Source organism: Panthera onca, chromosome C1 (genome assembly GCF_046562875.1).
Source record: "Panthera onca isolate mPanOnc1 chromosome C1, mPanOnc1 haplotype 2, whole genome shotgun sequence".
NCBI classification, from domain to species: domain Eukaryota; kingdom Metazoa; phylum Chordata; class Mammalia; order Carnivora; family Felidae; genus Panthera; species Panthera onca.
This window is the reverse complement of record NC_138346.1, coordinates 177,280,036-177,347,718: the sequence shown is the minus strand read 5'-3', so window position 1 is coordinate 177,347,718 and position 67,683 is coordinate 177,280,036. Positions and strand designations below refer to the sequence as shown.

Here is a 67,683-nt window from a genome sequence, read left to right as displayed (position 1 = left end):
AGTGTAACCATGACAACAGTGGGACTTGCCGTTAGGGATATACCCGAGGATTTTTACAGGCTTTCAATTTAAATACATTAAAATTTTTTAACAGAAAAAAAAAAAAAAAACCTTTATCACAAAGCGCAAGACAGTCTTTAAGACACTAGATCAAACTTTCATTCACAAAATATTTTTTTGAGAAGCTACCATGTACCAACCACTGGGAGAAACTGGGAATAGTGAACAAAACAAATTTCCCTGCCCTCAAGGTAGCTTGCATTCCCGTGAAAAGAGTCAATAAGTCAATATGAAATTTGGAAGGGGAGCAGGCACTTAGTAACCAAAGTAGTATTTTTATGCAATTAATTAAAAAAAATAAATGCCAAAAAAAAATCCATGGTGAACAAAACACCGAAGTTTTTAATAAAGACTCGATCCCTCGGTATCCACCCACAGAGAAAAGAATAAACTGTGAAAAGGGAATGCGTTGGAGGAAGAGCGGTTGCGATTCAAAATAGGATGATCAAGGAAACCCTCATCTAGAAAGTGACATTTTGGCAAAGACCCGAAGTTGAGAGAGTCTTGCAGATATCTGGAGGAAGAATGTTCTAGGCACAGGGAACAAATGACATATCCTGAGGAGGGGGCTGTATATCATGGAACTCCAGCTAACTAATAACAGCTATAGTTCATTGAGCGCCTAAAATGTACTAGACCCAATGCAAGACACTGGCCCCAAGAAGCCCTCAGCCCCAAGATCTGCCAGGAACGACATCATATGATCAGTGGTTTAATAGGGGCTGAAGAAAGTCCTGTGGGAGTGCAGGGGAGGAGGGCTTCATTGAGGAGGTGTGCTTTGAGCTGGGCCTGAAGAGTGAGTGGGGTTCACCAGGACAAGAATGGTGGTGGGAGTGGCCAGGCTGAGGGAGCAGGACATTCCGGCAGGGAAGCAGGAAATGATGAGCTGGTGTCAGGGAGTCACGGAATGTCATAGGGTTTCCATCTCCATCTCCCTCTTCTCCTAAAATAGTGCTTGACACACAGGTCAAAGCAGTGGTTCTCAACCTGCAGTGCACTGGACTCACCATGTGCCCCAGCCCCCCAACCCTGCAGTGCTGGGTATCACGTTCCCTGGGGTGGGCCTGAGCATCAGTTGTCCCCCTGATGATCCTAATGTACAGCCTGGGCTAGATCCGCTGGTCTAGAGGAAAGGCACTGGACACTCTGTTGGGCCATTGGCTGGACCCGCAGGCATCGGACAGTCTGTTGGGCCAGTGGAGGAAAATAAAGCGTGGGTGGACCCCACGACTGACATCTCGCCCACCCCCAGCTAGGAGGCCAGGCAGAGCTGGACTGGGCCTGAGCTCCTTTGCTCTAAGAACGTCGCTGGGCTTCTGCAGCCCAGCTCTGTATTCCAAGCTTTCCCTAAGGAGTGCAGTCCTAAAGGTTTTCCTGAGGCAATATTCCCCACGCCTCCTCTCTGGGGACAGGAGGTGAATAATCTTCAATATCGGGATCCACAGTAGCCTTATATTCCTCCCTGCTCCCATGCACGCTATTACATCCCTCCCAATCCTGGAAAAGCCAGGAATCCGGCCTCTGCACCCTGAGGTGTTAATTATTTCTCAATTAGCAGTTCCCAGGCTGTAGAGCATAGTGGTGTGGAGAGGCCTAATGACTTGCTGTGTTTATACACCCCCACATCTTCAGAGCACTTTACCAATGGTAACTAATTAATGCTCACGACCCCCTTGGGAGGCAGGCAGAGAACTGCATTTTACTGTGAGTTTGCAGCAGGCTCTGCAGCCTGGAGCCAGCCATGGTCAGAGTAGATGTGCTTCCCATTGAGAAAGTCCAGGGGTGGTGGAGGCCCAGAATCTAGCCCTATCGCCACAGCAACTTCCAGTGTGACAGTTCAATCAATCACTTGATCGGTCATTTGCTGGGTGTCCTGATTTATGGAGTTCATTCATGATTAGAACCCTGCACGTTCCCTAAAACAGAAAAAAAAAAAAAAAAAAAACCCACAGAAAAAAAGTCATTCATTCATTGTCATCAAAAAAAAAAAAAAAAAAAAAAAAAAAAAAGCAAAAGGACCCCATACCCCACACCTGCCTTGGTGTCCCCGCAGCTCTGGGGGCACACCATGCACTTAGAACTTTGTTTCCACTGGCCATTGGTCAGACATGCTCTTTTCCATATCCTTTTTTGTTTGTTTGTTTAATGTTTATTTATTTTTAAGTGAGGGGGGGAGGGGCAGAGAGAGGGGGAGACACAGAATCCAAAGCAGGCTCCAGGCTCCCAGCTGTCAGCACAGAGCCTGACACGGGGCTTGAACTCAGAACTGTGAGATCATGAGTTGAGCCGAAGTTGGATGCTTATCCGACTGAGCCACCCAGGTGCCCCTGTATCCTTAACCTTAACCTTAACCAGAGGGCCTGCCCCAGCTGGGGATTAGCAAAGTGTTTTGCTTTTTGTTTGTTATTTTAATATATGAATGAATGAATGAATGAATGGTTTGTCTCTCCCTCAGGTTGGAGTTCTCCAAGGACACACTGAGTCATTCCCTCATCCAGAGCCCATGGCCCTGGTACGGAGGGGCTCTGAGTATGTGCTGAATGAACAAGTGAAGTCAGAGTTCATAGTAGGCTCCCTGATCTCAAGTTGCTCATAATCTCTGGGAGAGGCTGCCTCTCAAAGTGAAGGTCCCAGCATCCTGTGGGGAGAAGCTGTGAAGAGGGGAGAGCAAGACCTGTGCTGCAAGGAGTGGCGAGTGGGATCAGGGAGGGCTTCTCGGAAGAGGGGACGCAGAAATAGACCTGAAAGGATAATTAGGAGTTCCCCAAGCTGACAAGGAGGGATAGAAAGATACCGTAGTCAGAGCACAAGCAAGTGACCACTGGCTGTGAGGAAGAAGGCTAAAATAGTTGGGCGGGAGCACAGAGCACACCTGGGCACCCTGGAAGCTCCAGGCTGCGAGTTTCTATTCGTCTTTGAGGCCAGTGACATTTTTTTTTTTCCTGAAGAGCGATACTCCTCTCCCCAACACACACACGTCTATTTTGAGGCTTAGCCCCGGACAACTCCTCCTCTGAGAAAATCCCTGGGCATTTTGCATTCCGCTCTATAGCGTGTATTTGTTTTGAAATAGACAAGTATGACTGTCACTCCAAGAAGATGGCTGTTTCCTCTGCGGGAGACGCGGGCCAGCGGGAGGACCCGGCCTGAGGGGAATGGCCGCTGGGCTTTACACCGGGGCAGGACACAGTCAGTTGTGTTTCCTTGCCTGAGTGGGGTGTGAACTCAGACGGGGGGAAGAGAAGGTGAGGGAGGCAGGGTGGGTGACTCCTACGGGGGCCCAGACTGGGACAGTGCGTGGGACAGACTCCAGAGACCCCCTGGAGGGACAGGCCACCTGATGGATTCCTGAGCCCGCCCCGCCCCGTTAGCCCAGCCGGACCCAGACAGACTGGACAGAGGGTAGGAGGGCAGCCTTGACTTGGAATCCTGCCAGCCACTTCCAGCCACGTGCTTCTGGGGCCTTGTGCTTCTGGGCTCTTCATCAGTAACACAGGAACCGTAACATACATGTAGGGCCGTTGTGAAGATGCGATGAGAGATGTAATTGAAAGCATCTGGCTCATCCCTCCATCCTTCCCAACTCAGGAGACCCCGTGGCTCCCCTCACCCACCATAGAGAACCATCATTCTGCTGCCACCTGTTCCCTTCAGAATCCCTACTCCTGCCACCATGCGTGACACCAATGCCTTCTGTCTTCGGGGACCTCTTCTCCTTGGGCCTGGAGTGCATCACTCGTCCGCTTGTTTAGTGCCAAATCTCGGGTCATTAGAGACCAGGAGGGGGCTGGGAAGGTGGGCGTCTTTTTTTATCCAGGTTCCTCAGACTTGATGAGTGTGGTCATCATTATCGTCGTTCATGTTTATAGAGTCTTTGCTATGTGCCAGGGGCAATATTGAACACTTTATGCCATATCTGATTAAATCCTCACCATAGTCCCAACAGGTATAATCACTGTTCTATCCATAGAGCGGACATCCAGTTTACCTTGGAAAGGTTGCTTAGCGTTAGCTCATCCATGGTCAACAAAACGAGTAAAAGGGAAAGAAAGAATCATCTCCAGGTCTGTTGGATGCAAAGCCTGATCTCCATGCTCACAACCAGCAATGGCAACGTCTTTCTTTCTTTCTTTCTTTTAATTTTGAGAGAACACAAAGAGAGGGAGAGTCTCAAGCAGGCTCTGCACTGTCAGTGTGGAGCCGGATGCAGGGCTCAAACTCACAAACAGTGAGATCATGACCTAAGCTGAAACCAAGAGTCAGGTGCTCGACTGACTGAGCCACTCAGGCTCAGTCACTTTGCCGCCCACTTACCACATGCCTATGGGGGATACTCAACCTCCCTGAGCCTCACATGCCGCAGGCTTAAAATAGTAGTGACGTCTTCCCTGTGGAGTTGTGATGGAGATGTAACTCAGCATAGCGCCTGGCACGGAGTCAGGGTTCGGTAGTGTTTGCTATTATTATTCTTACTGATGATGAAAGTGCCCTGGCCGGCGCGATGGCTGGCACGCAGTAGGTCAGCAGCACATACAAAAAATCCATGTCTCCACCCAGACTAGACTGCGGGCTCCCAGAGGGGTGGGCCCGTATCCTGTTCATTTCTAGCCCTGCCACAGTAAAGCTGTTCACTGTGTAAAAAGGTGCTGCTCTTTTCTGCACATGGCAAATCTCAATACATATTCGCCGATTTAATGTCTTTCTAACTAATTCCCTCAATTCCTGGGAATGCCTTGCTAAAACTGCAACGAAAAAAAAATCACAGCAATAGTTCGTCTGTCAACCAGTCAGTCATTTTCGAGCACCTGCTTCGGGTGGGCTTGGCAGAGCACTGGGCGCAGCCTCAAGTGTGGGGCACAGAGCGGCTGCCCCAGGACAGGGCGAATCATCACAGCCCTGTGAGTGTGGGCGTGATTCCAGCACTTTACTGGGTCACCGTCATCTGGGAGGATGAAGGAATTGGGTTCCTTCCAACAGGCCTTTACCCTTTCTCTCTGGTGCACTATTTGGGTTAAGGGTGAGTGGGGTGAGGGGAAGTGTGTGCCTTCTGCAGCTGATGGCTTCGAGGGAGGGAGGCAGCGTCCGGATCCGGATCAGAACAGACCTGGGTTTGCTTTCTAGCTTCCTGACTTACTGGCTACGTGACCTGGGGCAAAGGACTCGACCTTTCTGGTCTTTGGCTATAATACAACGGGGTCAGTAACGTCTTCCAAGTGCTGCGTTAGCGCAAGCAAACAACGTTACAAAACAACCTTGCAAACTGAAAGCCCTGTATGAATGCTAGCAATAGAAATATATTCAGATCATTGTTTTGTAAGATTAACTGTGTAATGAGACTTTTAAGTAATCAAATGAGATTATGCATGTAAAGCACTGGAAGGCTGTCTGGTACACAGTACTCAATACAGGATTAACTATTGTTAATACCTCCGCGTGGCCCTCACACCTGCTGTTCCTCCAGCCCGGCAGCTCTTTTCTGCCGCATCCACGTGGCTCACCCCTCACCTCCCGAGGTCTTTGCTCCAATGTCACCCTTACAGCCAGCCAGGACTTCCTGACACCCGGGTTTTCACTGCAATCCCCACCCCTTCCCCCATCACTCCTGACACCCCCTCTCCCTGCTTTTTTTTCTTCAAAGCATTTGTCACCATTTAACATAGGAAATATCTTACCAAGGTTTTTTGTTTATTTGCCTAGAGCAGTGGGCACCAAACTTCTTCTGTAAAGGCCCAGACAGTAAATATTTTATGCTCTGTGGGCCATATGGTCTCTGTCACAGCTACTCGGCTCTGTCGTTGCAACGTGAAAGCAGCCTTATATACTGGTGAACAAATGAACATGGCTGTGTTCCAATAAAACTTTATTTACAAAAACAGGCAGTAGGCTGAATCTGGCCTGTGGACCATATTTTGCCAAGCTCTGGCCTAGATCATTGGTAAGCACATTGCAAACGCTTAATAAATATTTGTTGAATGAATGAATTAGTGAATAAATGCATGAATGGAGGAGCACAAGACACCTGGTACGGTGATTGGTACACAGATGGCACTTCCTATTTTATGCTTAATAAACACAACAAGATGGGCCATGGTGTTATTATATTAGAGGTACAAAAAAAGTGCGCTGGGAACATAGAGGTGGCAGGATCTTTCCCTCGGGATGAGGCAGGACTCCGAATGTGCTTAAAGCTGGGCTCCCCAGAAGCAGACCCCGAGTCAAAGATGCCGGGGCAAGTAGTTTATTCGGGAGGTGATCCAGGAAACACTGGAAGGGAGGTGGGGAAGCGAGAGCAGGAGGGGCCGGAAGTGAATACAGGATGTGGTAACAAACTAGCAGTTTCCTGCTGTGGGCAGTGGGGCATCGATCCCAACGAGGCCACGGGGAGACTGTGGCACATGCTTCAGAAGTATCCTGTCCCCCCTCCCACGCCACCCCTGCTTCTGAGGCTGGGTATTTATCCTCCAGTTGCCACTCCCCACTGGTTGAAGGCTGCTCCCAGAGGCATCGAGTCCCCAGTGCTTCCAGTCAGGTGGAGAGTGGCGGGTGCATGTGGTGGGATGACCTTAGCAGGTGCCTGGTGGGTGAGGGGAGAAGGGAGCCTGGGCGGGCACTGAGGTGATGTCTGAGCTAGCCTGGCAAGGTAAATATGCACCATCTTGTTTAGGATGCTGTTTTCATGCCACGGCTAAGCCTAATCCTAACGGGGACACTTGCTAATGGCTGTTCCAGCAGACAGAGAATGTCTTCTGTCCCTTGCACTGCGATGAAAAACTCTGTGGGAAGGACTCTGATTGACCTAACTTGGGTCAAGTCAGCGTTTGTGGGCAGGGGGGCAGGATATTATGATTGGCACCCCCTGCCACTGCTCAGAGTGGGAAAGGAGCCCAGGAAGAAGGGGTGTGAGGTCCTCAGCAGGGCAGGCTGCTGGGCAGATGAAAACAATAGATCTATCTCCGCCACAGTAGGGATGTTCTTGTTTGTTTCTTTTACTTCGCGGATGACAAATAAAACCTACAGAGGAGCTGCTGTTTAATGAAACAATTTACACGCCAAAATAGAACCAGCCCCATCACAGAGCTATTGACTGTTCGGGAAACGTAAACAGGAAAAAATGCCTTCAGATCGGGTTAGTGTTCCGTTTGTAGAACAACATAAGTGATAGAGGAGAGAGTAATCCGAACCCCCAAATAATTAAAAAGCCATTCAGCTGCCATTCCAGGTGATGCAGAGGGACCTCAGGAAAGTTATTTAGTGTCACGGAGCCTCAGTTTCCTCATCTGTAAAATGGCGACACTGCTGATGGGCTCGTGTGGCTTAGATGGGGGTGAGGCGTGTGAGTTGTCCGCTAGGGCGACTGGCCCGCGGCAAGTTCTCAATAAGCAGTTTCGGTGGCGATGATGACTTTCTTCGACTTCCCTGTGGGAACGTCCCCTGCTCCAAATTGTTCTCCTGTGGCCACGTAGAGGCCAGGTGGAGCCTTTCCACATCTCCACAGCAGCGTTTGCTCACCTCTGTCTCACCGAGAACATCTCCTGTCTCTCCTCCTCATCACAACCCTAGAGGGGTAGGCGAGGTGCTCCAGGTGAGTGGACGTAAGATGTCCGGCAGCAGGCTCACCCCTGTGCGGCCTGGAGCGGCTCCCTGTGGGCGAGGAGCTGGGGCAGCAAGGCGCTGGCCGGACTCGCTAAGTCCACCAGCAAGCCTTGCCAGCGACGTGGCCCCACGGAGCAAAGCCGGAGCCGGAGGGGGAGGGTTTCTCCCTGGAAGCACGCCTGCAATGCTGGGGATCTGTTTCCGTCTGCTCATTTTCCTGCTGAGTTGTAAAGTGCTAAATGTCATTATCCTCCCCTTCCTTAAACAAGAAAAAAAGTTAACAGCCTGCGCAAAGGAGATATTCCTTCTGCCGTGGGTGCCACAATAGGGAGAATGGGGGCCAGGGGAAAGTCAAGTTCAGCTGCGTGGCCCCTGCAGGTGAACCTGACAGAAAAGAAGATTTCAACGCAACAGCAGGACAGACTCAGAAGACTTAGGTCCGCTGAAAATTGAAATGCTTCCTTCACGGTCGTGAGCTGCCTGTCTTCCAGGGCCGTGCATACGGTTTAGACAGAACACTCACTGTTGAGAGGAGTTCTGATCTAGAAGGAGAGGCTGGAAGAGGGGATGACTAATGTTCTTTCCAACACTGAGATTCTAGGAACCTGTAACTGCAAAGGCTCACCCGTTTTCACCATCTTTAACGTGCCTGGCTCACATTGGCTAAACGGGAGTTTCTGGCTGCCTGATGCTGGCTGCTAGACCCAGAGGAAGGAGTGGGCAGGCAGCACAAGGTGTGGCTCATCTTCATTATTCCGATTATGGGGTCGTTAAGGCTTTTACTCTGCAATGCTCCCCTAAGGAACCCCTGCGGCTTCAGCTATAGGACAGTTGTCCTCCCGGCCACCCAGTGGACAGAGGTGTTCTGCAGGGTTCAAAGCTGTAATTAAATAAAGATCACCCACCCACTAGCCTCTTCCTGGGGGACTTCCTTACCTACGGCCTTAGCAGTGACTTGCTGAACAGGTGGAGCCAAGGGCCAGGTTCCAAGTCCCAGGGGCTGCCATCTTGGGGAAAGGTCACAACGGAGGCTGAGTATGACTGGTGTAGAGGGGGAGGGGTGGGCCAGCACTGCCAGCTAAAACCTTTGAGAGCTTTCCATTGGTCTTCCAAAGTCCCCAGTGTGGCCCACAAGGCCCTGCATAGCCTGCCCTGCCTGGTCTAGATTGTGAGCTCCCTGAAGGCAAAGGCAGGGTCTATTTTGGTCTCCACTGTAGCCCCAGAACTTGGCACTGTGCTTGGCATTTGGCCAGTGCTTGGTAAATATTTGTTGAGTGAATGAATGGAAGGCCTGTGGTCTTCCTGGACTTAACAGAAATAAACTTGACAGAGGAGGCAGCTAGCTCTGAAAGGGCAGACAGCACTGGCCAAAGAGTCTGGAGGTGGGGTTCGAGTGTGTACCTGCCATCAATTTGTTGCTTGACTATGGTCAAGTCCTGCTCTCTCTCTTTTTATTTTTTAAATGTTTATTTATTTTTGAGGGGGGGGGGGCATGAGCGGGGGAGGGGCAGAGAGAGAGGGAGGCACAGAATCCGAAGCAGGCTCCAGGCTCCAAGCCGTCAGCACAGAGCCCGACACGGGGCCCGAACCCACAAACCGTGAGATCATGACTCGAGCTGAAGTCAGACGTTTAACCAACTGAGCCACCCAGGCACCCCTCAAGTCCTGCTCTCTTGCCTTGGTTTCCCAATCGCAGAATTGGGGAATTGACAGAAGGTGGCAAGGAGGCGGCAAGAAAGTCCACGCTTTCTAGTTGAGCTCGAAGCCTCAAAGTTCTCTGGGCCGCAGACCTGGCCCTAACCTCAGCCCTCATGGATGTGGTGATGGAGGCACCTGTTTGGGGACTGAGGCAGCCATGTCACTGCTGAGACTTTACTCATTTCAGCGACTAACCTGAGCCTACCTTGTGTGCTAAGCTCAGTGCAGGGCCATGGGGTTGAATCAGAGGTGGTTACTGCTGTAAAGATTCCAGAGTTGAGTTGGGGGTGGGTGGGGGGCGACAGACATGTTGAGATACTTATGACCCATGGAGAGAGGAAAAAAGGCAATGCAGTGGGGGGCACAACACCCCAAAAGCAATCCGTGCATAAAAGAGAGTGATTAATGAGAACTGGGAGGATTTGACAAGACCCCCTGGAGGAGGCACCTTTGAGCCAAGGACTTGGGATAGAAATTACAGGAAAAAAGCCAGCAGAGGAATAGTATATGCAAAGGCACAGAGGTGAGGCAGTTTGGGGAGGGAGACCAGGATCCGGCAGGGAGGGAGCAGGGCTGAAATGATGGGATGTGTTGATGATCACAGGCCCAACTCTAGACCACAGATGACACATCCTCCAGGAAGGGCTTTGTCCCAGGAGGCAGCACACAACAGGACAGGTCTGGTCCCAATCCTGCCTGGCTCTTCCCATTTTTATCTGTGACCTTGTTCAGTGGCTCAGTGTCCTCATCTATAAAATGAGGATTATGGTGCCTACTCTTCAGGGCTGGTGAGGATTGCATGGTCAATGAGGTTGCATGTGTGAACAGCCTTGCACATAAGGAGGCAAACCCCAGAAATGGGGTTTCCTTTCTCTTTTTGGCTTCTGGCCAGAAGGCGGATACCCTTGTAAGAACCTCTAGTGTGTGTATGTCAGTCGTTTATAGAGTTAGCTATGAATGAGAGTGGCAGAAAGAAAGTTTATTGAAAAGGCTTGACAGGAGTAGGAGGCAATGGAGGGAGAAATCCACGACCCGGAGGTCAGGAGAAGTAAGGAAAGCAGCAAACTGGAAAGCCTGGGGATGCAGACAAACTTCACCAACGTCCCAATTTTGCCCACACACTGCCTTGAATTCAGTTTATGTGTTTAGGGAAGCAGAAGAAACAGTTGGTTTTCTGTTCTAGGGAAGGTTCGGGTCACGGTTGTGGGTGGAGAAGGGAGTGGGGGAGAAGAGGACAGGGCTGTGGAGTCACCTGCTGGACTCTGCTGCAGTGGAGGGGAGAGGAAGGCAGGAGGGAGAGAAGGTCACCACCCAGAGCGGGGAGCCATGAAGAGCCATGAGGTGGAATTTGGGGGCTCTGGTCATGATCTCATGGTTTGTGAGTTCAAGCCCTACATCCAGCTCGGAGTCTGCTTGAGATTCTCTCTCCCTTGCTCTCTGCCCCTCCCCTGCTCGCATGCACTCTCTCAAAATAAATAAACTTAAAGAAAAAAAAGGAACATTATCCTGATGGATATCAGAGTGCCCCATGTGACAGGTGACACATAAACCCTTAACACATAAACACATAATGCTTTAGTGTTCATCAGTTTATTGGTATTTTTCCAAACCTGAACATGCTGCCAGTAGGTTTGAAGTACAGGGGTGGGAGGTTAGGAGGGGTGACTTTAGGCAAAAGCCACCTCCTTTCCAGGGCTGTCAGTATTGTCAGCTACACACGGGATTGGAGTGCGTGATCTCTAAGGACGGCCCTTCTCAGTCTGTCCTCCATCTGTCATGGGAGACCTGAGAAGCAGTGCAGGGGTGCTGGCCTATCCCTGGTGAAGTTTGAGGATCAGGGATATGAACAAAGCAATGAGTATCACTCACTCTAAAGAAAGGGAAAAATGCAAAATAAATCACAAACCATTATGGGGGTCTTGCCATTGCCGTTACGAACAGCCAGCATTCCCGGAGTCTGGAATTTTAGGTGAAATTGGCTCTTATACGTGGGACCACAAGAATCCAGCACGGCCATTCTAAGATTTACTGGCAATCAGAGCTTACATCTTTGACAATAAACTTCTGCATCTAAGATTCTGTGACTACAAGTCCAAGAGCGTAAAATTCCAAGCCTTTTTTCACTCTCTTGTGGAGGGTTCAAACCTCGGAGCAGGTGGTGCCTCCTGATGGGCGGGGACCCTAGGTTCTCCTAAGCACAGGGAAGTCAAGCAAAGATTCCATTTGATGGGCTCTATTTCAGGGAGTTTGGGGGCCTTTCAGACCAAGTTCACCAAGGGTGAGGCCTGCTGGAAGACTGCTAGGCAGGTGGGGAAAAGCCCTGAGCAGCCGGGTGTAGACTTGCTCTTACCTGCCCGTTATCTCACTGCGCAGTTTTGCCCTCTGCTCTGACATGGCTTTTCTGGCTGCAGGACCTGAGACCCACTCCAGTCAATGTATGTACAGGGGGCTTTATTACAAGGATAGAGTGTGGCTCACGGCAACTCAAAGACAGGAACTCCGGCCTCAAGGATTGCGCACGGGGACTAAAGAGCCGCCCAAATGGGGGCAATTACCTTCGGTATCTTGCATCCATCTTACTTTTTCCGCATATTTGCACAATTCGGCCCTTCATCAGGCAGTTTCCCAGGGGCCTTACCTACCTCCGTGCGGTCCTTAATCAGCCCTCTGTGCCTCGCTGGGCATGCCAAACCACCCCGGTTTCTCAACGTCCCTCCCAATACCCGGAAGAGAATCTAATTGGCTCGGCTCAGCAGCCAGCCTATGGCAGGGCGGGCCCGTTTTGAGCGCCCAGACCCGGCCCAATCAGCTGAAGGTGGGCCTCGGCGGGGCGGGGCCTCGAGGGCCCTTAGAGGGAGAAGGCGCGGCGGCCCCGCGGCACGCCCGAGCCCTCGCCATCCTGCTCCATGGTCTCGAAGAGCAGTCGCACCAGCGCCGGCCGTCCCTGGGCCACCAAGGCCCGGGCCAGCCCCAGCACCTCGCCCGTGTGGCCGCGCCACACGCGCTGCAGCTCCTGGCGCAGGCGCGCCGCGGGGTACTTGCCCTGGGCGCGGCGCAGCCACGCGTCCACCTCGCGGCCCAGCTCGGCGTCGCTCAGCTGCTCCTGGCTCCACTGCGCCAGCAGCGCCTCGAGCAGGCAGCCGAAGCCCTCGGTGTGGCTGGAGCCCGCGTCGTCCAGCTCCACGGCGCGCTTGAAGCAGTCCGCCGCGTTGGCATCCTCGCCCTTGATGCGCAGGCACTTGCCCCTAAGCAGCTGCAGCTCGGGCAGCGTGGCGCCCAGCTCCGACTCGCCTGCCTTGGCCAGGAAGACGAGCGCCTGGTTCAGCGCCGCCTCGTCCACCGCCAGCAGCTCCTGCACCGCGTCCACGCCCATGTAGTAGTAGACCTAGGTGGAGGTGGGAGGGCGGGGGCAGGGCGAGCCTTTCTCTCTGCCCCTTCCGGGCCCAGGCTTGCTTTTTAAAAAAGTCCATTCATGCATTCATTCCCACCCCCGACAATTCTTTGGCAAATTTCGGCCCCGCCCAGGGAAAAGGAGAGGAAGCGCTCATTCCGGTTCCAGCCCACAACTTTTGGTCATATAATCTTGAGCGAGGCAATCTCTGGGCCTCGGTTTTCTCATCTGTAAAATTATGATACTGTCACCTCTCGGAAATCGTCCGTTGTGCCCAGAAGGCACCTCTGGATAGAGTAATGGCCCGAGTGCTTTAGAAAGAGGTTGGTCCTGTTCTAAATGCCGTATGTGCATTTTCTCACACAATCCTCACCACGGCTGTAGGAGGTGGGTAGGTTATCAGGCTGGGGGATAGCTGTATTTCTCCCTGTGTCCTCAGTGCTCAGGCCTAACTTGGCAGAGAGCAAATAGATTTGCAGTAAGCCATTGGCTACTCAAGCCAAGAGGTTGCCTTACCTGGCCAATGTCCAGGTAGGTCTTGAGGCCCGGGCACACCTTGACCACTTCCTCCAGGTCGGCCTTGGCACAGGCCAGGTGGTTCCTGTCAGGCATGCCCCCGAGCCCCATCTTGGCTCGCTCCAGGTCGTGCAGGTAGGCTCTGAGGTGGATCTGTCCATAGAGAGTCAGCTCAGGGACAATGCTCTAAGCAAGGACCTCTGCCCTCCCTTCTGCCCTTTTTCTCAGCAGCAACTCAGGGAAGTTCTGTGGTGCAGTAGAAGGTCCCATTAAGCGTCCGACTTCAGCCAGGTCACGATCTCGCGGTCCGTGAGTTCGAGCCCCGCGTCAGGCTCTGGGCTGATGGCTCGGAGCCTGGAGCCTGTTTCCGATTCTGTGTCTCCCTCTCTCTCTGCCCCTCCCCCATTCATGCTCTGTCTCTCTCTGTCCCAAAAATAAATTAAAAACGTTGAAAAAAAAAATTAAAAAAAAAAAAAAAAAAAAAAAAAAAAAAAAAAAGAAGGTCCCTGAGACTGGGACCCCAGAGTCCTACATACTAGTTCTGTGCCAGCTGTGCTAATCACACCCTTTCTGGGCCTTAGTTTCCCTGTCTGTACAACGAGGGGGGGTTGGATGAAGCCAACAGCCCCTCATTCGTTCAACAAATACGTATTGAGTGCCCACCATATGCCAGGCCAGTGCTAGGTACTAGGGGTGCAGTGGTGACAAGTGGCTGGGGAAAAATAAACAGGGTGATAGGCTACAGGTGACTGGGGGAGGGGGCTATTTTAGATAAGATGCAGAACCAAACTTGTGAGAGTTCACATAAGCAGTTTGGAAGGAATGGCAGGTAGCCCCAACTTACAAGCATCAAATTACAATTAATTCCAGACTCTTACTTTCGTCCCCACTTCCTCCTTTCCCCCACACTTGGAACATTAAAAAAAAATCTAGAGGTTCTGAAGGGAGGCATGAGAAGGAGGAAGTAGGGAAAAGGGGTGATTGTTGTTGAAGGTATTAACGCTCTGGTTCTAGGAAAGCATCGCGAGGTGGGGGAGGAGGGAGCTCGGGCTTTGGAGCCAGTTGGACTTAGCTGAATTCCAGCCCCCCACTTATTAGCATGTGAGCTGGGGAGGATGTTGTTCAACCTCTGTGAGCCTTATTTTCCACATTCGAAAAATTAGTACACTAGTATCTTCCTTGGAGAGTTCCCATGACGGTTGAGAGAACATATTCTACCCAAGATCTAGCATGGTCGGTGCTCAGTTCATTCACCCATTCACTCACTCATTCATTCGTTCATTCATTCACAAATATTCAGCAAGAGCCTGTTATGTGCCAAGTTCTGTTCTACCAAGAGCCTGTTCTACACACCCAGGATACAGTAGAGAGCAACACAACAAACTTCCCTGTCCCCACGGAGCATGTATTTTAGTGTGAGGGAGAGAAAGACAATATACATAGTAAATAAATAGTATGTTGGGGAGTAATGAGTCCTAGGAAGAAGAAGTAAATTAAGAAAAGAGGAAACAAAATGTTGGTAAGAGGTTGGCATTTCAGTAAGATGGTGCTGGAAGCTTCCTTTTTGTCAAGACTTCCGGGAAGTGAGGAAGGAAGCCAGTCAGGGAGAAGAACATTCCAGGCAGAGGTCATTATCCATACCTTACAGTTTGGGGAATGGAGTTTTAGAGAAGTGGCTGGCCCCCAGTCCCAGAATGATAGGTGGACAGGCCAGATTTCAACCCAGGTCAGTCAGACTATATTGAGGGCTAACCAAGAAGAGGCTGGACATCATTGACCAGGTCATTTTGGAGAGATGCCTGCAGCGGGTAGGAGTCTCCTTCATTCTTTCACGCAACAACCTTACGGAATATAAACCTTGTGTCTTGATGACTCCTCAGCTCCTTTCTACCATGAAGGCTCTGTGACCTTTGGGCTCCGGCAACACAGCCTTAACCCCGGGCCCTTGTTCTCTGATTCCTGATGGCAGGATGAGGCGAAGCTTGCAGGCTGACTCACCTTGGCCCTTGTGCAGTATGCCTGCCAGTTGAGCTCCGGATCCCGTAGGACATCTAGAGCCATGTTGCAGGTTCCAATGGCCATATCCTGCTTCCCTAGGAAGTGGAAGATTTTGGCCAGGCGATTCAGGATGGGGGGTTGGTCCTTGGCTATCTCAATGGCCTAGGGAGGGGAGAAGGGTAAGAGCAAACTACTTGTCTGGTTATTTGCAGGAACCCCATCTCTGGGTAGAGCCATGTCACTTCAATGTTCTTGTTCCCTAAATCCACCTGCCAGTAGGTTTGGTCATATGGAACCTAACACTTCAGGGGATGACTCACTGGCACCCAACTCCCAAGAGTCAGACTCTCATGCTCCCCACCACGTTCATGTGTCCCATCTGGTGAATCCCCCCATACCCTAGGCAAACCTCTCTTCCTCAGACACATCCAGTGCAAGCTCCCCAATTTCCCAGGGCAGATGGAAGGAGGTGCCAGAATCAGCCTCTACCTCCCCCATACTTACACAGTGCAGTGTTTCTCTCTGGGCCACAGCACTTGCCCCCTATATTGTTACTGACCGCTGCCTGTCCTGTGTGGGTCGCTGTCTCTGATACAGTGGAACCTGCAGGGACTTCATCACTGTGCCCGGGCACAGAGTAGGTTCTCCAGGAGGGGTGGAGGCAGTGTGTTTGTTAAATCGGATAAAAGCTCTCAGAATCCTCATGAACCAGCCTTTATGTTCTGTTCTACCATCTCTCGTCAAGGACTTGCTCATTAATCCACCCACCAGCAAACATTAGGGATGTGCCCCGTGCAGGGCTCTGTGCTGAGTGCACAGGTTAATGAAAACTATCCTGGGGTCTTGGGACTTGCCTTAGGGTCACATGGCCCAGGGGCAGAGCTGGCACAAGACCCCAGCCAAGCCCAGCTTCTTTCCACTATGTCACTGGGTGCAGGGAGGGACAGTGAGAACCACAGCCTGACCGGGAGAAGTCTGAGGGGATATCTGAGACATGGCGAATAGCTTAGAAGACAAGGCTGGAGAAGTGGGCTTGGGGTGGACGTGGGATTCCGGAAGAGGAGGCTGGGGGGGTCAGGCTCCATCCCGGTTTGACAGGTGGGTGTGGCCAGGGGCCGTACCTTGCCAAAGCAGTCCAGGGGGTCGGTTCCCGAGTACCCGCAGTCGTGGACACCCATGGGGGTGGTGGAGAAGGTGTCCTTCCTCTCCAGCAGCATCCCGAGGTAGCACCAGGCCAGAGCTGGGGGTGAAGTGTGGGAGAGGGGTGTCTAGGAAGCAGCAGGGTGGAGACAGGGAGGAAGCCCAGGACGAGGGAGGGGGCCGGCTCCACGCAAGGTGTCAGCCCCGAGGAAGATGAAGGGAGCGTCTGTGGCCTGAAATCACCAAGCGAGGTGCAAGGTACCTGAGTTCTGTGAGATGAATGGACAAGTATATGGGACGGAGGTGGGAGAGAGAGAGAAGCAGGATCCCCAGAGGGAGATGATGCCAGAGGTGGGGACAGTGATGGTGACCGGCAGGGCTAGTGACTGGAAAAGGGAGAGCCAGGCAGAGGCTGCTCTCGCACCTGTCCCCGTGGGCCCTACCTTGGTGGTGGGGGTCCGAGGACTTGAGCACTTGCCGGAGCAGGGCCAGCGTGCGGTTGAAGGCAGGCAGCCTCTTCTGCTCCTCACTGCCCAGCTCCAGGAAGATGCCATCTAGCCTGTGGCCAAGAAGGGGATGTGGGTGGCTGGCACCCCCTCCCAGCTGTCCCTGGGGTGCTGCGAGTACTCCCCAGGCCAGTGGCAGGGAGGGGAACTTGGGGAGCCCTTGCCATGGAAATGGGCGCAGCCGCCTCTTCCCCGGGTTCCAGGCCATGCCCCCCCGCCCCCCACCACCCAGTCCCCCGCTCCCCAGCCTGACCTGATGAAGAGCGTAGCCATGGTGAAGTACCAGCCCCTTTTCTCCTCCGCTGGGATCTAGGAAAGCAGAGAATGGCCCGTGGTGCTGTTATTGAGGTACTCGAGCCATTATTGTTCATAGATTCCCACACTCACCCCGAACCCCGAAAAGCAGGAGAGGACACCTTTGATCATGGTCCTGGATCTGCCACTGGTGGCCGAGTGACCTTGGGTGAATCACTTTCCTTCTCTGACTATGGAGGGTTTGACAAGATAACCTGTGTGAATGTCCTGAGTACGCTGTGCATCGCGGAGCAGGAGTGGAATACGTTTCTTCCCCTCCATCTTGCTTTTCAAGCTCAGCTTCCCTCCCCCTGACTCCCCTCCCTGTGCTCTGGAGTCCCCCATTCCAGGGCCCACATGCCACTGGTCACCTTCTTGTCCTCCCCCCCACCCCCACAACGTCCACTCGCTTCTCCCCTTGGCCGCCTTCCCTCAGCTTCCTCCTTCCTGAGAAAGCCCCTTTGGGCTTGTTTTTAGAGTTCAGCTGAAGCCCAGGACCCCCCCCCCCCCCCGCCCCGAACTGTTTTCCCATTGTTATTCTTGCCAACCTTGCCATGCATTTAGACCGACTTGGGCACCGGATAAAATATTTATGCTGTTATTTATGGGAGTAGCTGCTGCTGCCTCGGGAAGGAATTTTAATGAAAACCAATAAAACCCCTAGTGCATATCAGCAGCTCCGCTTCGGGCTCTGGTCCCTCCCTCCACTTTCGTCTCCTGGTGTGGGTCTCCGGGCTGGATTCTGCGCTCACCACCCCCCACCTACCATGGCCTCCTCAGCTCAGGATCCCCATCCTCTCTCCACCCCGACTCCTAGCAGCAGTGAATGCATTCAGTCCAGCCAGCATTTCTGGGCATCTGTGTCGTGAGCCCCTGTGTTGAGTACTATAGGGATGTGGCCCTGAACCGGACCTACACCCTGGCCCAAACCGGCTCCCGATCTAGCTTGGAAAACAGACCCAGGCATCAACAACAACAGGGCTTGACTGAGCGCCTGCCATGTGCCGCGATTCTGACACCCAACCTCTCAACCTCACCATAACTTATCAGGTACGTATCATCCGCCTCTTACAGAGGACCATACTGAGGCTCAGAGAGGTAAAGTGACTTGCCTGAGGTCACACAGCATGTGAGTGTCAGAGCTGGAACTTGTACTCCCTTTGTTAGGCTCCAAAGCCCAGGCTCCCCTTACACACCAGGTTGCCAGTGACACTAGTATGAGGCAGAGTTTGAACAAGGCCATGAAAATGATGTGGACAAGCACACCAGGATGAGGAAGCTGCTCCCAGCTGAAAGACTCTGAGAAGATCTTGCAGAGGATGGACTGTAAGGTGAGTCTTGAATAGCAGTGGTGTCTCAGAGGCTGGAATGGGGAGCCTCTGGGGAGGCTGTGGATGAGCTTAGAGGGAGAAGAGAGAAAGAGGGGCCCTGGGAGTCAGATCCCACTGAGTGGAGTGATGTGATGGCCCACTGAGGCAGGGGTCTTCACCCAGAGCCCAAGCCAGATCACCTAGAGGAGGCCCCGCTAATCACACTTCTTAGCCATGATTCACCAAGTATCTTCTCTGTTCGGCCCAGGCTGGGTGACGCGGACAAGAGAGAAAAGGCAGGTCCCACCTTTAGAAGCTCCCAGTGTGGCGTGAAAGCCAGACGGTCTCACAATCAGAGTGGAAGGAACGCCAGGGGGTTATGAGCAGAAGTATCCTACACGATACAGGAGTGCCCACAGAGCGAGAGGAGGGCTTGCCGGAGCAGGGTTCTCCAGGACAAGTAGGAACCATCCAAATGGACACCAGGAGAGAAGGCATCAGATGGAGGGGACATCGTGTCCCCTCAGAGGTGAGGGGCCGTGGTGTGTTGTAAGGGGCGGGGGGATGAGCCAGCAGGAGGGGCCCCTGATTGCCTGGGTCAGGACCTGGAGTTCGTGTGCAGGACAGTGGGGAGCCATAGAAAGGGGAGTGCCAGGATCCAGTGCGTTTTTACATTCACATCACCTGGGAGGGTGATCCTGGCACTTAGGTGCGAATATGTATATGGGGCTTTAGCTGAGAATAGGGCTGTCCAGAGGGGAGAGCGCAGTTGCCAAGGGTTAAAGGGCATCCTTGAGGGCTCAGTGGGGAAACATTTGCCACAGCGGAAGGCCAGGATGGGCTTTAAGCCTTTGGCTTAGGACCGAAGGCATAAGTGCCTCAGGCGTCCTGGCTACCTAAAGTATGATCTCATGACCTCTGGCCCCATGCCCACTTGGAGGTTGGCCAAACTGAGTCACGGTGGGGAGACACAGGATCTGCTCCCTTGTTCAGGCTTCTGACAAGCAGGTATGGCCCCAAGCGAGAGCAGAGGCTCGGGTGGCCGACGGGCCTGGCCATATGAGGTGGGTGACCCTGGACGGATGAGTTGCCTCTCAGACACTGTGTCCTTATGTGCAGAAGAGGATAATAACATAGGCCTCACAGGCATTGTGAGGGCAGTGGCCAGCTCAGAGTCCATGCTCCATAAACATTTGATCCCTTTTCTTCTGGCGTGGGTTAGAGCTGAGCTGGGCTAGGGGTATCTAGGAGGCTGCTCTGTCCATGGGACCTATTTCAGTTCCCTGTGTGGCAACGAGGTCTCGGGCCCTGGGGTCCAGAGGTGTCCTGGCCCACCCTGCTGTCTACCACCCTGCCCCACCCCATCACAGTGCAACTAGGGCCTCAGATCCCCCGTGGGGTCCCAAGCACCTTTCTCCCCAGTGTCGGAGAGTAATGTGGTATCCTCAGGGCTCTCCCTGGTTCCTCTTGTTTGGCATTCAAGCCGCAAGAAAGTAAGTTATGTGCCCAAACCACAGTTAGTACCTGACAGAGCGGCACTTAAATTCATGCCTTCACAATCCTAGCCTGAAGCATTGTCCACAGCACTGTTACCTTGATTACTCTCCTCTCTCTGAGGATACTGAGACCACGGAAGTGAAGCAACGTAACCACGGTCACACACGAGTTAGTATCCGGACTTAAAACCCATTGGTTTCACCACCACTCTTGATATCCTGGAGTAATTCAAGAGCCTGGTTATGGTTTGCACTACGCAGGCAATACCACCACCTGGCGGCGGTATGCCTGAATTGCAGGGCTAACTCCTCATTCCCTTCAACTTGAAGGTTAAAACAGATTTTCAGAAAAGTAACTAGCTGAGAGACATCTCTACCACAAATCCCAAACATAGTCCCTCCTCAGATTCCGTCGAAGAGTGACACTTGCAGGAGAGCTTATGGGGTTGCAGATTCGGAATGGGATTATTGACATAAACAGATCTAGTCTGAGGCCTCATCTGTCCAAGCTTTCATCTTCTATCCCTGTGATGAAGCTGGTGGGCTCTGTTCACTCTGCTATGCGATCCTGGCCTGAAAATGGGCTGTCTCTTTAAAAATCCTTCTGGTTGTAACTGAAGCAGCAGCTGAGGCTGTTGCCAGGGGCAACCTGGCAAGCCACAGTGCGTTAAATTAAATTAAACAGGCCTCTGGCTGCCCCCCTCCCCTCCTGGAGAAGGGAGGGGCTGCTCCACCTCTCTCCTGGAGAATAAAATTGCTGTGAAACCTCTCAGGGCTGCAAGGCATTCATTTCCAGAGTTATAGCTCCCAGGGGCAAGGTGTTTGGAGGCAGCCCGGGAGTCCCTGAAAGGGCTTCTGCCAGAGGAGGAGTGTTCACTGGGGGGCCTGCCCAGTGTGGGCTCTGGGCAGCACAACACCCTTTCTCTTGTTTGGTCCTCGTCACAGACCTGGGAGCTGGGGGTTCCAGATCTGTAGAGGGGGCCAGCCCAGGCTTCACACTGGAGGGGTCTCACATTAGGCTGCCCCTCGTGGCAGATCTGTGGGAGGGAACCGGGCAATGCCCAGGCACCAGCGCCAACCCTAAAGTGAAATCCTTAGATCCTGGGACCGAGTGAGGCACAGCTCTCAGGCAAGGGGTCCGCAGGACATTTCCCTACTCCCCAGAGGCTCGCACTGTTATTTCCCTCATTTTAGAGAGGCAGAAACAGAGGCTCGAAGAGGCAGAGGCTTGCCTACTTGACCCGGCTCCTCTGACTTCAAGTTCATGTTCTTCCCACAACATCCAGCTGCAAGGGTTTGCGCGGTGCTTACTGCTTACAGAGTGGACTCACACAGATTCCATTCGATCCTCAGACCCTCCCGTGTGGAATGTAAAATATGTCACCATTACTCTCTTAGCACAGACGGGAAAACTGAGATGGGCCCATGTCCTCAAGGTCACACGCCGGCTGTGTAAAAGCCCAGACTGAAACCTGGAAACGGTGCTTTTGTCGCTATACTGATAACAGCAAATTTTTTGGAGCACTTGCTATGCGCCAGGCACATAGTTTGCGTGTTAACCCATTCCACCCCCAGGGTGACCTATGAGGTGGTGACGACGATTGGCCCAGTGTTACGGAAGAGGCAACTGTGGCCCAGAGTGGCACAGCTAGAAGGCAGCAGAGCTGGGAACCCAGCAGCCCAACCCCACCACCTTTGCATCTAATGACTCCAGACGAGTGGTTCTCAAAGTGTGGTCCCCGACCAACAGCAGCAGCGGCACCTGGCAATTTGATAGAAATGAGAGTTCTCGACTTGCTGAATCAGGAACTCTGCAGGAGGGGAGCGTGTGGGGGGGACAACCTGGGTTTCAGTAGGCCCCCTGATGTACTAGGTCCTCCCATACTGCACCGCGGGGAGCCCAGTGGTTGGTGGATCTCTTTTTTAAATGGGCCAGAGGGTCAGAATTGTGATCCTCAGGGAAGCCTGAAGATCCAAGGTCCTGCAGCCACATGGGTGAGCGACAAAGGTAGGTGATCTGGCAGAACCGACAGAGAATAGTGTCAGCACAAGCCACTTAGCATCAGGACAAGCCATTACAGAGCTGGTTTGTGTTAGCTTGGCGGGTACAAGGATGGAGCTTGGCCATGCCATTTACTTCAACATGTGGCCCCCGGAGAAGGAAATGTTGGGGTGGGGGGGCTTGGCTGTTTTAAAGGATTTCAGTAGAAGATCTTTTAATATACGAAGGACCTACCAATCTATATGCGTCTGAATAGGCTCTCAGAGACCTTGTTGGTTCTTCGGGAAAATAATTGCCTTGCCATCTGAACTTGGCCCCTTTATGACATTGTACTCTACATTTCGGATTCCTTTCTGACTAGTTCTCCTTCGGGAGAGGGGGAGTGTGAAGGACCAAAAAGAAGGAGCATTTCCGAGCATCAAGTCTCCACTGGGCAATTCAGGGCCTCTGAGGGCTGGATCCTCACGGCAGCCTGCGAAGGTGGAAGGCATCCTCCTCCCCTTCTGAATGAGGAGACAGAGGCTAATAAAAAAGCCACTGCCCAGCCCCACAGCCTGGGGTGGAAGTGCCAGGATTCAAGTTCAGATCTGCTTCCCTCCAACGCCCCTGTTCTTTCCACCTCATCACGCCGACCCTGTGAAGGCTGATGCTGCAGAAATAAAAGTCACAAGGTGGCAGGCTTCAGGAATGTGTTCTTGCACAACTGGAACGTCCTCTGTGAGAACACAGAGCAGGCTCCCTGCTCTGTGCCCAGAACCCTGCCTCCACCCCAGCCCACCTGTGGGACACACTCCAGAAAGGCAAGGGCAGGGGTCCTTCTTCCCCTCACCTAGCTCCTGCTGCGGGGGGTGTGGAGAATACACAGAGGGTTGGGATTGGAGTCCCATTCCTGCCTCTGCCTCCCCCAGGGATCCTGGAAAGGCCCCCGGCCCAGCCCAGGCTTCAGCTTCTGCATCTGGATGATCCCACTTGGCCTGACCGTGTCACAGGCCTGTTGGGTGGGGTCCATGTGACGGGTGGAGGGGATTTGAAGGAGGGGTGCTATGCCATGAGAATAAGTCACCTATGCCTCCCTGGTCTGGCTTCCCTGGACGGTCTTCATGGATTTTAAGATTTGAGCAGATTGCCCTCAGCTTCCCACTATCACCCCTAGGTCTGGCACGGCACCTAGATGGGCCATCCTGGCCTCCACTGATTCCCTAGACTTGCGGGGCCGTGTTGAGCACTTCTCTGTCCCACTGTTTACAGAAAAGGGACCCTGTCTAGTCCTGAGTCCAAACCCAGCTCTAGCACCAGGAGAGACTGGGTGGGTCTGAGGAAGTCTCCTGCCTTCTGCGGTAATAACAGTGATGCCCGAATGTTCTCTGTCAGCAACTCCCATGGGTCTGTGCTGTGTGCGCCTTAGCATTGTTTTCCCCTGTAGAAGAGGTAGCTGGGCCAGACGATGCTAATGGCAGGTTTGACTCTGGGATCCTGTATCAATGAGGGGGAAGCCAGTTTCCCAAACTTGCTAGGTATGAAGGGAAATAAGCCAGCAGCAAACTCAGAAGGCACTAGATAGGCAAATTTGAATGGCTCCAAGGCCAGCAGAAGGTTGGAGCTAGAGCCCAAGAAAGCTGTGCCTCAGCCTGGGCTTTAAGTCCAAGAGACCGGAGTTCAGTTTCTGCCAGTCACTCATGGCTGTGCGCCCTTGGGCAAGTCACTACATCTCTCTAGCCTCAGTTTGCTCATCTGTAGAATGGACAGATACCAGGTCTGGCTTCCCAGCATCTCTGCGAGGACCCCTGACTTAGAGTGGGGTCCTCCCCAGTGCTATTGTTCTTTTCCTAAGACCGGCTGGGGCTGGGGCGAGGGAGACCTCAGGAAGGGCACAGAGGAATGGGGGTGCTTGCTGAGGGGAGACCTGGGGGCTCCCTTGTGTCCTGGGTCCTAGCAGCCCCGTCAGGGGATGAGGATGGGAAGCCGGTGGGCACTGATGTCGCTGGGGCTAGGCCTTTCATCTGTGAAAAGTAAATGAACGCACAGCACCTAGCTCACTGTCCAGTGTTATCGATCTCTCTTTCTAGCTGAGCCCAATCAAACCACTCATATTTGTGGAGGGGTGTGTGTGTGTGTGTGTGTGTGTGTGCACACGTGTGTACTTTGCAAGCGCCACGGAAGGGGAGACCCTGCCATGATCGTCAACGCTTAAGTCCTCAAGATACTGTCCCCCACCTTCCACAAGCTGTGGTTTCCCACATGTGCTTATGCATTTTCTTCTGCCAGGAAGTTTGTTCCTTCCCCCACTTCTCCACTTCTCCAAGTCCTTCCTGTCCCTGAATCACTCCGGCCACCACCTTAGTCCAGTCTTCTCACTGGATGGGGGAAGAAAGAGGCCCGGGTTGGGGAGGTGACTTGTCACTAGCCCACGGCGGGTCGGGGCAGGGCTGCGGCAGGAGCCCCATCCTGGGCCCTGACTTAGAGTGGGGTCTTCCCCAGTGCTATTGTTCTTTTCCTAAGACCGGCTGGGGCTGGGGCGAGGGAGACCGCAGGAAGGGCACAGAGGAGTGGGGGTGCTTGCTGAGGAGAGACCTGGGGGCTCCTTTGTGTCCTGGGTCCTAGCAGCCCCGTCAGGGGATGAGGATGGGAAGCCTGTGGCCACTGATGTCGCTGGGGCTAGGCCTTCCTCTGTGAGCACAGTTACACTTCCCACAACACCGTCAGGCAGGCATCTCGGACACTCAGCGCAGTTAAGCAGCTGGCCCAGGTCACCCAGGACATGGCCGGCAGGGCAGGGACTCCCTGAAGCCTGTGGACTCTCGCGCTGACACGCTGACCATAGTCACACCAGGGCACCCCCCCCCCCCAAGGCCCCGGGGTCTCAGCAGCTCTGATGCTGGAAGAGAAGGGGAGAGTGAGGAAGGAAGGCTGAGGGGGAGGGGGACCACGTGGGAGGCCAAAGCACTGTCAGGGGGGAAGTTCGTGACTCCTAGGTCTGCAGCCGGCCTTCCTGGTGGTGGCTGCAGAGGTAGGGGTGTGTGTGTGTGTGTGTGTGTGTGTGTGTGCATGTGCGAGCGTGCAGGGGACCCTGGAGCTACTGACCAACTGTGCCCTCTTGGCCCTTCCTACCAGGTCCCCACCCCTCTGGGTGTGGTGACTGATTGGAATGACCACACCTTTGTTTGTGAGGCTGTGGGCCAGGCCTCTAAGCTCTGCCTCCCTCTCTGCCCGCCCGAGCCGGCAGGTGCAGTCTGGACAGCCGCAGTGCACTAGGTCACCTCGGGCGAGCCACTTCCCTCCCTGACCTTCTTGTGTCCTTGGTGTGATGGGAAGTCACAACACTCAACTGGCAGTGTGTCGAAAGTTTGAATAAAAATCAAATGCAGTCATGGGGGTGCCCATGGGGGTGCAGTCAGGGGGGCTCAGGTGGTTGAGCGCCTGACTCTTGATTTTGGCTCAGGTCATGATCCCAGGGTTTGGGATGGAGCCCTATGTCGGGGCCCCTCCCCTGCTTGTGATCACACACCCTCTTTCTCTCTCTGTCTCTCAAAATAACTAAATAAACGTTAAAAAAAAGATTCTTTCCCTCTGCCCCTCTCCCTCGTTTGCACGAGCTCTGTTTCTGCAAAGAAATAAGAATAAAAAAATCAATCAAAGGCACTAATGAGTGTAAAATTCTTTGCTGCGGGCCTGGCACCCACGGTGGTGGAGGCCCTCATCATCACCCCGGGGCCATGAGCAGGCATAAAGGACCTGCATGTGTGGGGGTGGGGCAGGTGTGTGTTAAGCCACCATATTTGGGTAGAGGGGAAGAAAATCAAATAACTCAGCTAGCTTGGGACAGGGATATTTCTTAGAGAAAGGTTTAAGTTACCTTCTTTTAAAAAATTAGGGGTTTTGGGGCGCCTGGGTGGCTCAGTCGGTTAAGCATCTGACTTCAGCTCAGGTCACGATCTCACGGTCCGTGAGTTCGAGCCCCGCGTTGGGCTCTGGGCTGATGGCTCGGAGCCTGGAGCCTGCTTCCGATTCTGTGTCTCCCTCTCTCTCTGCCCCTCCCCCGTTCATGCTCTGTCTCTCTCTGTCTCAAAAATAAATAAATGTTAAAAAAAATTAAAAAAAAATTAGGGGTCTTATCCAGATGGCCAACAGACACATGAAAAAATGCTCGACATCACTCATCATCAGGCAAATACAAATCACAACCACAATGAGATACCACCTCACACCTGTCAGAATGGCTAACATGAACAACTCAGGCAACAACAGATGTTGGGGAGGATGCAGAGAGAGAGGAACACTTAGGCACTGTCGATGGGAGTGCAAACTGGTGCAGCCACTCCGGAAAACACTGTGGAGATTCCTCAAAAAATTAAAAATAGATCTACCCTATGACCAGCAATAGCACTGCTAGGAATTTACCCAAGGGATACAGGAGTGCTGATGCATAGGGGCACTTGTACCCCAATGTTTACAGCAGCACTTTCAACAATAGCCAAAGTATGGAAAGAGCCCCAATGTCCATCAATGGATGAATGGATAAAGAAGATGTGGTCTATATATATATACAATGGAGTATTACTCGGCAATCAAAAGGAATGAAATCTTGCCATTTGCAACTACGTGGATGGAACTGGAGGATATTATGCTAAGTGAAATTAGTCAGAGAAAGACAAAAATCATACGACTTCACTCATATGAGGACTTTAAGAGACAAAACAGATGAAGATAAGGGAAGGGAAACAAAAATAATATAAAAACAGGGAGGGGGACAAAACAGAAAAGACTCTTAAATATGGAGAACAAACAGAGGGTTACTGGGGGGGTTGTAGGAGGGGGGATGGGCTAAATGGGTAAGGGGCATTAAGGAATCTACTCCTGAACTCATTGTTGCCCTATATGCTGACTAATTTGGATGTAAATTAAAAAAATAAAATAAAATAAAATTTAAAATTATAAGGGGTCTTTAGGTTTAAAATCCAGTTATCCAATTAAATGAAATGTCACAACAGTTACAAACACCTCTTGGATGTCCCGCTCTATGCTGGACACTGAGTGGTGGGGGTTAGAGAGGCCTGGCACACGGGCTCACTGTCCAGGTTGCAGGGCATAAATCACTTGGAGAGAAGCCAGAGGCTGGGAATGGCTCTAAGAGCAAAGGCAAGTGCTGTGCAGGGGTGGAGGGTGGGCAGGGAAAAGGGCTGGGCCCTGATGCGACGTGCACCCTGCCTGCAGCCTTTCGGGTTCTCTCACTCGATCCTCATGGCAAGCCAGGGAGATAGGCATTAGAATTCCATTTTGCAGATGAGGACGCTGAGGCTCAGAGAAGTAAAGTGATTTACCTGTACCACGTGTGATGGAGACAGAATTTTAACCCAATCTGTCTACCTCTGAAGCTCTTAACACCCCTCCATTTTTAAATTTGTCACCAAGAATCCATCTGCGACTGTGTACCTGTGTGTGTGCGCGTGTGTGTAAGAAGGGGGTGTCGGCTGGAGGGTAGAAATGACAGGTAAGAGCGTTCTGCCTCCTCACATTTTCGTAACTTAAAGAAAAACAGGAGGGAATGAAGAGCTGAGAAAGGAAGTGACAAATACCCACTCACGTACACGTTGCTCCTTTTTGGATCACGGGTCCAATGATTAACTTTATAATGTTTTCTCTTGCAATTTTAGGGAGCGCAGGAGTATTGCTTCTTCAGCCACTCTTTATCCTTTGAACCCCAGAGGCTCCTCCCTGCTGGGGACAGTCCCAGCCCCATTAGGATGGAAAAGCTCTTGCAGCCAGAGCACAGCCTGGGTCGGACCACCTCCTGTGAGCCGCGACCCTCTCAGTGGGGGGTCCCACACCTGCTGCCCTGCTGTCCCACCTCCTCCTTCCCCGGCCCCAACTCTGACTTCATCTTTGCCCCCATCCTTCCCACCCCTCCCCCCCATACACGGCAACCCACCTCCTCTCTCCTGACACTTCCTCCCATCTGGGAGGTGGCCCATGAGGAGTGTCCCTCACCCCACATCAGCCACCCGCACTCACTGCACCCTTACGTCTCTGACCTCCCCAGAAAGAGCAAAGGCTTTGAAGTCAGACAGAGTGGGGCGGATTTGACTGCCACTTACTAGGTCTGTGACCTTGGGCAAGTTACTTAGCCTCAGTGTGTGCACCTCAGCTCCCACATCTGTAAAATGGGATCAGAGGGTTCTTGAGAGGACTGAGATCAGGTCTGGAAGGCACTCACAGAAGACATTCGTAAATATTATTGTGTGAAGTTGCATGTGACGTGAAGGAAGGCTTCAAGGTGCAGGTGACATCTGAGTTGGGTTTTGATGGATGGAGTCTACTTTCTGTGCAGAAGGAATAGTAGCTGCCCAGGGAGGTATGAAACAGCGCGGCATGTTTGGAGGAGTAAAAGTAGTTTCGAGTTGCCAGGAAGTGAGGTTCCAGGGAAGTAAGAGGAAATGCAGCAAAAGAGGGGGGCAGGAACCAAGTTTCAGATGCCATGTTGGTAGTTCTTGGGCCACCGTGTGCTCTTCTGTGTGAGGCTTCTTCTGGCCGCCCTCTTTCTTTTTTTAATTTTTTTTTTTTCAACGTTTTTTATTTATTTTTGGGACAGAGAGAGACAGAGCATGAACGGGGGAGGGGCAGAGAGAGAGGGAGACACAGAATCGGAAACAGGCTCCAGGCTCCGAGCCATCGGCCCAGAGCCTGACGCGGGGCTCGAACTCACGGACCGCGAGATCGTGACCTGGCTGAAGTCGGAGGCTTAACCGACTGCGCCACCCAGGCGCCCCTGGCCGCCCTCTTTCTAAGCCACTCAGCTGTCACCAAAGCCCTCAGCCTCTGCAGGCCCCATCATGCAGGACCTTTGCACGCACCACGCCTCTGCTGGGAGTGCCCTTGCCTCAGTCCTGCCAGGACACTCCTGCCTCTTCCAGAACCTTCTGCCACTCACTTGTGCTGAAAGGAAGTGTTCCTTCTCTGAAAGTCAGTCACTGCCACTCTATCCCCAGGACCCGGGCTGCGGACTCTGATACCTAGTGCTGAGGTCCCCTAAGGACGCTTCCATTGCCAGCCTCTGGGGTCCTGTTTTTGGTTCAGGAAGTAAAGCGCTCAGACATGGCTGTCACATGACACAGGCCACTAAATGAATGGCTGTGGCCTCGGCCAGTAGTAGGCACATCTCTGGCATGTTCTGGCTCCCGCTTCCAGGGGAGGAGCTCAGGCAAGGCTAAATACAGGAACACATGTTTGCTTCTCCCTGTGTCCACAAACTTCTTAAAGACAGGGCCTGGCACATAGTAGGTGTTCAATACATGTTAAGGTGTTGAGCATCTGCCTCTCAGACAGGCCCAGAATTTACCAGTTTATGGGCACTTGTACCCCATGCTTTGATTGCACAATCACAGGAAACCTGAGGCAGAGATCACTATTGTTAATGTTCTCGAAGCAGACACGAAGGCCAGAGAGGAAAAGTGACTTGTCCAGAGCCACACAGCAAAATACAAAGAGAGTGGGATGCTTGAACCCAAACCTCTGCCTTCACGCCCACCTCCTCCAGGAAGCCTTCCCCCTGCTCTCAGGAAGGGACGTTATAGACCATCCAATCCCCCCCTTTCTGCCCCTACTTCACAGAGGGGGAAACCACAGCCCAGAAGGGAAGGCCCAGGAGGGCCCCCTGGCTCCTAGCTCAGGGCCCTTTGGGCCCTGCCCTGCTGCTGGGACCACACTGAATACACGCTACACTAGCCATGCCTCCCACTGTGGGCAGCTGGCATTCAGGGTCTGGGGCTCAGGCTTTAAAACAGAAAACCTGGGTCCCTGTGGACCTCCCTCGATGACCACAGCTACCCCCAACCTGGGGCAGAAGAGGCTTTTCTGGGAGGTTCTGAGGAGGCTCTCTCAGCCCAGGAAAGGCAGAGGTCATCTGCAACCTTGCATCTCTGTGCCGGCTCTATTCTAAGTGCTTTCCAGATATGAGGTCTTCATGGCGACATCAATCAAATGGGAGCGCCCTCATCTCACAGCTGAGGGAGCTTAGGACGGAAGTACCATTATTATCCGCATTTTGCAGGGAGGGAAATGGAAGTTAGGTGGCGCTAAGGATGGGCCGGAGGTGAGAGGTGTCGGGGGTTGGGATTTGAACCTGGACTATCTGACCCAGAGCCTACCGTCTTGACCTCTAGCCTGCGCTGTTCTCTTTAACCCAAGTCTGTGCCCTCTACCCCGCATTCCCCGAGGTCTGGACCCCACATTTCCTCTCTGAAGCTGGAAAAGGCTTTGGGTGGAAAAGGCTCTGAGGGCGGTGTGCAGAGGCTTTGTGAATGGAGCCCCGGGTGTGTGAAGGCTTACTGTTATTTACATGTCACAAATCTAAGCCATTATACGACATCCTCCTTATCAGCCAAACTTTGCCTTTGAGGAAAAGTCATGGTACTTCTCTGAACTCTGGTTTCTTTTTCTGTAACAGGAGGATAATGCCCTTACATCATTACACTTGCTGGGAGGAGCAAGACGAGAAGGGTGGGTCGGCCAGGCTGATTTTGCAGAGTTGCCAAAAGAGAAACCTAGGCAGGCCTTCCCGCTAGGAAGCGGGTCCACGCCCTAGCCTGGCAGGGAAAAGCTACAACAAGCCTGGTCTGGGCCCCAGGGCCTGAGGGATGCTGGAGAGGAGGGGTGCACGGAAAGCTTATTCCGGAAGCCAAAGGGCCAGGGTTTGGGGAAGGTCTGGGGTGCGGGGGCGTCCCTGTAGACGTTGGGGGCCACGACCCCAGCCCTCCCGGCCTGGGGAGGGTTCACCCACCTGCTGCCCGTAGCCCAGCGCCTTGTCGTAGAGCGCGATGCCGGCGGCCAGTACCCGCGCTCGCTCCTCCGGGCTGGCGCAGCCCACGTCGAAGCCGTGCGCGTAGCCCTGCTCGGCCAGGCAGCGCGCGGCGCGGAGCCGAGGGTCCCCGGCCGCCTGGCCCTCGGCCGCCAGGCCCATGAGGCCGGCCAGCCGTCCGGCGCACGCCTCCTCGTCTTCCTCCTGGCCCAGCCGCCCGTACACGTGCACCAGGTTGGCCCAGGCGTTGAGGTTGCCCGGGTCCTCGCGGGCCACCTCGAGGAAGCGCTCGCGGGCCTCGTCCAGCTCCTCCAGGTAGAAGGCGAAGGCGCCTAGGAGGTGGCGCACGGCGGGGCGCTGCGGGGCGGCCGCCAGCTCGAGCTCCTGCCGGAGGCCGTCCCGCTGCAGCTTCAGGTCCCGGGCGCGGAGTGAGGCCGGCGAGCGCGGCTCAAAGTTCAGCTGCATCTCCAGGTGGAAGTGGCCCGGCAGGTAGTCCAGGTCGTCGACGAGGGCGTCCAGGTCCTCGGCCGCGGCCTCCGGCTCCGCCATGGCAGCCCCCCTGCTCCCCGGGCCTCGCCCCTGCCCCCGGAGGCTGCGGTGAGGGGGGTGGGTGCGGTGGCTGGGGCGAGCCCGGCGCGGGAGGCGAGGGGCCGCGCGGGAAGGCACAGGGTTCTGCTGCCTCCGGCTCCCCGGCCGCCTCCCGCTGGTGGGAGGGTCTGAGCTTCGGCTCCGGGAGCGCCCTGTGGGTGTGTCGGCTTTCGCTGCTCAGCGGCCCTTGGACGCACGCATTGCACAACCAGGTATGCCAGAAAAACAGGTGCATTGCCAAATGCGGGGCGCGCGAACCCCGGTGCGTGGCAAAAGGCCTGGTTTTACTCTCTTCGCTCAGCAGGCAGGAAACGGGCTGGGGAGGAAAGGACTTGCCCGGGTCACAGAACCGAGCTGGGCCCAAGCATCCTGGGAACCCAGCTGGCTGAACCCCAGCCAGGCCCTTTCTCCGCGGGCGCTGCCGCACTCTCTCTGCCTGAGCTCGCTGACTAGGAGGGCCAGGACTGGCCCTTCCAGCGGCCTGTGGAAGCCGCCCTCACTCCTGCTGTCCCCACCCTCTCCCAAGTGCCTGTGTTCTCCTTCCTCAGAGGGGAGCCGGCCACTTCTCTCAACTCTTCCTTAGGCCGTTAATAAATAATGGCTTCCCCATTTAGGATTTCCCTGCCTCCTCTGCCCTGCCTTTGCCATCCCTAATAATCTGTGACCTTCATAAGTATGAGTCACTTCATAATTGCACACCTCACACTTTCCTTATCTGTGACATGAGGGTGACATTCTCTCCCTTAGAGGTAGGGCAGATATCAAGGGTAAACCTGGTGAATGCCACTCTGGACAGCTGCCAGCAGCTCCCACTCCACCCCCTTGGTTCCCATTCTATCCCATATGCCCCCTGTGGCCCAGTTTTCTTGCTCTTGCTGGTCTTTTCCTAGGACGGGCACTGGTTCCCTACCGTCTAGAAGGCGGGGCTGTACTCCCTGCTGCAAGGCGGCTGGTCCTCCAATGCTTGGGCTTTGTAGCGGATCTGAGCTTCTGAGACCCTCCTGCCCCTCCTTCCACCTGGGCAGGGCTCCTGACACCCTGTGCCTCCAGCCTCTTGAAAAAGAGACCAGCGTTTTCAAAAGAGGAACTCAACCCCCTGGGGAAAAGCATGCCTTGAGCAATAAAAAGGTAAATTCAAAACATCATCCCGGTGCTACTTCTCACCTGTAATTTTAAAATATGAAACTTAATGAGTTTTCGTCAACAAGAATTGCTCTAAATCGCTGGTGCCCATGAGATGACCCTTGGGCTCCGGCCTTCTTGGAGGCATCAGGGATGGATTCCCAGAGTGCTTGGCTCTCCCCCACCTTTTTATTGTGGTAACACCTGCTTAGCCTAAAACTGACCATTTTAACCATTGTTAAATGGTTACATTTATTTTTTATTAAAAAAAATTTTTTTTAAACGTTTATTTATTTTTGAGACAGAGAGAGACAGAGCATGAACGGGGGAGGGTCAGAGGGAGGGAGACACAGAATCTGAAACAGGCTCCAGGCTCTTAGGTGTCAGCCCAGAGCCCGACACGGGGCTCGAACTCACGGACCGCGAGATCATGACCTGAGCTGAAGTCGGCCGCTTAACCGACTGAGCCACCCAGGTGCCCCTAAATGGTTACATTTAACACGTACAGTCAGTAACATCAAGCCCATCCCTTTTGTTGTGCAGCCATCCCCACCATCGTTCCCCAAAACCTTTCATCTTCCCAAAGGGAAACAGTGCCCATGAAACAATAGCCCCCTGATCCTTCGTTCCCCAAGCCCCTGGTAACCACTGTTCCACTTTCTGTCCCCCTGAATTTGAATACTTTAATTACCTCCTATAACTAGAATACTATAATATTTGTCCTTTTGTGACTGGCTCTTTTCACTCAGCCTAAGGCCTTCAAGGTTCATCCGTGTTGTCACAGGGTCAGAATTTCCTTCCTTTTTTAAGGGTGACCGATATTTCATTGTATGCATGTAGAGACCACATTTTGTTTATCCATTCATCCATCTGTGGACGGGTGGGTCGTCTCCACCTTGGCCGTAGGGAACAGTGCTATGACGGACATGGGTCTGCAAATACCTGTTTCTGTCCCTGCTTTCAGTTCTTTTGGCTGTATACCCAGGAGTGAGAAGACTCGGTCATACCGATGTTTAGTTTTTTTGAAGAACTATTATACTGTTTTCCATAAGAGCTACATCATTTTACGTTCCCACCGACAACACGCAAGGGGCCCAATTTCTCTGCATCTTTGCCAGTACTTGGTATTTTCTGTGTGTGTGTTTTTTTTTAAGTTCACCTGTTTATTTTGATAGAGGGAGCACGCACACATGAGCAGGGGAGGGGCAGAGAGACAGAGAGAATCCCAAGCAGGCTCTGCGCTGTCAGCGCAGAGCTCGACTTGGGGCTGGAAGTCGCCAACCGGGAGATCATAACCTGAGCTGAAACCAAGAGTCGGACACTTCACTGACTGAGCCACCCAGGCGCCCCTGTTTTGTATTGGTTTTTTATAATGGCCATCCTAATGGGTGGATTTGGATTTGATCTGATTCTGAGAAGATGAGTAAGAATTGGAATGGAAGGGGAGTTGCAGTACATTTCAGCAGCAGGAAAGCCATACGAAAGGGCCAGAGGTTCGCCGGGCAGGGCGTGCCTGGGGACAGAGCGGCCCATATGGCCGTAACTTAACAGAGTGTGGGCAGGAGACGGCAGGGGATGTGGAGTGAAGGCAGCGGCCACAGCACCATGGCAGAGGCCTCACTCCTGACTGAGCATCTTGACTCTGCTGACATAACAGACGTCTCCAGAGTCTGGGTGGTTAGAATCTCCCACAGCCAGAGAGCTCCCAAGCCTAATTAGGAGTCCCGTATTCGCTGTGTGACCCTACACCTCACTAGATGTGACCAGGGCGAGTTACTCTCCCTCTCTGAGCCTTGATTTCTTCTTCCGTGTAATGGGATGGGCGGGGGGAGGGGGCGTGTCAAGGGTCAAGAGAGAACGAGTTGGTTGCTAGGATTAGTGAGTTGCTCTGATGGGGAGGCTTTGGGCTGACTTGGGCGGCTTCCTTGCTGCACAGCTGACTCACCTGCTCTGGACCTGCTCTGGCCTGTCTGGCTGCCAGCGTTCCCAGCCCAGCAGACCTTGGCCTATATCCTGTGGTCACTCCTCCAGGAGCCCTGGAGCCCAGGGGCTCAGGCTGGGAGAGAAGAAGGAAAGCAGCCTCAGGCCGGTTATGGGCTGTGCTGACACCTGGGCAGACCCGGGGCCGGTCACAGGGCCTTCCCAGCGCACAGGACACAACCACACTTCACTGACACCTCAAAAGAGCTCCTTCGTAAGGCTGTAGTCGGTGTTCACGTCACAGATGAGGAAATCGAACTTTGGTCAGGGTAACGTGCGCAAGGCCACCAGCGAGAAAGCAGCAGGGCCAGGACTCAAACGACCCTCTTTGAGGCTATGTACATGACTGGGGAGTTGTTCTAGATTAATTCCTTTATTTGTTCACTCGTGATTCAACAAATATTTACTGAGCATTTACTATGTGCCAGCTTACCGCACCGGGAGCGGATGAGACCCAGTCTCTGCCACTGGACCCTTCCAAGGGCCCTTTCCCAGGGCTGGGAATGGCCCCTCACTGATTCTGCTATGTGCCAGGAGCATACCTAAATTAGCTCATTTCATCCTCATAGCAGTCTGGAGAGACAGAGGTTGTTCGCTTCATTTTACAGGTAAGGATCGGAAGAGGATCGGAAAAGAAAATGGATTGCCCAAGGCTGTACAGGTGGGAAAGGGTAGATAGAGCCTGTGCGTAGATGACCTGGGGTGTGTGTTCTGTGTGTGCTCCCCGGGCCTGACACTTCTGATCGCCACTGGTGCAGGGTGGACACTCTTGGCCTGGGGCCTGAGAGCCCAGCTCACAGCTCTGCTAGGGGTCTGAACTTCCTATTTAAATTCTCTGTTGGCATGTCAGAAGGGTACCGGATGAAAGGAGACACAGTGTCCCGGTCCTCCAGTTCCACCACAGACTGGGTACAGGACCCCAGGCAAGTCCTATTTCCCTCTGGCTTCCGTCCTGTCATCATCAACCGGGGTTGTTTCTGCTGAGCCTCAGCCTAAGACCACTGGGAGGATCAAAGTTAATCTTGAGAGATGATATTAGATATAGCATGACCAAAAGACACTGGTGGGGGATAAAGGAAGAGGAGGGAAGAGAGCTGACCATGCCCTGTTGGGTCAACTCCTTTCTTTACCTAGCACTTCATACACACACTTCAATAATGAGTTTGGAATTCTCCTCCTCCAGGAAGCCTTCCCTGACCTACCCACCTACGGCTGGGTCAGAGGCCTCCTTCTCTCATAGGCCTGGCCACACTGTGTGGTCATTGTTTCTCCCACTAGACTCCCAGGACCAGGACCAGGCATCCTACAGAGTGTCTGCCCCGAGTGGGTGTCTGGGGAATGGGGGACAGACGGGCCAGGCCTCCATCCCTTCGAGCCTTCCCTCCACACTCTGGCTCTCCTTGCTGGTTCCCATTTTCTCCTTCCCTCCCTGAAATGGAGAAGGAACCCGGATGCCCTCTTTGCCCAAGCCGATCCCTGCCTGCGGGCCCCGGTGTTGCCATGAGCATCTAACAGTTAAGAGGCCTTTCGGAGCCTCGCTCTACCAGGCTCGGTGCCGCGCGCTGGGATAAAGCAAGGAATCAGAAACGGTTCCTCAACAAATGACTCTAAGTCCCCATCAAAAGGAATCCATATTAACCACCATAAGGGGCCTTTAGATCTGCGGGGCTCAGCGAAGGATGCCCCGCAAGGTGGCGGAGAAACCGTGCAGAGCGGAAGGAGACCGGCAGGGGGCGCCACGTGGGCGCAGCGCGCGCACACTTCTCCGGGAATCACAGGTCACAAGGCGGGGTTGCCCGCGGCAGCGGTGGCCGCCAGCGTCCGCGGGAGGGGTCCCGCGGCGGGAGTCCCGGCCAGCACCTCGCCTGGGGGCGCCCGAGCCATGGGCACCAAGTGGTTCAGCGGGGCACCCTTCGGGGTGCAGAGCCACAGGTGGGGCCCTTCGGGGCGCGGCTGGAGCCTGGGGGAGGAGGGAGGGACAGGAGGAGAGATTGGCAGCGTGGGGTGGGGGTGGGGGGCGACTTTCTCTCCCCCGTCACACCTGCCGCGCTTCTCTGCCCAGAGCTCTTTTTCACCAACTTCAAGTGATTTGAAGGGGTTCCAAGAACACTTCCTATGGGCCAGGCTCAGAGAGGCCAGGCGGCCTGGCCGGGTAGGAGGTCGCTCAAGGTTAAGGGTGGTGGGCAGGATTTCAGTCCAGGTGTCTTTCATTCACACCTCTACGTGACTTCCATGTGCCACCTATTCCGTGCCAGGCACAGCTCTAGCATCTGGGGACACAACAGCAAACAAACAGCGAAACTCTGTACTCAGGAGTTCGCATTCTTGTGGGGAGGGGTGGTTGGAGTGGGTCATAAACCAAAAAAGAAACCTATATAAAATGCTGGGTAGTGGTAAGGGCTGTGGAGAAGAAGCCAGCTGGGAGGGGGAGCCGGCCAGTGCTGGAGGGTGGGGTGGGGGCTGTGACGATAAGGTGGCTTTTGAGGAAAGGCTTCCAGCAGAAAGGAGGGGACCAGGCAAGGGTGGAGAGAGAAGCAGGAAGCCCGGAGACCCCGCGGTGGCCGCAGTCCTGCTCCTGCTCCACCTGCCAGCTCCTCTGGGAAGCCAACAGCCCCCCGCCCCCCCAGAACTGGCCATACCAGGACGGGGGGCCAGGCCTTGAGCTCTCTCTCGGGGTCTCTGTCCCTCCCTCTCTCGGGGTCTCTGTCCCTCCCTAGGGTTGTTTTTTTTTTTTTAAGTTTATTTTATTTATTTTGAGAGAGAGAGGGAGGGGCAGAGAGAGAAAACTCCAAGCAGGCCCCGCGCTTTCAGCCCAGAGCCCGACCCGGGGCTTTATCCCACACATGGTGAGATCATAACCTGAGCGGAAATCAAGAGTCGGAAGTTTAAGCGACTGAGCCACCTGGGCACCCCCCTCCCTAGGTTTGATGTCTCCGCAGTCTACCCCAATCAGAAGAAACTCAGCACCTTCACCGAGGCCCCCTACTCCAGGCTTCATTCTGTGCAAATGGTGAATTTGCGCGCGCGGCTTCTCTGACACTCCCCCTTCCCCTCCAAGCCCCTCACCACGGAGGAGGAGAAGCTGAGCTGTGTCAGGGCCGTGCCTGACGCCTCTCCAAGCCCTCCGTGTGGAGCACAGAGCTTGGCTCAGAACTGGGACCTCAGATGTGTTGATAAATGCAGGGCTGTCTTGAGAACAGCGTGGGTTGGGGTGAGGGAGACCCGGGTGCCATTTCTTCTCTGGCGCCAACGAGCTGTGAGCTCTGAAGGAGGTGCCACCCCTAAGTGTAAGGGGACCAATGACAGAGGATGTTGTGTTTGTACCTCGAGTGCCACGCCCCTCAGTGCCAGGTTTGAGATGGGGGGGGGGGTGGGCGGCGGGCACAGCCGGGTCCTGCCTGTCTACTCCCCCAGTCGGTGAGGAGGACTCACTCTGTGGGTAGACTGGTATGACTGTGCTCTGACTCAGTCCCACATAGGACCTGGAACCTATGGCTACCAGGAGACCTGCTTCAGCAAGAAGAAACTCAGCAAGGAGGTGGGCACAGGCTGGGCCAGGACCCAGGAAGCCACCCGGCTGACCCAGCTGCCCCACTTCCAGTACGAGGCCATCATGAAAGAGAAGCGGTTGCAGGTGAGTCCTCCCAGGCAGCGCTCATCCTGGACGGAGTGCCGCCCTCCTCCAGACTCCCTCCTGCGTGGATGTCCCCATGGTTCAAGTTGTCACCTTCTGCCTTCTTCTCTTGGGGCAGAAGGAGAAGCTGGGGCCCGGCTCCTACAACCTCAAAGACTTCTTAGAACAGCTGCAGGAGAAACCGTGCAGCACCCGGGGGCTGCTCAGCTCGGGGGAGACCCGCTTCCGTGGCCTCGTTGGGGTAGGTGTCCTCGTGTACTGGGGACGAGCCCTCCCGCCCTCGGCTCTGGCTGCAGAGCACGTAGCGCGGATGGTGCTGGAAGCACCCCTCCTGTACCGCCTCCTTGCCAGGCTCGGCCAGGCTCTCCTCGGGGTCCCCCAAACCCCTCTGCTTTCTGCTACCACAGCCTCGAGCCCAGGGGCTGTCATATTTCCTGCGTCTGTCTCCCCCACCAGCCGAGGAGCTCCCTGCTGTCAGGGATGGGTCTGGTTCATCTCTGAGTCCCCAGGACAGAGTCCAGCATACGTTGGGTGCTCCACAAACTCATCCATCTAGCCAGCAAATGATGAGTGAGCACCCACTAAGTGCCATGCACTGTTCTCGGGCCTGGGGATCAAGCGGCGAGGAAGACAAGCCCCTAACCTCCTGGAGCTGGTGCCCTAGTGGAAGAAATGACAGTACAGAGAAGCACGTCTTATGATCGGGGCCGTGAGGAAAAATGACACAAGGAAGGGATACGGACAGACTGATGGAAGTGTAATTTCTGAGGTGGTCCGGGAAGACCTCTGGGGGGAGGTGACATTTGAGCAAAACGCGCAGGAGGTGAGCAACAGAAACTCACAGTAGCTGCAGGAGAGTGTTCCAGGCGGCAGGAACAGCAGGCTTAGGCTCTGAACCGGGCCAGCAGGCAGGAGGCCAGTGTGGCTAGAGGTGGGGGGCCGGGGGTGAGGGCGGAAGGCGGAAGGTGGAGAGATGGCAGAGGAGTGAGGGCCGGAGGGCAGGACTGGGCGGCAAGGTGGGGGCTTTGGGATTGATTCCACTGGGAGGACAGTGGAGGGTTTTGACAAGGGAAGGGCCTGATTTATGTTTTCAGAGGAGCACCCTGCTCGTAGGGGTGAGGGGCGAGGCATCCAGATGGGAGGTGATGGCGGTGAGGGGTAGGGTGGCATCCAGGTGGGTCGGGATGATCGTCCCGTCGAGTGGGTTTCAAGCTCAGCAAGGGAGAAGGCAGAAGTCAGACCATCTGGAGTGAGCACTGTGGTTGGAGTGCCCCTCCTCCCTGCCCTGGTGCTCTCCCCTGCCGGATGCTCTTGTCTTTCTTCCAGCTCCTCAAATGGGCCAAACTCTTTCAACCGGGGCTTTCCTCCTGCCATTCCCTCTGCCGGAAATGCCCTTCTTCTCCCTCTCCCCCTCCCCCAGCTGCTCCTTGGTCTAAGGGACTCCTCCTCAGCCCTCAGCTGTCAGCTGGGAAGCCTGCCTGACCCCCACTAGGTGACAGACATCTCCCTTTCCCAGGAGTCCTGATGGTGCTTGTGTTTAGTGTTTCTTCCCCACTGGACATCTGCCGGGGTGGTTCACTGCAGGATTCCCAGTTCTTAGCAGTGCCTGGCACACAGTGGGCGCACAGTCAGTATTTGTGGACTCAATCAGGGCACGCGCGCCTACTAAGTCCTTGGTGTTCCCAAACATCCTGTTTACAGCCACTCCGGATGAGGCGCTGGAGGCTCAGAGAGGATGAGCATTTTGCCTCAAGCTGCACAGCTGGGAAGCAGGCAGTGTCCAACCCCAGAGCCCAGCCGTTTCTTCTGCACCTTAACCACAGTGAAGCCTGGAGATTACTTTTTGCATTTTTAGGTGCAGAAGCTGTTAACTGCAGTATAGGGAGAGGGGATGCCTGGAGGCATTTAAAACTGAGTCATTACCTTCAAATCTAAAGTAATAATAGCTGACACTTAGCACCGCACTTGCGACGTGCCAGGTGCTGTCCTGAGCACTCGAGTGTACTGATTCATTTAATCCTCACCACAACCCCGCCCCCCCCCCCCCTGCCGCCACCTCACCTCGTGAGGTAGGCACTAGCATTATCTCACTTTACAGATGAGAAAACTGGAGCACAGAGAGGTTAAGTAACTGCCCAAGGTCGCAGAGCTTCCCAGTGGCACAAGCAGGATTTGAATCTAAGGGGTGCACACATAACCCCTGCGGTTTACACATAGGTTGGCTCCCTTGGACTTTGTTCCTTGACTGTCCCTGGAGGACAGCGTCTAATAGCACCCAGCCCAGATGGTGGCGGAGGAACAAATCTGATGCTTCCTTCCTGTGTCCCCAGCCCCCCTGCACCAGGGCATCTGTGAGTGTTGGCTGAGCAGGAGGAAGGTTTCATGGCCTGACCCTTCCTTCCAGCTGGCTCTTCGTGCACTTTGTTCCCATTGCTGCTCCATCAGGCCCTGCAGGATTTCTCCTAGCCACTGTCCTGGGCTCTGGGCTAGACAGTGAGTTCAAGGTGTGCCACTGCCCCAGTGGGTGCAGAAGGCAATCCCGGGGCAGCTCATGTCAAAGGCCTGCTTTTTCAGCTGTCTTCTTGCTGTGAGACCTGGGCTGGGAACCTGTTGGCCTCCTCTGTCCTCTGGTCCCTCTAGGTGTCCCCCCACCCCCACAGGTCTACAGACGCTACCTATGTAGGGTGCTGACCCCTCCACTGGGGCCTTCTCCAGTGTCATTGCCAAAGCTGTGGGTACCCGCTTTGGAGGCCCCATGAATCTTTCCCCAGAAAGGATGGGGCTATCAAGCCCCAACACAGCAAAGGCAATGCTTCCTCCTCTGGTTTCTGAATCCTGTCCACCTCTGGCACTGGGTGATGCCACCACCCCCTCCCTCAGCACACTGTCCCCTCTCTTGGCTCTGGGGACACTAGGTCTGCAGCTCTGGAGTTCCTCTGCCAGCCTCCCTCATGGCTCTTCTCCTCTCGCTGCCACCCTGCTCCCCCTCTCCCCCACATCAGAATCTCCCCCAGCCCTACTCTTCTCCAGCAATGGCACCACCAGCTGCCAGAGTCAGAAACCTAGCGGATCCTTTTCCCCACAGTCACCAGGGTCTGTGCTTTTGCCTCCTGTCCTCCTCCTGTCCTCCTCCTTCCATCCCCACTGCTTCCACCCTGGCCCAGGCCACTGTCCCTTCTCCACCCAGGAGCAGCCTCTTGACCGATTTCCTGGTCCCCTACCATTGCCAGAATGGTCTTCCGAAGGACCCTTGTGTGTCAGAACCAGGTCTGAATGCCTCCTAATGCCTTCAAGGTCCTCCCCACCTTCTTCACAGTGGCTACTGTGTCGGAACCGGCACTTCTAAGGTCACTTGTGAGGTGTACCCAGGCTCATGGCCCTCCCGCCCCTGGGAAACAGCTCAGAAAAGAGCCTGGATTTTGCAGTTGGAACCCTAGCGGCTGCTTCTTTCCAGAGGTAGGACCTTGGACTCGAGGTCTGATCTCTGAAACTCTGTTTCTCCATCTGTTAGTTGCAGATGGTGCTGAGTTGATCTCATTGAGTCACCTCCAGAGCCTAATGTTGAGGCTTCTGAAGCACCTAACGCACTGTGCAGGCACCCAGCTTCCTACCTTGGGGGTCTTCTGAACGCACCTGGAAACCCTGGGCCCTAGAAGGACACATGTAGTGCTGTCCTCTGAGGGCAGGACAGATCTGATGCCATACCTGGCTGACTCCCCCCCGGGGTTGAACTCCCTGCCTTCTCCAGCCTGCCGGGTAGGGCTGCTTCCCCAGGGCTGGTTCCTGGCGGAGGTGGGTAGGGCTGAGCCATCTGTGGAAGCGCAGCGACCTCGTGTGGCGAAAAGATGCACGGCAGCAGCAAACGTTGTTCCAGGTCTCTATCCAAGGACCACCTCCCCCCACCAACCCACCCACCTACACTGCAGGGTGTCTCCACTCACTCCACTTCCAGAGACCATACTTCCAACCCTGGCAGTGGAACCCCCAGATGCTCATTTCTAGCCACGGTTCTCAGCCTCTCCCCCCTCCTTCTCCGGACCCCCAAGATAGGCGTCCCACCCTGACTTATATGTCGGTGCCCACTAGGGGCTGAGCACTGTGCAAGAAGTTTTAGAGACATTTAATTTCATCCTCATTACCCTGGAAGAAAATTATTGCTATCTCCATGTTACAAATGTGCACAACGAGACTCAGAAGGTCTAAGTGGTATGCCCAAGGTCACTCAGCTATGAAGCAGCAAAGCCAGGATTCAAACCCAGGACTCCAGATCCTTCCAGGCCACAGCACTGTTCAGAGCACAGTGAGAACCCCATTCATGCAAAAGCAGGTGCGACAGCTGGCATTTCTGAGACCACCAAAGCCAGCAACTGTCTGGGGTGATAGGGAAGGAAGGCTTCATTCCCGGGAGAGATGGCATTTGAGCTGGCTTTGCAGAATTCGAACTTTCCAAGGCAAAGAGGGCAGGGAGGGCATTTTGGGTGGTGGTAACAACACCAGCAAGCAAAGACACGGAGGTCGGCAGGATGGCTTGTGTTTGGCATACAGCAAGGAGCCCGGTTCAGCTGGAGTGTGGGATGTAGGCGGGGAGCAGCATGAAATAAGTGGGACAGGCCGCCGGGGCCCTGGAGAAGAGTGTGAACTTGAAGCTGAAGGTTTGAGCAGTGCTGGAGCTGTGTTGAGACTGCCCATGTTGTGTGTTGGGGGGCGGTTAACACACAAGGGCCCTGAACATCCTGTTCCCCTCCCAGGGCTTCTCTTCTTCAGACAAACTCAGCATAAGGAGTGGGATTGATGACCTTTGTGTCCCTCGCCCCACCTCTCACAGAACTACTATCCGGGCCCTGGAAATTATGGGGTGAAGGGTAACCCGTACACAAAGCTGGAGGAGAAAGCCCAGAACCGTTCTCAGGTCCTCATGTGCAGGATGACCAGCAGGCCACTCCTCTTGGCTCATCAGGTACCCCCTCCTCTGGCCAGGCCTTGCCCACCTTCCTGCATAGTCCTGGCGGAGGGGGGAGACTCCCAGGGCAGATGGGGAACTGAGACCCCGGGAGGCGGTGGGCCTGCTTCAGCAGTTCTCCCGTGGGACTGTCAGCCGGGTTCTGTTCTAGGGGAGTGGTCTGGCACCAGGCACCTACTCCTTCAAAAGTGGCATTGAGACCTACCTGGCACGATCCATGGGCACCTGCGGCCCCTACGACACTTTCTCCGGTGACCGAAGCAAGCCCCAGCCTTATGGACATTACTCTGTGCAGGTATGTACCCAGACGGGGCACGGAGCACGGGTTCCCCTGCAGATGGCAGCCCTCGCTTATCATCCCCAGGAGCACTGCCACCCTGCGTGCCAAGCGCTGCAGGGCCCTCCCACACGCTGCTCACTTCACCCTCACGGCCTGTGTTCCATGAGGAAGCTGAGGCCAGCCACACAGCTGGTAAGGAGCAGAGCTGGGATTTGAACCCCAGCATGTCTGTCTGACTTCGCCTGCATGCACAGCAGAGGAGGAGCAGATGGTCACAACACTCCAGGCTGCGTGGGAGACTGGCCATAAGGCCTGCAGGGACCTTGATGGCACGGGTCTGGGCGCCCTGTTATTTTGGAAGCACTTCCCAGGCATCGCAGGCCCGTCTCAGCTGGCTTTGTTAGTGGCAGCTAACAAGCCAGAGGCTGGGAAGCTGGGGAAACTGAGGTAGAATTTTAACTCGACGCCCCCCCCCCCCTTTCCCCATCATGCTCCTGTTGTGTGACCCATAGCACACTGGGCTTTGCTTTCTTCCTGTTCATAGCAATGGGAATTGACTATTTGTCTAATTACCTGTTCATTTTCCCTCCACTGTGCATTCACCCGGTGTGTACTTTTGGGCCAGGTAATAGTCACGGGGGTGACTGCCCCTGTGGCACTTATACTCCAGTGGAAAAGGACACACAGTCATAAATAAAACCAACATAAAGTGTCAGCAGGTGGTGAGTGCTCAGAAGCCCTAGGATGGGGGTGGTGAAGGTAAAATGTTGACATACTTTGGGCCAATTGGCATATAGCTGCGGAATGAACCCTGCAACCCGACTTCTCTCCAGGGCCTTCCGGACGTTCCCATGACCAGCCACTGAAGTGGTCCTGCCCAGCATAGCAGGGACCTTGGGACCCTCCACAGGCCCTACAGCCAACTCCTATTCTGATTGGCCCAGTGCCCAGGCCACATAATATTCTTTATTATCTAAAAAGTAATAGACTTTATCTTTAAGCTCATTTTTAGGTTCACAGCAAAACTGAGCAGAATGTACAGAGTTCCTGTGCACCCTCTGTTCCCCCTCCATGCACAGCCTCCCCCCCACTGGCAACATCCCACCCCCAGAGGGGCACATTTGGTACAATTGATGAACCTAGACCGAGGTCATTATCAGCCAAAGTCCACGTTCACGTTAGGTTTCACTCTGGGTATTGTGTCTTCCACAGGTTTGGGCAAGCGTATCCACCGTTTCGGTATCGCGCAGAGTAGTTTCGCAGCCCTGACAGTCCTCTGTGTTCCCCCATCGCGCTGGTGTTTAAATATTGGGACTGTTGCTCCCGCTGAGAACAGTGCTCGTGCAGTAAATGCCCTTGAAATGAGTGGGAATAGGCAAAAGCCCCAAGCTAAGCGGTGGGTGTGGCTTGGAGGTGAGGTTGCCAGGGACTCGTCAGCCAAGTCCACGGCCAGGGCTGGTCAGCCAAGTCCACGGCCAGGGCTGCAGGAGGCAGGGTGGAGAGTAGTGCCTCCTGGTGTGACCACCCACTTTTCTCTGCTGCGGAGGGTCCAGAGAGAGGGCTCTGATTTTCCTGGCATGACGCTTCTGTTTTTGTTTTTTTTTTTCTCTTTTCTGTTTCTCAGAAAAAAAAGCCCAGGGAACTGATGACTTTTACGACCTTCGTGGAAGAGCTTAACTCACGGCACAATAAGAAGCGTGGGGTTTTTTCGAAAATTTCTCGCAACCCGGAAACCCCGACGGAGAGGATTTACTGGGCGACCCTTAGCCAGTGCCCCCGAAAACTAGTCAGTGTTCCCCCCATGGCCTGCCTGCCTTCTTCTCTGGGGAGGGGACTCTCCCGTGGGGCGGGCGTGGGATGGGGCTGGCTCTTCGAGGGGAAAGCTCAGCCTGGGGTGTCGGACCCACCCGGTTGCCTGGTCGTGCACGCACCTGTCACTCTGAGTATGTCCCTCCCACTTTCCAAGGCTCAGTTTGCTTGCTTGTCCTCTGAGCATAACCAGGTGACTTGAGAGTCAGAGGTTAAGGATTGGAGCTGGCAGAGTGGAGCCTGGCACCTGCCAAGTGCTCCTCTCTCCCCTGGGGAGAGGCCAAGGGGACGCGGGGCAGGGCAGAGCGTGAATAAGGGGTCCACCCTGACAGAGGACTGCATACCTGCTCCCTCTGAGGGGATGGTGGGCTCCTCTCTGGGGTGTGGCAGCCAGTGACCCGGATAGGCTCCCGCCTCCCACACGCAGGGCCTGCCCACCCCCCTCCCTGGAGAACTGCTAGGGGCTTGGTGGGGAGTGGGGTCTGGATGAATGAAACAGGATGCTAACATTTCCTGAATGCCTGCTGTGGGCCAGGCACCTGCCAGCGCCCCAAAGTAGGAGTTATCATTTGCATTTCACAAGAGGAAACTGAGGCCCAGAGATGGGAAGGGATGTGCCCAGGCTCCCCCAGCAAGTGTGAGAAGGAAGCCAGCTCGTTTAGCTCCAAAGTCTGTGTGGCTTCCGCTTTCCAGGTTGGAAAAGCCTCTGTGGACCTGCCAGACCCTGTGCGCCCTTGGGAACCTGGAAAGAGGTGTCAGGCTGAGGGGTGGGGTTAGAGTGGGTGACATCTGTTATGAGGGCACCACAGGGCCCCTCCACCCCCCGAGGATGGGCTCCTGGTGAGTCGGAAGGTGGCTGGGGAACCCCCTCACTGTTTTTGGCTCAAGGCCCAGGGCTGCGGGTGGTTGGGGTGGGCTATCGGGAGCCCTCACCTGCCCTGGTCCCAGGCTGACCACTGCCAGACCCCTCCAGCTTTCAGCCTTCATTTCTAAACCCTAGGCCACGTCTGGTCCCGGTTCGTGGCTTCCTCCAAAGAAGGAATGCAAACACGTCAACCAGCCACCGTTCCTGCTGTCTTCCAAGCGGATGGGCATAAAGGCCTACCAGACGATTCTGGGAAGCTGGGTGAGTAGGTCTGGGGTGGGGGTTAAAAGGTGATGGCCAGGGAACCCTCTCCTGCCTCTACAGGCAGCACCAAGCCCTCGCACCCCCACACCTGGGAACTGATGCTCTGCGTGAGCCCGATCCCACCTCTTTCTCCCCAAGGGACAAACACCCATTCCTACCATCTTATTTCTCTAAGGCAGTGACCTCCAGACTTGAGTGGGCATGAGCAACCCCTTGGAGGGCTTGTCAAAGCACAGAATGCTGGGCGCCCTGCCGGAGCGTCTGAGTCTGATTCGGTAGCCTGTAGGGGAGCCTGGGTATTTGCATTTCTAACAAGTTCCCGGGTGATGCCGCTGCTGGTCTGGGGACCACACTGTGAGAACCACGTCACCCCAGAGCCAGCTCACGCTCTTATTTTCCCAGGGGGATGCTCCCTCCACCCTCTTAGGGCCTCAGGGAGCAGCTAGCGGACCTGGCCCCTTTCTCATCCTTGGCTGAGCAAGGACCCCTTCTGTCGCCCTCCCCCTCCCCCGAGGCAGCCATCCCCCACGTGTGTGATAGAGCTTTCAGCGTTCTTGTAAAACGGCTAATAAGTTCTTGGGTTTTGTGTGCAGGCCTTCTTAATTTATACAAATGGCAGTGGATATTGACCTCATTCTGTTTCTTACTCCTGCCCTTCCGTTTTCAAGTGCACATTTTTTTCAGGTTCTGATAAGCATACAGTAAAGTGCAGGAATCCTAAGCAGACAGTCTCGTGAATTGTCACAAAATGGGCTCATCCTTGTAACAAGTCCCCAGAGCATTGAAGAGCGCATTTCCAGCGCCCCAGGAGCCCCCTTGACACACACCTCCCTCCCCACCAGGTGGCCCCATCTTGACTTCCAGTAGCGAGGGTTAGTTGTGCCTGGTTTTGAACAGCTGTTTATTTTTAAGTGTCTCCTGGTTTCCCGGGGGAATGTTCTGCTTGTAACTTACCTGCCTTCCCCCTGCGCCTCCTCCCGCACCCCCACACCTGAGCTCTCCCTCCTCCACCCCACCTGCTCACCTCCCAGAGTGACGGCTTGGCCTCCACTGTGCCCACGCCCTGTCATCCTGCCCGATTCTCAGAGAAACCTGCAGGTCAGTCCTCCACAAGCTGCTTTTTCTCACCCCATGCCTGTACTTCCTGCAGGGGAGAGGTCTTCACTTGGGGACCCCGAATAAGGTGTTTAGGTAAGAGCCGGATGCTGCTAGCACAGGGCTGGCCACTGCAGAGTGGGAGGAGCTGAGGTGATATCCGTCTGGGTCCCAGGGCTTGAGCTCGCCCTGCCCTGGGACAGGAGGACCACTACCGGGAGCTTGCTCCCCCTCGAGACAGGCCTTTCCCACGTGGGCAGCAAGTTCAGCTGCACATCCCACTGTGTGTGGCTCCTGACATCTCTCTCGAGCCACCCTTGGCACTGTTACGCCACAGGTAACTGACCAGCCATTGGAACTGACCAGGTTCCTGACCAGCCATTCTCCTGCCCTCACTGCTCACCTCTGGGCAGGTTACCTTTCCTCTCCTCCTCTTGGAACCTCTCTGTTGCCGCCTCTCGTATCTAGGACATAGGTTTCTGGGTGGGATGGTGTGTTAGCTTCCCACGGCCGCGCCAACAACCAGGCGGCTTCAAACAACAGCAGTTTATCCTGAAACGGTTCTGGAGGCCGGAGGTCCAAAGTCCAGGTGCCGGCAGGGCCGTTCCCTCTGAAACCTGCAGGGGAGAATCCTTCCTGGCCTCTTTCTAGTTTCCGGTGCTGGCCGGCAGTTTTTGGAGTTCCTGGGCATGTGAATGCGTCACTCCCTTCCACCGCTGTCATTGACGTCACTGCCACAGGGCTGTCTTTTCCTGTGGGTCTCTTCTAGAAGGACACCGGTCTCATTGGGTTAAGGGCCCACCCTACTCATGTGGGGACCTCATCCTTACCAATGACATCAGCAGCCGTTTCCAGATAAGGTCACCCGCCGAGGTCCCGGGGGTTGGACTTCTACATGTCCCTTTGGAAGACGCAGTTCAACCCCTAACAGATGGAGTGGGGAGCAGCGTGGGGAGAGCCGGGAGGCCCGAGTTCACATGTCCCGCCATCCCTCTCCCTGCTGCAGAACCCTGTAGGTGTGGGCCGCTACCTCAACACCTGGCTGATGGAGACGAAGGACCAACGGCAGCGGTATCGGTCCCTGTACCTGGGTGGATCCAAGCGCTACCCCTCTGACCCGGCCTGGGACAGGGTCATGCAGTGAGTGCCCCTAGAGTTCCCGCGGAGGGGGAAGGGCTTACTCTGGGGTGGGCTGGGATCCCCTCCTCCCCTCCTCCCCTGCCCCCCACCTTGTGCTTGCTTCCCATGGGAACACAGCTGCTGCCCCTGGTGCCAGCCAAACAGCGAGGCAGTGGAGAGAGTTCAGATCCTGACCCTGCCTGGCTGCCGGGCTGTGTGAGGCGGGGCGCATCCCTTAACCTCTCTGAGCCTTGGTTCCCTCAACTGTCAGATGAGCCGAGGGCTGTGAAGCCCCAGATGAGATACTCTAACGCTCCTGGTGAGGAAAAGGGACTCAGTGCTAACTCCCCCACTCACAACCCACACCAGCTAGGCGCTGCCTTGGGTGGCTTCACCACACGGAATCTCAGTTTCTTGGTGTTCACGACGGGCTTGGTAAAACTGGTTTCCGGAAGCCGTTGAGAAGCCGAAGGAAGACGGTGCACGAAGTGCCACGGCTAACTGTAAAGCAGTGCGCGAATGCTAGGTGCTGCCTTATTTATTGACCTAAGAGGCCATCAGTTGCAGCGTGATCTCGTTTTCAGAAATGTCAAAAGGCGAACAAACACGCACTCTAGATTATTTTGTTGTTGGAAAACCCGGTGAGGGCACGAGGACCCGATTGCTCAGGGAAGACCGACTTTTAAATGCTTATTTTTAATCAACATAGTCCTGTCGTGTCTGCCTCCTTGATTTATGCTCTTGGTTTGTGTCGGGCGGGGGGCGGGGAGGGGGCTTTTTAAGAAAAGGGGATGAGCGGTAACATTTCTGATAGACCACATGCCTGAAAAAAAATCTTGCTTCCTACCTGCCCAACTGATCACCAGTTTGGCTGGAGATAAGATTTTAGGTTGGGAACAGTTTGCCCTCGGAACGTTGAAGGCTTTGCTCAGTCGTCTTTGAGCTTCAGGCGTGGTTGGGAATTCCTGTGCCGTTCTGGTTTTCTGCCTTTTGCATGCAATCTGCACCTGCCTCTCTGGAAGCTTTGAGGATCTTCCCTTTGTCCTTTGTGTGCTGAAACTTCGTGGTGAGATTTAGTCTTAAATTGTCCTAATGTGAGTCTATTTTCACCCATAGTTTTGGGTACCTACCGGGTTCTTTCCATCTGGGACAATTATCTGGGGAAAATCACTTGCATTTGTGTCTTTGGGAATTTCCTCTCTTAGGAAGGGGAGATATCCTGGTGTGATGCTCTGTTTTTGTCATGCTTTTTTTGTGTTTTTTTTTTTTTTTCTCATTTTCTGTCTCTGCTTTTTCCATCCTCCTCTTTGGTAAAATTTCCTTGTCCTTATCTTTGAACCCTACTGTTGCCTTTTGAAATTTTGGCTCAATCTTTTTTAGTTTGCACGAGTTCCTGAGTATGGGGTGCCTGGGGGGCTCAACTAAGCTATCTGGCTTCGGCTCAGGTCATGATCCCGTGGTTCGTGAACTCCGGTTCCACTTCGGGTAAGCCCTGCTTCTCTCTCTTTCTCTCTCCTCTGTCTCTCTCTCTGCCCCTTGCTCACTTGCACCTTCTCTCTCTCTCTCTCTCTCTCTCTCAAAAAAAAAAAAAAAAAAAAAAAAAAGAAAGAGTTCCTGAGTGTTGTGTGGATCCCTTCCTTTCCCTTCCCTTCCCTTCCCCGCTTCCTTCCCCTAGCACCCAGTTCAGTGTCTCCTACGCAGTATGTTCTTTAATCAAAGTAACAATGACAGTTTACCTTTGGTTTCCTTTTGCTCCCGGCCTGACCGTGCTTCTTCCAAGTGCCTTCTTTTACTTGTCTTGCTCACATTTAAGAGGAAAGCACTGAACACTGCTGTGAGTGTGGGTGGGGCTTGTCAGTTGGTGGCTTCACCGGGAGTGATTGGATGGAGGTCTAGTCGTTCTGTTGGAGGACCCTCAATGTCATGGTTGTAGGTGTTTTCTGTGGGACCATTCAGCTTCTCTGGAAAAGCATCCTGCATCCTGCAGTGGGTGAATGCGGTTGCTTGTGTTTAGGCGGAGGAGGCAGGGGAATCTCAGACAGTGTATGGATTTCCACCTACTCCCTCTATTCTGACCAGGGTGCCTCTCTGCCCATCTTCCGCTGTGCCTGGTGGGCGAGGAGTAATGTGTGTGTGTGTGTGTGTGTGTGTGTGTGTGTGTGTGTGTGTATCTAACATTCCCTCTGTTTTCAGCCATCAGACCTGCGCCTGCTTTTTGAGATACTCCTGCCTCCAATTCCTGGGTCCCAGAAAAACACGTTATACCCCTTGTCCCCTGATATCAACCTCTCCCTTTCTTGTTTGTCTATTTTTAAGAAAAATTCTGTATAGTCCTTTTAGCAAATTGCAGAAGAGAGTAGAGAGAGTAGAGATAAATGCATGGATTCATCTGCTTTGCTTAATTGAAAATCAAATGGAACACTTTAGGGGCGCCTGGGTGGCTCAGTAGGTTGAGTATCTGACTCTTGATTTCGGCTCAGGTCATGATCTCATGATTTGGGGGTTCGAGCCCCGCATCGGGCTCTGCACTGACAGTGTGGAGCCTGCTTGGGATTTTCTCCCTCTCTCCCTTTCTCTCTGCCCCTCCTCAACTCATGCTGAGTTTCTCTCTGTCCCTCAAAATAAATGAACTTACAAAAATAAAAATAAATTAGAAAGTCAAATGGAACACTTTGTGCAAAAGCATTTTCTTCCCCTTTCTAGTCAAGGTGGTTGGGTATTTTATAGGTGTTCAACCAGGACCAGAGAGGGGAGCAACTTTCCCAAGGTCACACAGCAGGTGAGTGATAGAGCTGGGACTCACAGCCAGTCTTTGTTCCCAGGGCAGGGCCCCTCCCTTATACCAATGCCCACGTGAGGATTTGAAGGTTCTAGGAAGAACGCCATGGGCTGGTTCTTGACACTCCTCTCCGGCCACCCTGTCAGCAAAGCCCCATTCTACATACTGTTTGCTCAGTACAGGCCTACAGGGAAGGGAAGGATGTCCCATCCCCGTTAGACTTTCTCCCCTGAACATTAGCCTTCCCCTTGTGTCCAAACTTCCCCTTGACCCCTGTAATCACATCCAACGCTCAGGTCTGTGAGGTTGTAGGATTTCCCTTGTGATCTGGCTTCGAATTCTGTCTGCCACTTAGCTGTGTGACCTGGGACAAGTTACTTGGAGACAGACCTTCCTTTGAATAATGAGAGTGCACTAAACAATCCACCTTGCAGAGTGTGCACTGAGGACTGAAGGAGAGGATGCGTGTCTGTGGACGCTGAGGCAAGTTCCTTGTCTCTTAGCAGTTGCTCTGCCTTTGCAGAATTCTGCATTTTAGTTATAGAAGGGGCAAGTCCTTTGCAGAGGCTTGGAAGGCACAACATCCAGAAAAAGGAACTACAGTAGTTTAACTCACCCCCTGCTGTCAAAAACCTAAGGAAAAGCCTCTATTTCGAAGCAAATTTGACAGGGATGGGGGAGAAAAAGGAGGGCATTTGAGTCCTGAGGGAGGGTGAGGGCTTTTAAAGAAGAGGCCAACATGAAGGCTTCTCATGAAGTCAAGAACAAGACCCTGGCCCTCTTCAGCGTTGTTGTAGAGGTTCCAGCAAATGCAGTAAGACAAGAAAAACAAATAATAAATATAAATATTGGTAAGGAAGGGCAAATTATCACAATTTATAGTGCATTTACCTAAAATAGTCTAAGGGAGTTTATTTTATTTTATTTTTTTAAATTTATTTTATTTATCTTGACAGAGAGAGCATGAGCAGAGGAGGGGCAGAGAGAGAGAATCCCAAGCAGGCTCTGAGCTGTCAGCTTGGAGGCTGACACGGGGCTCAGTCTCACCAACAGTGAGATCATGACCTGAACTGAGAGCAAGAGTTAGGCACTCAACCCACTGAGCCACCCAGGTGCCCCCAACAGAGTTCATTTTAAAACTGTAAAGATGCAGGGTGCCTGGGTGGCTCAGTCAGTCAAGTGTCTGACTTCAGCTCATGTCATGATCTCATGGTTCTTGAGTTGGAGCCCTGCATGGGGCTCTGTGCTGACAGCTCAGAGCCTGATGCCTGCTTCGGATTCTGTGTCTCCCTCTCTCTTCGCCCCTCCCCCACTCACGTGCAGTCTCTCTCTCAAAAATAAACATTAAAAAACCTAAAAAACAAAACTGTAAAGACGAAGAGTTTCCTCTGATACTGCAGCCACAATTAATAGAAAACATAATTGAGAGAAAGGAAAGGATCTCATTCTTAAATTTGGGGGGGCTGTTAAGGAGAACTGGATATATTTATTTTAAACTTCATCTGGAAGAGTAAATATATATGAATATTAAAAATCGGAGAATAATCGATGGGGGTTGGGAGGGAGGGGAGGGTGGGTGATGGGCATTGAGGAGGGCACCTTTTGGGATGAGCACTGGGTGTTGTATGGAAACCAATTTGACAATAAATTTCATATATTGAAAAAATAAAATTAAATTAAAAAAATAGGAGAATAATCATCCTATTAAAAATATATTTCCAAATGCGTAGACAACACAGTCTGGAGAACTAGGCGCCATCCTGTTGCTCGTGGTTACCTGTGGAGGGTTACCAGGGTCTTTTTCACTTTGTCTGTTTTATTTCTGAGATGTTTAGGTTTTTCAAAATAAGCAGGTAACATTTTTATAATCAGGAAAAAAAAAAGGCAAATAGAAGACAAATGCTCTTGAGACAGACTACACAAATGATAGGTTCTCCATGTAGACCCACCTCCCGCCAAGAGTCACTCTTTGTTTTCCAGACCTCAGTTTTCCCATCCATAAAAGGGTAATGGTTTATACCCTACAGGAACATGGTCAGGCTAATTAAGGCCAATGAATGCTACCGAATGGAAGCCAACCAGCAGGTCCCTGTGGGTGTTTAATTGTGAGACTGTGCACGATTTTCCCTAGGGCTCTGGTCTGACATTGTCCATGTAAACCTGACCCGTTGGGGCTCTTTCTTGCGTCAGGAAGATTGTGTCATGGCACAGTAGGTAGGTCATAAGGTGGGAAAAAGGATTCCCTTATAAGCTCGCTCTTTTTTTCTTTTTGACAGAGAGAGAGAGGAGAAAGAAGAGAGAGAGAGAGAGAGAGAGAGAGAACAATCAGGGGAGGGGCAGAGAGAGGAAGGGACAGAGAATTCAAAGTAGGCTCTGCACTGAGAGTGGGGCTCAGGGCTTGAACTCAACGAACCATGAGATCATGACCCGAGCCGAGGTTGGACACTCAACCGACTGAGCCACCCAGGCGTCCCACTTTTTTTAAATGTTTATTTATTTTTGAGAGAGAGAGAGAGAGAAGGGGGAGGGCCAGAGAGAGGGGAGACCCAGGATCTGAAGCAGGCTTCAGGCTCTGTGCTGGCTGTCAGCACGGAACCCAATGTGGGGCTTGAACTCACGAAAGGCAAGCTCATGACCTGAGCTGAAGTTGGGTGCTTAACCAACTGAGCCACCCAGGTGCCCCTATAAGCTCTTTCACTGATTCATTTAAAAAGTCTGCTCCATGCTTGGTTCCATACAGCAGCAATAGTCTCTCATTCACTCACCGAGTTTTTCATTTTCTGATTTCCTATTTTAATTTCTAACCGTTCTTTTTTTATTTCTAAAATGTTCCTTTTAGCAACACTATTCTCTTATTTCATGGACACCATGTTTGCTCATACTTTGAAGGTATTATTGATTAAGACAGTTTGCCTGATACCGTCTCGTTTTATCAAATCCTTTTATTTTCCTGTATGTTTGTTTTGGCATCAGATTCCATACCAGAGATTTTTCTGAAATGTCTGGTATTTCTTGGCTGTGCATTCGTATCTAACCAAAAATCCTACTGAAGGCTCTGGGGCACTTGTTAATTATGGACTTCTCCATAGGCTGACCAAGCTGCGGATTTTCACTGGGGGAACTTCAGTGTCAGGGTTGTTAGATCTTTTGTCTTTTACCTTGGCTGGGAAAAAAACTCTTCTGGAGGATCAAAGCCTGGCTGGCAGGGCTCTAAGTGGAAGAGCCTTGAGGTCTCGATATTTAGTGGTCCAGCTTCCACTTGATTCTGTTGTAAGGATACTACTCGTGATCTCATCTGTGCCTGGTGGCATCTTGTATAGAGAGCCCCTCTGTCTCCAGAGAATAAATTCCCCGATCTTCATCCATGAAGGACACTCATCTGGCTGCAGAGAGTGGGGAGGGAAGCATCCTACGCGGACTCTCAATCAGTAGCCTTGTTTCTGGCCCCACCTTTGTTCCTATTCCAGAAGGACCAGGTGCTGCTAATTCTTCAGTCTCTGGAGTGAGAGAATTCCTGAATTTATCTCCTACTGGCTTACGTTTTAGCTCTCTTGGGTCTGCCAAGTTAGTTGCCGTTCTTCCACCTGCGTTTTAACTTCCAAAATATTTGTTTCTTTACTGCTGCCTCTTCCTTTGGTCCCCGCGAGTAATATACTTTTCAATTTTTATTCCTTAACTCTTGTTTTCGTGGGATTTCAGAAGGGAGAAAAATTAATGTAGGCGTTCCGTTCGCTTAAAGCGTGGTGAAATTTCTGAGTTTCAAAGGTAAAAATAAAAATCTTGTAAGTTTCATCTCTGAAGAGACCAATAACCTACAACTTAAATAAAGGACAAACAGACATGTTGGGGGCTTCTCTTCTGAAACGTGGCTAGAAAACAGTGTTTGTAGAATTCTCTGTCTAGCCAAACGGTCATTCACGTGCAAGGCAAATAGAGACGCCTAAGGATTCAGGATGTATACCAAATGTATCTTTTCTTAAAATATTACTGGGGAGTATACTCCAATCAAATGAAAGATGGATTAGCATGGAGAGGTCTAGAAAGGGGAAGACATAATATGGAATATATAGGAATATATCTGCCTATGATATGCCAGATAAATGTAACCACCACGGCCACCACCACCAACAAAAGTGGCAATACCAATGCGAAGCAAAGTAGAATTCAAGGCAGACATGTGAAATGGGACAAAGGTGAGTAATCACGATAAACAATAAAATCCATAAAGAAGTGATAATAACTTTGAATGTTTACACCCAAAATGACAGTGACGAGCTCCCACAATCATGAATAGACTTGTTTGAGAATCTGACAGTAAGTCTATATAAATAATTATTTGGAGGATTTGAATAGGTGTATTTTACTCCACGTTGTTTTGAGTTACTCGTGGAAGATTTATAAAAGTTGATCCTTGGGGCGCTTGGGTGGCTCAGTTAACCATCTGACTCTTGATTTCAGCTCAGGTCATGATCTCACAGTTCGGACTCTGCCCCCTGCTTGGGATTCTCCCTCTCTCTCTCTCTGTCTCTCACTCTGCTCCTCCCCTGCTTGCATGCACCCTCTCTCTCTCAAAATAAATAAGTAAACTTAAAAAAAAAGTTGATTCTCTAAGAAAGCCTCATTAAAAAATGTCTAAATTTAAAACATCCTACATAGAAAATTTGGGGTCACGGTTTCTAAACATGGCTCAATAAGACAAAACGTTAACAATAAAAGGATAGTCCCCAAAACCAAGTACTTGGAATTAGGAAACACTCTTCTAAATAGCTCTTGGGTCTAAGAGAAAGTCACGTTGGAAATTATATGCTTGTTAGAAATTATTCACAACAAACTCTATATCGAAATCTATGTAATGTTGTCAAAACACCAGTTGGAGTGGGGCGCTTGGGTGGCTCAGTCGGTTAAGCATCGGACTCTTGATTTCAGCTCAGGTCATGATCTCACGGTTCGTAGGTTCAAGCCATGCATCAGGCTCTGTGCTGACAGTGCAGAACCTGCTTGGGATTCTCTCTCTCTCTCTCTCTCTCTCTCTCTCTCTCTCTCCCTCTACCCCTCCCTGGCTCACTCTCACTCTCTCTCAAAATAAACAAAAATTTAAAAAACACCAGTTGGAGTAAAATTTCTACCTTTGGTTTTAATATTAACCAAGAAAGATCGAAACCAAAAGAAGCAATCATTGGACCCTAGAAGTTAAAAAAAAAAAAAAATGAAAACATAAAAATAAAGCAGGAGTCAAGAATTAATGAAGACGAATGGAAACTGGGCGGGTGGGGACGCTCTCGCTGGCTCCCCACCATTCAGTGCTGATGCCCTCTTGTTAATCCCCGCCTGCAGCTTGTCATAATCCTGTGTGCCAGTGGGTGGAAACGCCCACAAAGTCCACAGACTGTGCCTGCCATAGAAGGCAAAGGATCAATGTCAGTGCCGCCTTCCCCGTCTTATACAGGAATAGGTGAGGCCTGGAGGCGTCAGGTTTTGGAGGCAAACACGATAGGTCCTCAAAGCATGTGCCAGCCAGACCAGGAAGGGCAAGTGTGGGAGAGTTGTGAAGTCTCTTTTTAGGATGCTTAGTGACAGCTAATCTGTTTCACCCTCACTCCCTAGCCTTACCTGCTTCCTCCCACCAAACCACAGGGTTCTGGGCTTCCAGCCAGGCAGCCTGGGATTTACCTCCTTTGTGGGAAAGGTAGCCTTTTGGTTTTCATTCTTTAGAGCTATGTAGGCAGTAGGTGTTTCGTAAGGATGCTTGACCGACCAGTGGAACATTATTTTGCATCTAGCCACCTTTCTGGCTCTTACAACCACGTCTTTTTTTTTTTTTTTAACATCTGTCTGATTTTAATGTTCCTTCCTCCCCTGCTTTTTCTTTCTTTCTTTCTTTCTTTCTTTCTTTCTTTCTTTCTTTCTTAGGCTCCACACCCAATGTGGGGCTTCAACTCACCACCCTGAGGTCAAGAGTCACCCACTGTACTGACTGAGCCAACCAGGAGCCCCGCAGCCAGCTCTCGTGTCATCTGACCCACCCTCTGGCTGTGTGGACGCGAGCACTCTGTGCCCTAGTCAGGCCACACTTTGCACCACTCTCCAGGCCTTGGCCACACTGTGACCTGCTCTTGGGACCTCCTCCCGCCAGTTCCTGTCTGGAAAACTCCTATTTATCCTCCACGGCTCTACATAAACTCGAAGCCTTTCCTGATTTTTCCAGAGCGTGTCTCTTTATTCTCAGTCTCTTGGGATCCCCAGGTCGAGGCACTTTTCTCCTTGTTGTAATTATTTATGCCGCGGGCTGTGGTCCCTACTGGACACAACTTCTCCTGTCTGGACCTCTAGTGTCTCACTGGCATGTGTAGAGGGAGCTCGATGAGTACGTGTTCAGGGATGAGTCAGTGCATTCCCTGGTGAAAGAGTCACGTCTGGATGACTCCATGAATGGAACATGTGGGAAACTGCCAGTTTGGTTTGGCAGAAGTTTATTTTTCCTTCTAAGCTTTTTTGCCTGACATTTGTTTATTAGGAAAAAATTCAAACATACGAAAACATTGAAAGGATTTTTACTGTGTACACCCATATATCCACCACTTAGATGATGTCATTAATGTTTTACTCTTGCTTTATGACATCTCTTGGTACCGATCCATCCTTCTTTTGATCTGTTAATCATCTTATAACGTCATACATTTCAGGTAAATAGCAGACCTCGAGACACTACTTCCTCCTGAATGCTTCAACCTGCATATTACCTTTTTAACATTTTACTTTTCTTATTTTTATTTATTTTTAATTAAGAGCTTTTTTAATGTTTATTCATTTTTTTTAAGACACACACACACACACACACACAGAGCATGAGTGGGGGAGGGGCATGTAGTTGACTCCAGGCTTCGAGCCCTCCAGCCCACAGCCCGACGTGGGGCTTGAACTCACGAACTGTGAGATCATGACTCGAGCTGAAGTCAGACGCTTAACCGACTGAGCCACCCAGGTGCCCTCCCATTTTAGCATTTTAAACGAAAGTCATATTCCTTATCCAGACACTTAAAATGGAAATAATAAAATATCCGTTCTTTGCAATAATGGTGACAATTAATTCTTATATTCTTGAAGCATATTTATAAGGTACAAAGTGATTTTGTGGCCATTTATTGTATACCATGACTTTAAAAGGTAGATATTAGTCTCAGTGTTTTCCAATTGAGACAACTGGAATTCGGAGAGAGAGCAGTTTCCTGAAAAGTCGCTGCCCGTCAAGAGCACACGTGTGCACAGTCTTCAAAGGTTCACTGAGCAGCTGCCCTGTGCCAGGCACATCCCGACTGCTGGAACATTGCAGAAGAGAGCCAGACAGCAGTTCTGCCCCAGAATGGCTCCCAGCTTCGTGTGGAAGGCACTCACCCCTTTCTACGGTCACAGGGCAGCAGGGAAGGAGAATCAGGGCAAGTGGGACCCAGGACTTCTGTCTCTCCATCCAGAATGCTTTCTTCACTCTTTCCCCCATGGTCTCCTGGAGGATGAGGCCAGGACCTCCTGGAGGATGAGGCCAGGACCTGGCTCTTCGAGACTGGGAAGGCTAAGGCAGAGGAAATCTTCAATGTGGCTTGTCTCTCTGTTCTCACTCCACCTACCCTCCCCCGATCAGTTTTCTTTGACCTCCTGGGCCTTTGTATATGCCGCTTTGGTGGGAGATTTAGGAGTTTGGCCTGGAAGAGGGGACTCAGGAGGCCAAACTACACATTTACTGTGCGACACGGAAGTCTGGTGACTGCCATAGAGACCCTATGGCACCAGAGCAAGATAGGGCCTTCAGCTCCAAAGGAAGGCAGAGAGGAGAGGAGGCCATATTTTTACTTTTCCTTTCTCCCTTCTTTTCCTCTATCTTCCTTTATTTTTGGCAGGGGTGGGTAAGGATAGAGGCTTGAGCATATCTCGGGGCTGATGGGCCAGGTAGAAGCCGGTGATTCAGTTGTGAGGTGGTGAAACCCACAGTACAGGCTGGAGGGGTGGTCACCCTAGCGCAAAAAAAGATCGACCTAGGAGGAGGGCAGGAGGCGGGGAAGTCATAGCGATTGATGAGCCAATTACGTGTTTGCTAGGGGCCAGTGGTTTTTGCTCAGAAAGGCAAACAGGGCAGGGAGGGAGGGATTGATCTGGAATCAGGTACATGACAGAGGGCTCAGCCAGATGCTGTGGGAGCGTGGTGTGCAGAGGGAGGAGCCAGTCTGCCTGGGAAGGTGGTGCAGAGACAGAGGGCTTCCCAGGCTGCCAGCATGGGTGCGGTGGGGTGAATAAGCCTGGCCTGTTTGGAGGTGGCTGAGTGATTGGAGGGCAGGGCCCAGGAGAGGCTCTGGCAGGTGATGAAGCAAGATAAACAACTACAACAGGATTGCAGCCTCTTCATGTAGGAATTTGGCCTTTTTGCAGACAAATACCTATAATTCAGGTCACCAGTAAGCTTTCCTCGGAGGAGGTCTTTGGAAAGGGCCACTTGGAAGGTGTAATCTGGGGGTGGGGCTTGGCTTTGCCTCCTCCGTATCTCTTCTTTGGCACATTAAAAAAAAAAAAAGGGTGGCCTGCTTTCTTCTATTAAGTTTCGAGAGTTCTTTATATATTCTAAGCACCCATCTGTTTTCAGATGTGTGGTTTGCAAATATTTTCTCCCAGACACTCAGAAGGGTTTTAATGGGAAGTAGGTCTTGTGTTTAAAATAAAATTTTTAATGGTTATTTATTTTTGAGAGAGAGAGAGAGAGAGCGTGAGCCCAAGCAGCCCTTGTGTTTTAAAGATGTGTTCTGTGGCATCGTGGGGTGGGGCAGTGGGAAGCAGGTAGAGACAAGAAGGCTGTCTTAATGGTCAGGGAAGAGCTGAGGCTCTGAGCCAGGCCAGAGGCCGTGGGATGGGGAGGAGTGAAGACACACCAGATGAAAGTAAAGACCTCTTTTACCCTGGTGAGCCCTCCCTCCCACCTTTCTTCCTTTGACAGATATTTGTGGAGCACCTATCGAGCACCAGGTAACAGTCTAAGCACAGGGGAAGTATCCGCAAAGAAATCAAAGCCCTGGAGCGCCTGGGTGGCTCAGTCAGTTAAGCATCTGACTCTTGATTTTGGCTCAGGTCACGATCTCATGGTTTGTGAGATCGAGCCCTGCATCGGGCTCTGTGCTGACAGCATAGAGCCTGCTTGGGATTCTCCCTCTCTGTGCCCCTCCCCTGCTTGCGTGCCCTCTCTCTCTCTCTTTTTCTGAAAATAAATAAACTTAAAAAAGAAAAATGAAAGTCCCACCCTTGTTAAGTTTACATGTTGGTATGAAAGAGAATAAACACATAAATGTGTGTAACATAAGGGCTGATAGATGCTGTTTGAGACACAAAGTGTTCTTATTGAAATGTCATCTTCCAAATGGCTCTGGGAGTGGAACTAGAGTTCCATGAACTAGAGTCTTCAGGGGTTCCCTTCAGAGGAAAGAATCAGAACAATGCAAGGGTCACTGGACTGAAGTCAGGGGCTCTGGGCTGGAATTCTGGCCCTGACTCTGGCCACCAGTGTAACCTCAAGAAAGTTCTCTCCTCCCTCTGGCCCTCAGTCTCCCTCTCCCTCTCCCTCTCAGGGGTGGGTTAGATGACCTTTCAAATGCTAGGATTTCATATTTGGAGTTCTTACAGACCAACTTGAGGGCTTTGATGCACCAAATTGGTTCTTAAAACCAGGTTGTTTTGTTACTAGAAGTCATCAATTTTGTTCTCCTACCCAACATAGGATCCCTTGGGAAGCACAAGCGACAGGTACCTTTTCATCCCCCATGGGTGCCCCTCCCAAGGATGGGGGCTCACTTCCTTCCAAGGGACAAGTTTCATTTTCTCTTTCTGTCTTTTTAAAGGGAAAGGATCACACCTTTTACTAAGGGGAAGTGCCCTCCAACAGTGGATTACAATTCAGATCCTACTCCTTAAAGCTGCATATGAAGGACATCCTGTGATGACCAGAGGGCCCAAAAAGCCTGAAGACAAATTTGGGGATGGGAGGATAGGAGTGGGAATCTGGGTTGGGGGGGGGGGTGGGTCTTGGAGAAAGGACACATGGGAATGCCTGGAGGGGAAGGATATAATGGGAATGCTTTTGCTGGAGACATCTACCTGGAGGTCACATGGTCTGCTGGGACAGCTGGGGCCAGATACTTTTTGCTATGAAAGATCAGTTATGCTGAGAATTCAAACTAGCCAGTGACATGAACATGGGAGCCAGACAGCAGATGGACTAATGGGGTGGAATGTGGTTGACACTCTTGGAACCTCTTCTAAAGTCAAATTGCTTGACTCCCTGATTATTAAAATCCAAAAAGAGGTGGAAAAGTGTAGTATATGTCATAAGACAGCTCTAGGCCCCCTTCTGGTGCTCTCCATCTCCATCCCAGGATGCGTCTGGAAGCTCAGCAGGGCCTAATGCTACGTATGAGGAGGCTGCTGGCCTCCAGGCAAGGTGCAGCCATTGGGAACAATCGATTTCACCCTTAGAGTTCAGCCTTGTGAGCACACCAGTCTAGCCTAAAGATGGATCTGTGGGGCTGTTCACAATGTCATCTTCTTCCCTCACTGTTTTGTGTCAGTGAGAGATTGTATAGGATGGCAGGAGCGTGTTGTCCCTAGAAAAAAAGGAGGCTGAGACACCACTGCCTCAGCCACAAAACTCCACTCTTCAGAGTGAGTATATTATAAAAAGCAGTTACTTTCTCATTTAAGTCAAAATGACTGTTTTAGAAGAAGTAAAACTGTCTTTATGCACAGACATGTTGCCTATGTGAAAAAAAAAATACTGTGAGTATTTTGATAAGCGAAAATACATGTGGACGAGATCTAATAAGTCAGCTTTGCAAGTTTTCAGGAAATAAAATCAACATATCAAAACCAAATATTTCTCTTTTAAATTTTTTTAAATGTTTTTATTTATTTTTGAAGGAGAGAGAGAGACAGAGCATGAAGAGGGGGAGGAGCAGAGAGAGAGGGAGACACAGAATTCGAAGCAGGCTCCAGGCTCTAAGCTGTCAGCACAGAGCCCGAAGCAGGGCTCGAACCCACAAACTGTGAGATCATGACCTGAGCTGAAGCAAGACGCTCAACCGACTGAGCCACCCAGGTGCCCCAAAAGCAAATATTTCTATATATTAGTGGTTACCAACAATTGAAAAGCTAAAATGCCATTTATAATGGTCTCAAAACTATGAAATATTTAGGTATAAATGTGACAAAAAACATACATATGTTTACACTGAAAACTATAAAATACTGCCAAGAGAAATTAAAGAAGACTTAAATAAAGGAGAACTATATCATGTTCATGGATCAAAAGACTCAATATTGCTAAGATATCAGTTCCTCCCAAGTTGATCTGTAGATTCAATGCAATATCAATCAAAATCCCGGTAATTGTTTTTAAATTGACAAACTGATCCTAAAACATATGGAAATACAAAAGACGTAAAATAGCCAAAACAACTTTGAAAAAGAGGAACAAATCTGGGGGAATAACATTACCTTATTCCATAGTGTGAAATTGGTGTCAAGATAGACAGATGAAAGGAACAGAACAGAGAATGTAGAAACAGCCCCACACACCAATGGACAACTGACTTTCAACAAAGGTGCAAAGACAACTCAGTGGAAAAAGAATGATCTCAACAGGTGGTGCTGGAAACTGTTGATTATCAATATGCAAAAAATAAACTGTGATCAATGACTCAAATCATATACAAAAATTAACTCAAAACAAATCAAAACCCTAAATGTAAAACCTCAACTAATGAAACTTCTAGAAGAAAGCATAGGAAGAAAATCTCTGGACTTTGGGTTAGGCAGAAATTTCTTAGATGCAAATTTAACTGTTATTCTATAGAGGATACTTTGGTATGGTATGAATAAATTGTTAAATTGTGAAATTGGACCTAATTAAAATTAAAAAAATTTTGTTTTTTCAAAGACACTATTAAGATAATGGAAAGACAAGCCATAGGCTGGGAGAAAACATTTGCAAATCATAGATCTGATAAAGGACTTATATTCGGAATATATATATATTAGTCATTAAGGAAATGCAAATTAAAGCCACAATGAGATACTATTACCCACGTATTAAAAAAGGTAAAATTAAAAAAGACTGACCATATCCAGTGTTGGTGAGGATGTGGGACAACTGGAACTCTCATACACTGCTGGTAGAAAATGCAAAGTCATACAATGCCTTTGGAAAACAATTTGGCAAAAAGCTAACCATACACCTACCATATAATCCAGTCCTGCGTATTTACCCAAGAGAAATGAGACCAAAAGTCCATACAGAGACTGTGACACTCCTGGCCACTTTATCTGTGGGCGCCCCGAACTGGAAGGAGCCTAAATGTCCATCAAGAGATGAATGAATAAACAACTGTGCTATATCCAAATATCAAGCCTAACCAAATTGTACACTTTAAGTCAATTTCTTGGTTTTGATAATTCTGTGGTTATGTAGATGTTAATGTTAGGGGAAGCTGGGTGAGGGGGATGTGGGAACGCTGAACTATCATTGCAACTTTTCCATAAGTAAAATTAATTCAAAATAAAAAGTTAAAAATATATGCAATTACACTTTTTTTTATTTTTAAAAATTTTTTTAATGTTTTATTTATGTTGACAGAGAGAGGGAGACAGAGCATGAGCGGGGGAGGGTAAGAGAGAGAGGGAGACACAGAATCTGAAGCAGGCTCCAGGCTCTGAGCCATCAGCACAGAGCCCGACGCGGGGCTCAAACTCACAGACTGAGAGATCATGACCTGAGCCGAAGTCAGACGCTCAACCGACTGAGCCACCCAGGCGCCCCGCAATTACACTTTTTTAAAAAAGATGAATTGGCCTTATAGAATAAGTACTTTTTTTTTCAAGTATATTTGTTGGCTGTGATATTACTGACAGTCACTGTCAGCATAGAGTAGGTCAGCGATTTTGGAATGCTTGCCTTTTTGTAAGAGAAACCTATGAAACAACTTTACATCAGGCAGTTCTTTGAAGTACTTTTCCCTTGAAATACCAAGGAACTTCTATGTGTCCCTAAAGTCACGTATGCTAAGAAGGGACATCCAGCCATAATGGAGCGAAGGGTTCTCTGGCCACCATGGAAAGCTTCCTTCCATGGAAGGGGAAGTGCCACAGGAATTAACACCCCCCCGGGAGCTGCCCTCAGATTTGACCGATGGAATTGGAATATAAGCACCCAGCTCCCTCACCCCTTGTGGGATCTAACTCTGAGGTGTAGGTTTTTATTCTGGCTGTCAGAGTTTTCCCAGCACAATTCATCTCCAGCTGCCCACAGTGGTAACCTGTTGGCAATGCACATTTTTTTGGCTGGCACCTCTTCATCCACCAACTGGTGTTTTCTTCACCTCCTAAATAAACTACTTACACTGAAATCCTTGCCTCAGGATGTGCTTCTGACCCAGACCAGAACACGCAGAAATATTTTTTCTGGCATCACATTGTGTCACCTTTCCACACTGCTGGTTTGGGCATCTCAGTTTGAGATTACTCCTTTCTTTCACAACGATAACTCTCTGCCTAGCTTCTTACACACCTCCAAGACAGTCCCTTCCAGCTCAGGCAGGCATGCTTGTGAAGAGTCCTATGGATGTTGAGCTGAAATCCGGCTCCTGTGACCTTTGACTTTTTGCCTGGGCGGGACTGTAAGAGACCAGGAACGCTGAGGTTTGTTGACTGGGTTCTGCTGAGGCCTCCGGGGACCACTGGGGAAGGAAGGCTGGAGGGCTCCGTGAGGGCTGGGCTCTTAGCCCTGCCCTGTTTGAACCAAAGTATAAACTCTGTTTGTTATACGTTGGACTAAAGGCTTTGGAGAAAAGAGTTCCACATCAGGGAAGAGGTTTGCCTAGTTCAGTCTCTTGCAGTCGTCCACGAAAGACTGGGGTGAGTACTCTGGCACCTAAACCTTATAAAAGTCATGTCAGCGTCTAGCATCCCCCTGGTTGCTTGGGAGGCTAGCAGTTTCTTCCAGTCCAATATGAGGTCCTGCCAGGTTGTGAGAAACCCTGAGCAGGGCAAAAGCTGCCTTTCATGGGCCATGTCACCAGACCTATGTCTCTGGCACAACCTTGCAACCTGGACCACAGATAACGTAACAATGAGTGGGCATCTCACATAGGCAGGCCTGTTGTAACTAGGTAGCTGGTCATCTAATACGTCAGCACGATCAAGCACAGCTAGCTTTTAAAAGAGGAAACTGAGGTTCAGAGAAGGAACAAGCTTACCTAGGTTGCACAGCACTTTTGCTTTAGCTAACATAGTTAATAGGATGAGACTTTTCTTGGCTGTGTTAGTTCCTCATCAGTACCTGAGAGTGATGGTTTTGGCCATCATGAACCCTACGCAGTGCCTCGTACTGTGAGCCCACAGTGACCCCAGGCATAGCAGCCAGGCCAGGTGAGAGGTGGCTCTGTGAAGCCCCTTCTGTTCAGAGCTCACATCCTGAATCCTTGTAATCGTGGGCTCCTCGCTGCCTACCTTGAGCCTGAGCAAGCCTGGGTCCTGCTGTTGGCCCTGCCGTGGTCCCTTGGCCCTAAAGAGAGTTTCACCTTCTCTAACTTGACCCTCAGAACCCCATCCAGGAGCCCACCAGGAGCCCACCCAGAGTTGCCTCGTTAGGGCAAAAGACCCTCCTCTCACCCAGGAAATTCCAAGGGAATTATGAGCTCAGAGTCAGGAATCAGGATCAAAGGCCAGATATTAGAATGAACGATGTTCCTGGTGCTTTTATCGCTTAGGAAATTACAAGGATTTTTAGGAACCCTGTGCCAAGAACTGGGGACAGAGATCAATATATTTTTTTCCTATTACCTCACAGCGCCCCATTACGAAAATCATTCCCTAGGTCTGCTCCCTAGGGAACCCCACGGGGAGGAGAGGTGATGGACAGGGCAGGATTCAGCTATTTCTGGGTCCCTTGGGTCAACAATCTTCACACTATCTGTCTTCAGCAGTTCAAGCTGCTATGACAGCCTACCATAGCATGGGTGGCTTAAGCAGCAAACATTTATTACTCATCGTTCTGGAGGCCGACAAGTCAAAGATCAAGGTGCTGGCGGATCGGGTATCTGCTAAGAGCCTTCCTCCTGGTTTGCAGATGGACATCTTGTATCCTCAGGTGGCAGCCATCAGAAGGAGGGCTAGATCTCTGAGTCTCTTTTTTTTTTTTTTTAAACTTTTTTTAATTTTTGAGACAGAGAGACAGAGCATGAACGGGGGAGGGGCAGAGAGAGAGGGAGACACAGAATCGGAAGCAGGCCCCAGGCTCTGAGCCATCAGTCCCGAGCCCGAAGCGGGGCTCGAACTCACGGACCGCGAGATCGTGACCTGAGCTGAAGTGAGACACCCAACCGACTGAGCCACCCAGGCGCCCCTCTGAGTCTCTTCTTATAAGGACACTAATCCCATCCTAGGGTTTCCACCCTCATCATCCAATTACTTTCAAAAGGCCCCGCCTCCCAATACCATCACATCAGGGCTTCAACATGCAAATTTTGGGGGGGGGGGTGGGGGACACATTCAACCCCTAGCACCATCAAAATACCCCTTCCTAGACCTCAACAAAACCTATTTTCTCAACACAGCTTGTCAGAGCAGTCACTGACATTAATTACAATAGTCATGCCAGACGAAACCTATAGGCCGTTTAATAACCAAGATAGAACTAGAAGGCATATTTAAAACTTTTAAAATATTTATTTTTGAGAGAGAGGGAGAGACAGAGACAGAGAGACAGTGAAAGTGGGGGAGAGGCAGAGAGAGAGGGAGACACAGAACCTGAAGCAGGCTCTAGGCTCTGAGCTGTCAGCACGGAGCCCGATGTGGGGCTCAAACCCACGAACTGAGCCAAAGTCGGACACTTAACCAGCTGAGCCACCCAGGCACCCCACGAAAGCATATTTAAAAAATACGTCTACATTTAACTTGCGTAGTCTGATTTTTCTTACGTGAGCCGAGTTTGGAAAACCGATTGCATGAATGTTAGTGCACGGACGCTGCAGGTGTGGGCTGAGGGTCTGTTCAGGCAAGAGGGGCTCCTGGTGGAAGGAACTGCCCTGGAAGGAAGCAGAACGCTCCCTGCCTCCCTTCTCAGCAGACCGTGCGGGAACCCTCACCTCCTGCCCACCCGCTATGTGTGCGGCTCAGCCACGGGGCCTCATTTCACAGCTTCGAGAGCTGTCTCACCTGGCGCTGTCTAAGGCTCTTCCTGGACTTGAGGCTGTGATTAGATGACGGGGTTGCATCCTTGTTTAATAGCTTCCCCGTGGCCTTCAGGCAAATCACTTGCCCTTTCTTGAGCTTCCCGTTCCTGGCCTGAGCAGGTATAAACGGGCCTGCT

At 52.0% G+C, this 67,683-nt stretch overlaps 2 protein-coding genes across 2 annotated transcripts; one reads left to right on the top strand and one right to left on the bottom strand.

Annotated features, from left to right (window-relative positions):
* Positions 1-10,925: 10,925 nt before the first annotated feature.
* TTC22 (tetratricopeptide repeat domain 22) lies at positions 10,926-32,006 on the bottom strand. Its single transcript, XM_060624022.3, has 7 exons — positions 30,778-32,006; positions 17,156-17,211; positions 16,840-16,955; positions 16,378-16,496; positions 15,257-15,418; positions 13,259-13,411; positions 10,926-12,736 (listed from the first exon to the last, which is right to left on the bottom strand). The coding sequence occupies exons 1-7, from the start codon at positions 31,342-31,344 to the stop codon at positions 12,200-12,202; spliced, it is 1,710 nt and encodes a 569-aa protein (XP_060480005.3). The 5' UTR covers positions 31,345-32,006; the 3' UTR covers positions 10,926-12,199.
* Positions 32,007-36,266: 4,260 nt separating this feature from the next.
* Positions 36,267-62,191, top strand: CIMAP2 (ciliary microtubule associated protein 2). The gene is made up of 10 exons (XM_060624025.3): positions 36,267-36,417; positions 37,408-37,495; positions 37,955-38,119; positions 38,238-38,360; positions 42,945-43,076; positions 43,231-43,374; positions 44,984-45,145; positions 46,169-46,294; positions 48,399-48,532; positions 61,163-62,191. The coding sequence occupies exons 1-10, from the start codon at positions 36,368-36,370 to the stop codon at positions 61,233-61,235; spliced, it is 1,197 nt and encodes a 398-aa protein (XP_060480008.1). The 5' UTR covers positions 36,267-36,367; the 3' UTR covers positions 61,236-62,191.
* Positions 62,192-67,683: the final 5,492 nt, after the last annotated feature.

What these genes read in the sequence shown, in the direction of transcription:
- TTC22 (XM_060624022.3), bottom strand. Translation starts at nt 31,344, where the DNA reads ATGGCGGAGCCGGAGGCCGCGGCCGAGGACCTGGACGCCCTCGTCGAC. An exon ending in ATGGCTACGCTCTTCATCAG is followed by an intron (nt 16,956 to 17,155) that starts GTCAGGCTGGGG and finishes TCTTGGCCACAG; the next exon opens with GCTAGATGGCATCTTCCTGG. An exon ending in CTCGGACCCCCACCACCAAG is followed by an intron (nt 16,497 to 16,839) that starts GTAGGGCCCACG and finishes CTTCACCCCCAG; the next exon opens with CTCTGGCCTGGTGCTACCTC.
- CIMAP2 (XM_060624025.3), top strand. Translation starts at nt 36,368, where the DNA reads ATGGGCACCAAGTGGTTCAGCGGGGCACCCTTCGGGGTGCAGAGCCAC. An exon ending in CACTCCTCTTGGCTCATCAG is followed by an intron (nt 43,077 to 43,230) that starts GTACCCCCTCCT and finishes GTTCTGTTCTAG; the next exon opens with GGGAGTGGTCTGGCACCAGG. An exon ending in GCCTGGGACAGGGTCATGCA is followed by an intron (nt 48,533 to 61,162) that starts GTGAGTGCCCCT and finishes GTCTTTTTAAAG; the next exon opens with GGAAAGGATCACACCTTTTA.